At 31.6% G+C, this 70,513-nt stretch overlaps 9 protein-coding genes across 16 annotated transcripts in view; 4 read left to right on the top strand and 5 right to left on the bottom strand.

The window, feature by feature from the left end:
• Window positions 1–16,999, bottom strand: part of LOC117793440 (protein pangolin, isoforms A/H/I/S) — a 44,379-nt gene extending 27,380 nt beyond the window's left edge. Inside the window, exons 1-5 of one of the 4 annotated variants that reach the window (XM_034633864.1) lie at window positions 16,764–16,998; window positions 12,961–13,109; window positions 12,693–12,882; window positions 11,445–11,493; window positions 6,679–6,776 (exon numbers count right to left, since the gene is read on the bottom strand). In XM_034633864.1, coding sequence (XP_034489755.1) covers window positions 6,679–6,776; window positions 11,445–11,493; window positions 12,693–12,857 — 312 coding nt within the window. In that variant the 5' untranslated portion in view covers window positions 12,858–12,882; window positions 12,961–13,109; window positions 16,764–16,998. Of the gene's footprint in view, window positions 1–6,678; window positions 6,777–11,444; window positions 11,494–12,692; window positions 13,110–16,763 lie in introns of those variants that run through there. The other 3 variants (XM_034634020.1, XM_034633789.1, XM_034633943.1) reach the window with 3 other exon arrangements.
• Window positions 17,000–22,493: 5,494 nt separating this feature from the next.
• On the bottom strand, window positions 22,494–24,176 carry LOC117787153 (40S ribosomal protein S3a). The gene is made up of 2 exons (XM_034625987.1): window positions 23,806–24,176; window positions 22,494–23,073 (listed from the first exon to the last, which is right to left on the bottom strand). The coding sequence occupies exons 1-2, from the start codon at window positions 24,144–24,146 to the stop codon at window positions 22,608–22,610; spliced, it is 807 nt and encodes a 268-aa protein (XP_034481878.1). The 5' UTR covers window positions 24,147–24,176; the 3' UTR covers window positions 22,494–22,607.
• A 1,090-nt stretch (window positions 24,177–25,266) lies between these two features.
• LOC117786397 (polycomb protein PHO) lies at window positions 25,267–28,498 on the top strand. The gene is made up of 6 exons (XM_034624660.1): window positions 25,267–25,442; window positions 25,978–26,158; window positions 26,224–26,912; window positions 27,561–27,858; window positions 27,923–28,042; window positions 28,107–28,498. Exons 1-6 carry the CDS (start codon window positions 25,349–25,351, stop codon window positions 28,276–28,278), a joined length of 1,554 nt encoding a protein of 517 aa, XP_034480551.1. The 5' UTR covers window positions 25,267–25,348; the 3' UTR covers window positions 28,279–28,498.
• A 29-nt stretch (window positions 28,499–28,527) lies between these two features.
• On the bottom strand, window positions 28,528–31,966 carry LOC117786308 (osmotic avoidance abnormal protein 3). The gene is made up of 7 exons (XM_034624534.1): window positions 31,889–31,966; window positions 31,603–31,827; window positions 30,641–31,288; window positions 29,251–30,080; window positions 28,992–29,184; window positions 28,818–28,929; window positions 28,528–28,757 (listed from the first exon to the last, which is right to left on the bottom strand). The coding sequence occupies exons 1-7, from the start codon at window positions 31,958–31,960 to the stop codon at window positions 28,555–28,557; spliced, it is 2,283 nt and encodes a 760-aa protein (XP_034480425.1). The 5' UTR covers window positions 31,961–31,966; the 3' UTR covers window positions 28,528–28,554.
• A 946-nt stretch (window positions 31,967–32,912) lies between these two features.
• Window positions 32,913–38,953, top strand: LOC117791316 (glutamate receptor ionotropic, kainate 2). The gene is made up of 13 exons (XM_034631072.1): window positions 32,913–33,366; window positions 34,330–34,743; window positions 34,821–34,996; window positions 35,158–35,211; window positions 35,267–35,431; window positions 35,489–35,641; window positions 35,701–35,904; window positions 35,965–36,168; window positions 36,284–36,388; window positions 36,658–36,915; window positions 37,610–37,807; window positions 37,864–38,254; window positions 38,324–38,953. The coding sequence occupies exons 1-13, from the start codon at window positions 33,111–33,113 to the stop codon at window positions 38,602–38,604; spliced, it is 2,859 nt and encodes a 952-aa protein (XP_034486963.1). The 5' UTR covers window positions 32,913–33,110; the 3' UTR covers window positions 38,605–38,953.
• A 111-nt stretch (window positions 38,954–39,064) lies between these two features.
• LOC117791408 (ADP-ribosylation factor-like protein 4C) lies at window positions 39,065–40,877 on the bottom strand. Its single transcript, XM_034631188.1, has 4 exons — window positions 40,715–40,877; window positions 40,528–40,647; window positions 40,377–40,474; window positions 39,065–39,775 (listed from the first exon to the last, which is right to left on the bottom strand). Exons 1-4 carry the CDS (start codon window positions 40,766–40,768, stop codon window positions 39,175–39,177), a joined length of 873 nt encoding a protein of 290 aa, XP_034487079.1. The 5' UTR covers window positions 40,769–40,877; the 3' UTR covers window positions 39,065–39,174.
• A 748-nt stretch (window positions 40,878–41,625) lies between these two features.
• On the top strand, window positions 41,626–50,899 carry LOC117791050. 4 transcript variants are annotated; one of them, XM_034630721.1, is made up of 12 exons: window positions 41,889–41,906; window positions 42,427–42,466; window positions 43,156–43,752; window positions 43,984–44,079; window positions 44,151–44,486; window positions 45,839–45,923; window positions 46,325–46,513; window positions 47,208–47,438; window positions 48,200–48,663; window positions 48,730–48,847; window positions 49,218–49,883; window positions 50,111–50,899. In XM_034630721.1, exons 2-12 carry the CDS (start codon window positions 42,449–42,451, stop codon window positions 50,767–50,769), a joined length of 3,459 nt encoding a protein of 1,152 aa, XP_034486612.1. In that variant the 5' UTR covers window positions 41,889–41,906; window positions 42,427–42,448; the 3' UTR covers window positions 50,770–50,899. The 4 variants fall into 4 exon arrangements, with proteins under 4 accessions (XP_034486690.1, XP_034486768.1, XP_034486612.1 ...); XM_034630799.1 differs by lacking the exon at window positions 43,156–43,752 and having other exon boundaries at window positions 41,626–41,906; window positions 42,425–42,466; XM_034630877.1 differs by lacking the exon at window positions 49,218–49,883 and having other exon boundaries at window positions 41,629–41,906; window positions 42,425–42,466.
• A 630-nt stretch (window positions 50,900–51,529) lies between these two features.
• On the top strand, window positions 51,530–60,159 carry LOC117794293 (zwei Ig domain protein zig-8). 2 transcript variants are annotated; one of them, XM_034635010.1, is made up of 9 exons: window positions 51,530–51,634; window positions 52,263–52,420; window positions 52,470–52,585; window positions 52,653–52,863; window positions 58,092–58,145; window positions 59,334–59,436; window positions 59,507–59,694; window positions 59,760–59,957; window positions 60,106–60,159. In XM_034635010.1, exons 2-8 carry the CDS (start codon window positions 52,291–52,293, stop codon window positions 59,909–59,911), a joined length of 954 nt encoding a protein of 317 aa, XP_034490901.1. In that variant the 5' UTR covers window positions 51,530–51,634; window positions 52,263–52,290; the 3' UTR covers window positions 59,912–59,957; window positions 60,106–60,159. The 2 variants fall into 2 exon arrangements, with proteins under 2 accessions (XP_034490901.1, XP_034490827.1); XM_034634936.1 differs by lacking the exon at window positions 51,530–51,634 and adding an exon at window positions 51,801–51,832.
• Window positions 60,160–60,404: 245 nt separating this feature from the next.
• LOC117794098 (rho-type GTPase-activating protein 2) lies at window positions 60,405–66,965 on the bottom strand. Its single transcript, XM_034634616.1, has 11 exons — window positions 64,877–66,965; window positions 64,553–64,707; window positions 63,091–63,235; window positions 62,587–62,679; window positions 62,361–62,524; window positions 61,986–62,300; window positions 61,773–61,923; window positions 61,380–61,665; window positions 61,171–61,305; window positions 60,887–61,089; window positions 60,405–60,813 (listed from the first exon to the last, which is right to left on the bottom strand). The coding sequence occupies exons 1-11, from the start codon at window positions 66,930–66,932 to the stop codon at window positions 60,608–60,610; spliced, it is 3,909 nt and encodes a 1,302-aa protein (XP_034490507.1). The 5' UTR covers window positions 66,933–66,965; the 3' UTR covers window positions 60,405–60,607.
• Window positions 66,966–70,513: the final 3,548 nt, after the last annotated feature.

Here is a 70,513-nt window from a genome sequence, read left to right as displayed (position 1 = left end):
TTGTTGTCATTTCTTGACGTTTTGTTGTTAGTATTGTAATAAATCTGCCAGCTTCAACTGGCCGCTGCTCATACGCACTTAAACATTTGAGTCAATTGGTACATTACTGTTAGTCGAGAAATTTAAGTCCGAGTGGCGTAATGGTTCGAGTTTGGGTTTCCGGGTTCGAATCCCGCTCTGAACAGTTTTCATAAATAAATTTAAATAAATATACGCCCGTCGTCAAAGTATCAAACATGTAGTTTTAAATTCTTAAATAAAAAACTAATAAAACAAAAAAAATTTTTAAAAAAGCAAAAGTTAAAAATATTTTTTTTTTTACTTTAATGCTCTCGACAGAGTTCCACGAAGAGTCCCTAATGTTTTATGTGAGGATAACCTTAGGGAATACCTAGGTTGGTTTCCTCTGTCCTCGTTCCTAGGAACTCACAATGTTAAAGTCCACAACGTTTTCCAAACAATGTCCACAAGGTTTCCTTATTGATTAGGGACAAATCCACATGGATTCCACAACATTTCCTTGAGGTCTGGAACTGCTGGGCATATATTCATTAATATCTATGTATGTTTCTATCCTCATAAACACTCTTACATACATTTAAGTTTCCATATGTTTGTGTGTTTCGTATTATCACTGATATTGTTGTCGCGTCGTACATGTTGTGGCTTGATGAATAAAGCTACAACAACATGCAAACGACAACAACAAAAAAAACAACAATAATAATAATAATAACAAGCAACAGAAACGGCAACAGCAGCGTGTACAAAGCAAGCGGCGAGTCAGCGAAACTGAAAATATGTCTTTGATGTTGCCGCCGCTTAACGAATATAAAAAGTGCCGCCAACGCTGCTGCGCTTCCACTGCTTCGAGCGTTCGCTAGCTCCACACTGACCCCCTAGCTCCCTCTCTCCCTTCCGTCGAAAACATGGCCACCCCATCGCCTCGTGGTGCTGCTTAAACGATAAACGTATGTTGCTGCTTTGGGTTCATTTCGATTTTATGGCTGCTTCGTTTTGTGTTTCATTTTATACACTGTAATCATTGTAGCCAAATCGAGTATATATCGAGTAATATTCTGCTATATATTGTGCTATTCCCACTGCTCTACAGTGCATATTAGTTACATAACAAGACATTACATGAAAAAGACTAGCGGCAAATATAAAACTTACATAAGAATATTCGTTACATACTTTTAGGCGCTTACAACCTTAAAGCAGCCGTGACGACCGTATTATTTGCCCGATCTCATTGCGAATAAGTAAGATGATGGATAAAGTTAATTAATAAAACATTATCATAAAAACTTTGCGTGTGGTGATTGTTACGATTTAAAACAAGCTTGTTCTGCTCCACACTCATAGAAGTATCTGTGAAAAAATTGGTTGCTTTATCCGTTTTAGTCCCTGAGGTGTAGACTGTTGATGCTGGTTACATTATGGGGTCGGAGATAACTCCTTCTCCCTGTTACATACATTCCAACGGATACAATAAACCCTTTAACATATTTTATATGTAACGGGTATAATAAACATTGTAAAATAATAAAATGCAAAGTATTCTCTTTAAAAAAGACGACAAATATTACTTATTTCTAGTTTGTTTGTTTGCCTACATGAGTAAATATCGAGTGATTCTTTTAAATATGTATCTACTATGCATACATGAAAATTTGAATTTACATATATTATGCAACTGGTAACAAATATATGCATGTATAGGCATAATCCAGTGATCCAATTTTAAATGTGATCAGCTTGGAGAAACAATTATGGTTACAGCCCTAGCGTACAGAAAGAAATTGAAAGGGGGACTTTAAAACACAGAAGAAAGGAATTTGCCTAAATGATGCTCTACAAATGGAATTGGACGCCATTGTTTAAAATATGAGCTGCAGCAGAAGATTTTGGGGGTTGTTCTTTGTCTCTCTCATTAAAAGAAACGTCAGCACTCGGCATTTTCGGGTGGTTGGCTATACGATGATATGTAGTTGGGGTAGTCAAAAGGCGTTTTTTTAGATTGCTTCCTGAGTTCGGAGACCCAGACGAGTAGTACGTACACGCCTGAGTATGTGTGTGTGTGTTTCTGTATACATGTGTGTGTGTGTGCGAGTTTGTAGATTGATAATGTTTACATACGTCGTAAGTCAGAAAGAGACCAAGAAAAAGAGAGTTCCTATGAATATATGTATGTGTGTCTGTGGGGGGAGTGGCTGTAAGTGTGTATATGTGTGTGGGTGGGTGTGGGTGTATGTGTATACACAAGCCTGAAGCCTGAAAGTTCTACCACCAAAGTACAGCGAACCGATAGCATTCGGTGAATAGCAGCAGAAACAGCAACAGGGGAGGATGGAGCAATAAGTACGAGTATTCCGCACTTTGGGGGGGAGAGAAGGGAAGGGATGGGGGTGCGTTCTGCTGCGTTGTGTTGCGTTGTAGACTCTGATTAAAGAGAGATTTAAATTGAAATACTTTTTTATGCAGGCAAGAAATTCTATTGGACTGTCAATTGGAAATACTGTTTTAAGAATTTTAGTTTTTGATTCTCAGCTTTTTCCCATAATCTCTTTTAACTATACAAATAAAATCGATTTACTTGAATACATTATTAGATGGATTATACATACTTATGACTGAATTTACAGATATACTTTGAACTTCCTTCGAATTTAAGTATATTGGTATTTTCGCTCCATTATTTACTAGTTGTCAATTGTTTCTTTGTGTTTTTGTATTATTAACATAGTCTAGTGGATTAAAGCAGCCGCAACCCATTGTTTCTTAATAACTTCTAAGTTTAATATCTTCTTTTAATACAATTTTTTAATTGCGCTCAACAAAACAACAAAAATCTAACGTCATCCAAAATTTACTGTTGCAAGGATTTTTATTAATTAATAAATTAAGAAATTTTAGGATCATCTCTAATTTTTATGAAAAGAAGCATCGGTAAAGGTTATAGTCGAAGTTCCGACTATAGGAATACTCTATATAATTAATATTAATTACCAAAGTATTATCTTAAAAATTGTGGAATCAAACTTGATTTGCTCCACACTCCCTGGCTCAAACATTCAAAAAAAGTAAATATACCCTTTTACTTATTATAAAAATACCCTGCAGTGTAAACGACTAGTTTTTACTAGTACAAAACTAGTTGGGAAAGGGTGAGCAACTGGTTACTTATCTAGTCCAAACCCATGTATTAAAGTCGTCCATTTAACAAAGGCTTGTCATGGGCCTCCAACTAGTACTTTCTCAACTACATTCGGACTGGTTGCATGTATTATGGGCCTGAAGTAGTTGCTTCTTAACTAGATTAATAACTAGATGCCAAAAGAAATGTGTGACAACTAATCCTTCTGTACCCAAATTTGTACTAGTTGAATATATTATACATCGGAACTAGTTGAATATATTATAGATCGGAACACTCAGAAAAAAATCCTGTCGAAACGGTCGAAAATCGTTCCCAAACGTAGTCAAAAACAGCGTGACACCGTTTGCTCATAGTTCATGAACGATTGTGCATGAAATTTTTTAAACCTATGCGTCTTTTTTTTACGAACGAATGGGAATAATTCAGAAACATATTGAGTATAATTTCATAACGAAATTGTATTAGACTATGAACAATTTTTGGTCGTTCTAAGAACGAAATAACATTCAAAAAATAAAAAAAAAAGTTTTTTAAGAGCTTGCAAGCAAGTTCCAGCAGTTGAACCGGCCGGCCGACCGAGCCCCCTTTTACGCAAGCTTCTGCTTTGGTGGTCCGAATTAATTGCACAATTAATCTGAGATAGCGTCTTAAATGAAATAAAAGCGAATAATGTAAGAACTGTAACTGCTTGTATTGCAATGTACTTACTTAAAAACTGTTTTTGACCACAGTGGAAAACGAACCCGGGTTCCCCGAAACTGAAGCGGTGACTCTACCCAGAGAGCAATTGGAGCATCATTCGTTTTATATGTCAATGTAATGTTGTTAAATATCTTACGCCTATCATACTTCATGAATCGAGTTTTATGTATCGAGACAATGGGGTCACAGTTTCAAAACACATGTAGTTGTTTTGTCAACCAAAAACTAAGATCAATTCGGTCACGAATCATAACTAAACGTGCTTGATATTTTTCGGTCTTTTTTCTTTGAGTTAACAAATTAAAAAGATTATAGATCGGAACTAGTTGTTTTGTAACTAGTTGATTACAGAAATATTTGTTTCCTTTTTATTACTAGTTGCCATACTGGCTTTTCTAATCAACCCGGCACTGGTTGCATTGCAACCAGTTAAATTGTCATATAATTTCGACTACTTTAAAGACAGTTTTAGAATGACAATTGACAATAGTTCCGGTTTGGGAAGTTTGTTAACCCACACAAATCTAGTCCTTTGCAACCAGTTAAACTCTCATCTCATTTTAACTACTCTTAGCGCAGTTTTAGAGGGAAAGTTGATAGGATTTATGGTTTTTCGTATTTTTTAACTCACACAAATCTAATTCCATTGCAACCAGCTTTAATTCTCATCTCACTTGAACTACTTTCAGACAGTTTAAGAGGGACTGTTGATAGTTGTGATTAGGGATTGTTTTTAACTCACACAACTTTAGTACTCTGTAACAGTCAAATTCTCATCTCATTTTTGTTTATTTTAGCTAGATTAACACGCCCAAATCTTATCCGGTTGCAAACAGTCTAATTTCAGTAGCCCTCTTACTATTTACTAAACTACTTTTCCTTGTACTAGTTGCCCTTATACTAGATCTAGAACTATTCGTTTTTGACACTAGTTAACTTTTTCCTGCAGGGTACAAGTTAAATGAAAATTAAGTTTTTCATGTAATAAAGTTAGGGTTCATTTTGAAAACTTTTTTAATCTTTTATCGATATTTTTAAGGTCACGGGCAAGGTCGGACAAGAGTTCCTCCAACGGTTTTCTAATAAGCAAATGTACCTTAATATTTCCAACGCTTTTTTTATACGCACATCCTCAAGGACTTTGAGATGAGAGTAACAGAACCTAGACTCCGACACAGACCGGACCTGTTGATGCCGTAATGTCGCATTAATGGTTTAGGATGTTTGCTGGCGGTATTGTACTTAACCTTTCTTTGTTATTATGGACCCCTGTCAGGGTTTCCTTGCAAAACTAATGTTTGGGACAACAAATAAGAAGAAAAGAAGAAAATAAAAGGAAAATCCCATGGGGTGAAATTGTTCATCCGAGAAGACGTGTTTCGTATGGTTTTCTTTTGCTTTCTTTTCCTTGTTCACTTGATGTCCCTTTGCGTTCGGCAATTCAGTTTGCTTAGATACAATGTCTAGCGGATGAATGCCAACAAAAATTAAATTGACACTACCTGCAATAGGTGTCAACCAATCAGTTTATTTCTCTAGCCTAACCTAATATATAAATTTTCAATTTCCAGTTGGAACGCTCCAACAGTTATCGTTAATAGTCCTCGCACTCAATTTATTTTCCGACAAGATAAAGAAAGTAATGCAATAGATAGAAACAGATTTCCATATCATAAGTAATCCTCTACAAATAGAGATGCAGTCTGTCTTCTTTTTTTTTATCAACATACATATATCACTTGCTATTAGTAGTTTTTAATTTCAGGCTAGGATGGACATAATCTCAGCTGAGATACATATTAAAAAGGGAGATGACAGATCATAGCGATAATGTGACAAACCTCCCTTAATAACCCAGCAAAGGTATTTTTAAATGTTTTAAAGTTCAGGGCACTATTATTTTGTTTGAGTGCTTGGTTACACATAACAATTTGTCACCCCTTCGTTTATTGGGCTGCTAACAAATGCTTCTAAAATGCATTCACTCCCCTAGCAGGACAACCCTCCACCTTTTCTACACACTTAAAATTTGTCAGGAAATAAAATTATTTTTTGCGATCCGACGATTAAATACGCTTTGAGCAATATAAGCTAAATATGTACATTCATAACTATTGCATTCTGTTTTACTTTACTCAACTGTTTTACAGACTTACACCTAATATGTCATCATAATTACCAATGTATATAATTTATTAGTTTGGCAATGCATCCCACAATCTTCGCTACAACATTGTAATACCCTTGAAAACGTATAGCAAGTGATATATTTATTTATATAATGTATGTAATTTTTATAGACCGCCCCCATAATTTGGCCGAATATACCTCTACTTATCAATAAGGATGTGATGAGAAAACAGCGATTATTATACCTTTACACAACAACAAAGGATCAAAATTTTAATAATTATACAGGTACAGGTATTACACTTTTTAATACGAATGTACAATGTACATAGATGCATACATAAATACATCATGGTCTTTAAACAACGTTTATTCAACGAATAATAATAATAGTCTACAAGAGAATTTTTTTGTCAGATAATACTTATAAGGTAAATTGATTCTTTTTATGTCTACTCAAATATTTATGTACCTTGAAAGGAACATGAATTTGCAAATGCTCTTAATGGGATGAGCCTTCTTACAATTTATGGTTTTATATACCCTCCAAGCAAATATAAAAAAAAAACTTGAAATAAATTTCGGCTTTTTTTCGGCTTTTGTCTACATACACTTGTAATTTACATAAACGTATCTAGTTACTATTAATATTATTCCATTCTATTTAATAGTATAATAATTACCATAGTTACGGGCAGTCCACCGGGTGCTCCATTAGCATATGAGTACGGTGATACTAAGTATCCCATGTTGAAGGTGTGGGTGTGGGGCTCAAGCTTATCTGCAAGAAGACAATAACAATAGATAATATATTAGATATAAATATTTAAATATATATGCATATATATGGTCTTAAATAAAATTGTAGAATTAAGGCACCCTTTTTCGAAGTTTCAAAACAATTCTTATTCTGGATGGCACACAATTGTAAATATTTAAGTGCAAATACGTGGACGGGTATCTTGAAGTCTTATGTACATTTAAATTATGTAGACTTCGGATAGTGTATAAGTAAGATCTTGTACTTCAAAACAATTGGCTTGAGTAATTCATTTCAATCAACTCGCCAAGAATTTTTCAAATGCTTATGTATATAGTACATAGGCATTAGGTACTATCTCTGTCAAGTCTAAAATTATTAATTAACAAAATAACCAAGGCTATAAGTCGAATTGAGAATGGGAAAATCCTTTTTTTTTTTTCTTTTGCTAAAATTATATTGTCCATAAATAAATTACACTCTCCGACAAAATGATAATTTAATTGAAAGATTTGCGTTTTCCTACTTAGGACAATGACTTGTTAGTCGATCCTGTCTCGTGTTTGTATGTATGTATGTATGTATGTGTACCCTGGACAAACCACCTTAAAGATTTTGGTTGTCGTATCATTAAAAATTTCACAGCTTGTTAGAAAAGCAAGCGAAGAAAAGGGCGCGCTACAATACACAAATATCCTCAAAATGATGATAAAACAAGGAGCAGTGCACAAACAAGAGACACATACACGCACAAAAAGATAAATAAAATAAAATAAAATAAAAACAATGAAGCAACAACAAATTTTAAATCAAATTGCCAAGAAAAAGAAGCAAGTCGTAAAAATGGAAAGAGAATTAACTAACACATACAGCAGAAAAGAGGGTACGAAAGGTAGTAAACGGGTAACACAATAATCCAAGCGTTCTTGAAATAACAACAACAACAACCACATCAACAACAACAATGTCTGGCAGAGTACCACAACTAGCGAGAACTTGAAACTTCAACACAACAACACACAACAACTAGAGATGGGAACGGGCCTTTTTTTTGGGGACCGGTACGGCCCGGTCAGATTTTCAAAAAGGACCGTCCCGGCCCGAAATTATTGTATAATACAACAAAGTTTTTTTTCTAAATCTATCGATGTGTATCGATTAAAAAAACGAGTAAATGATAATCAGAGGTGTTCTACAAATCTCTAATAGAGCCAAAGCAATTGTTGGGGTTCCTAAAAACAAGCAAGCATTGCTTTCAAATGTCTAAAAAATTGTTCAGAGATTTGACAAAGTGAAATATTTATTGAATTAAATTAAATTTTTTTTAAATTGAATAAAAATTCATAAAATAAATTTTTTATAATTTTGTAAATTATGAAAAATATTTCTCAACATAAAAATTTTCTTGAAACTTGAAGAAAGCCGATTTTTTCTACTTCGAAAAAACTAAATCTCTGACATTTAAGGAACACCGACATTTCGAACGGTTGTTTTTAAAAGCAATTCACTTTAAAAACTCTAGAGATTTCTAGAACACACCTGATTAATAGAGAATCATATCCGAAACACGGGACACGAATCCCGAAAAGGCCCATCTCTACTTTAAACATCAACACAAGAACAACACACACAATAATTTCAACGCCAGTACAGCATCAGAGTTAACCACGGCGTCGACGTTAACGTCGGCGTCAGCAGCAGCGTCGTCATCGGCTGCACGACGAACGTGGAACGAGGCCGACCGTCAATTCTACGAAAACTCATTAATTTCCAAGGATACACAATACTAAGGTAGACATACACACATGCATAGTTGGCAATATACATATACTACCTATACTCAAGCACAACAACAACAAAAAACTGAACATGAATACGTATACAAAAGAGTTCAAAACTACACAACATACATACATGCAACCACACGTAACATGCATACATATGTACATGTGTATGCTTAAAAAATCAAGCTGATCGTCACACAGTGGAGAATGGAGCTCAATAATCAAACGAATTTAAAATGCACCTATAATATCTACAATACTGCCTTATTATAATTTTTTAAAGCAGAGCTGTCCCTCTTTTAAATGAGTTTGCCTGAACATCCTTCGGAAACATTCCCTACCCGTATATCTGTTCTTTTTTAATTCCTTTGCCACTTTTTAAATATTTAATTAAAATATAAATTTTATTTTTAGTCAACATTTGGGAATCGTTCATTAATAGGCCCAAGTTAAAGGAATGGATTGGTCGCAATGTTGACGATTTCGGAAAGGTTTAATGCAAATCGCTGTTGCCAATTTAGCTCCTTTTTTTTTTAACTTTTTCAAGGGGTTTTTAGGTCCTTTAAAGTATAGATGAACACGTAAACCATAAATTTTTGTATGACTCTTAGTTAATTTATGCTTAGATTTTGTTTTTTTTTTTTTTGTATATTCTATTTTTTTTTATTTTTTTGTATATTACTATTTATAAATTCTTTGTCCTTTTTTCGAGGTCCGTCTATCCTGTTTTTTTTATCTACTGTAAATTTGTACGAATATTGTACGAATAGAAAACAGTGAAGTAATTTTGGTTTGCAATCTTGTTACAAACTCAAGATTCTCAATTTAATATGTGAAAAACGAAGCCCAAAATTTTTATGTTTCAGTGTTAAGACCAGATTTTATTATATGTTGAAATATTCATTATGTACATATGTATCATAAGTGCAATAATGCGATAGAAATAATAAAATATTAACTTTGCTCTTGACTCCCATTGAATCCCTTCAAAAGCGTTCATCTCCTAAGCCCATGAACTGATGTCGTCTCTTCTGCTTCTGCTTTTTGTTTTTTTTTTGTTGAACATTGTTCTGCAGATTCTCCTTTCGTGGTCAATGACGTAAAGGCAAAAAGCTCGTTAACTGCTTTGTTATGGGGTTTAAAAGAGAGTAAATGGCGACGGCTTGTTAACTAGTTATGCTTAGCACAAAGTCAGTCCAGCCACATACACATATTATTCGAAGGATACTATTATGTACACACTAACATTTGAACTTAAATGTATTTTGTACATATTTCCATAAAATGGTAGTATGTAGATTCATAAGTATATTATATTCCTAAAATACTCTCTAGAGATAGTCTCGCAATTGAGAGTTTTTAAACAGAGTTTTTATTCCGCTTTATTCTAATTTAATTGCTTGCAGCACAAATTTTAAATAAAAAAATTTAAAATTTAATTTAAAATTAAATAAATAAATGTTTGTTGATGCTGTCATAAACTTTTGTTACTCTGTCTGTCATATAAGGTTCCCGGAAAAAGAGACAATTATTTTACTTTACAATTTAAGAATTATTACCAAAAAATATAATAAAAAAATGGACTCTGCCTGCGCTGCTCGCTTCGTTACATAAATACATTTTCCTTTTAATTATTCATAAATTGTTCATATGTATATACTATCAGTTTTATGATGGAGCGTTGTATGAACTTAACAAAACAAGATATTAAAGAGTCGATAAACATTTAACATTTAAGGCCAGTCTAACAAATATATATATATACATATATATTTATTTATATACATAGGCATTACCCATTGACGATCTTGAGTTTCAGACAAACTTAAAGCCTTTAAAGAACATTTGTGCATTTGAATGAACATATGTATGATCAAACATATGTACACACTTATTTATAATAACATAAGTATATAATTCGAATATACTAAAAATGTTTTGGTAAGTATTACACAAAGAAGCTCAAGACGCGAGAGAGATGTACGTATGTATGTATATACATACCTACACAATATTCAAGCATACTTGCCTACATACATACATGTATTTATTTATTTACTCGTTCTTTTTACGAGAAGAACATGCATACATAAATGCTCATACATGAACACATATACAAATACACACAGATACGAGATAGGCACAGGAATACTGGGACGGGTACTATGGGTACGGGTACCTAAGCCCCGCTGACGAGACGAACAAAAGAAAAAGAAAGCAAAATGTAGCAAACAGAAAACAAGAAATGAAGTAAGTAGCGTGTCGACGAGGCGATCTGCATCACCTTGTTAGCACCATGGAACCGAGGCGAAGCGGCCGACGGACAATCCGACCGACGACGCGACGCAACGCAACGCGACGCGACGCGACGGATGCTAAAGTTAAAACTCAGCGGCAGCAGCCGGTTATTTATCCGACCCACACCAACTTCAACTCCAACTACGGCTACGAGTCTCTCTCTCTCTCTCTCTGAGCACATGTTACCGCGTATGATTGCTGGTCGTTCTTGTGCTGAGTATGCTGATCACTGATTATTAAACACTGAAAAGTGTTGCCACAACACCTTTTTTTTACCCCACTCAAAAATTACATTAAATTATATAAATAAAATTTAAGGAAACCAATAAAAATAAAAAAGGAAACAAAATTTTGAATATTTAACTAGAAACATTATTTAGAGTACAAATGATTGAAAATTAAAATAAAATAAACATTCAGAGATAAAAACTAACGAAAAACTTTATAGAAAACCTTATTTTTTAAGTAACTGATATTTTTATTAAAAATGTCCGAAAGTCCTGGTTTTTCTCATAGGACTAGTATCAAGGGAAAAAAATCTCTATGCATGTCTAGGCAAATAGATTTATAAAGATTAATTAATTATTATAATTTTATGTATACTTACTAAAAACGGGACTGTGGTCAGGCCTAGACACTGTCTTGCTGCCCTTTTCCTGTAAAAATTAAAAATAATAAATGGATTACAAATATTATTGAATTTCTTGGACTAATACGCTCAATATATAACTTTGTAAGGCTTAAAAAGCTTAAGTTTACACTTCTTTCTTTTTTATAATTTACATAAATAATAAATATATTAAAATTAAAAATGTAAAATAATATATAAGTCAATCATAAAAATAACGTAAGGAATGAGAAGTAATGTAAAATAAAAAATTAAAAATAATAAATGGATTACAAATATTATTGAATTTTTTGGACTAATACACTCAATATATAACTTTGTAAGGCTTAAAAAGCTTAAGTTTACACTTCTTTCTTTTTTATAATTTACATAAATATTAAATATATTAAAATTAAAAATGTAAAATAATATATAAGTCAATCATAAAAATAACGTAAGGAATGAGAAGTGATGTAAAATAAAAAATTAAAAATAATAAATGGATTACAAATATTATTGAATTTCTTGGACTAATACGCTCAATATATAACTTTGTAAGGCTTAAAAAGCTTAAGTTTACACTTCTTTCTTTTTTATAATTTACATAAATATTAAATATATTAAAATTAAAAATGTAAAATAATATATAAGTCAATCATAAAAATAACGTTAGTAATGAGAAGTGATGTAAAATAAAAAATCCACACAAAAAGGAATCGAGTTGTCAATATATAGCTAATAATACATCGAAAGGAAATCGGTGTCAACTGGAAAGTATGGAGAATCAAAAAAAAAAGTCCAAAACAATATAAAATTGACATTCCGGAAGGCAATCGGTCAAGAATTGACAAAGTTATGACATTTTGAAGTTCTGAAATAGTGTCTAAGGGAAAGTATGGAGAGAATGGACATGGACATACCTAAGGAAGAATTGATAGTGACGCCAAAAGTTTCATACTTTCTAATTTTGACGCAGAATCAAAATAGACAAGACAATATAAAATTGACATTCCGCAAGGAAATCGGTTAAGATTTGACAGAGTTATGACGGTTTGAAGTTTTGGAAATAGCGTCAGAGGAAAAAGGGTGACAGTAAGGGATAAAATTGCATTTTGCAATTTAATTTTGCGATTTTCATGCAGGATCGAAAAATATAAGCCAAATAATAATAAAATGATAAATAGAATTTAAAGCATAATAAATAAAAAGTCAAACTGTATTTAACACGTAGCTCAATATTCAACATACCTCGCTCTCGGTTAAATCAATTAAACTTGATTTTTCTTCGACTAAAAGGTTCTCGGATGATATTTTCTCGTCTTCACGATCGCCTTCATCCTTAAATATCTTGACTTCGTCCGTGCTGCCTAAATCATCTCCAGATGACCCATGACGCGTGTGTGTATGCGGCATGGTTCAATTCTTCCGGATATTAGCACTAGATGAGCGTTACCTAAATTATTTAAATATCGCCTTCTTGCTTATGCTAAATGCATAATACATCACATGGTATAACCTCATTTGTATATCCTGCAAGATTGATTTGCCATCCATGTCGCCCCAATCGTATACACAGGATTTGGATTGGATTTGTTGAATCGCTTACGCCGATCCTGATAACGTGTACTCGTATTCAAAATGAAAGTACATTTTTCGAGTGGAGTACTGTAAGTAAGAAAATTAACACATTAACTTTATAATAGAAAATGGTTTCATTAATTAAATTTAAAGGTCGATTGTTTACATAATTCTAAAACAACACTTATGCACCCGTCTTGGTAATATTTTTAAATTGTAAAAAAGGTCAATTTTAAATAATCTTACATGACTACACGACGGACAGCCGGCTCTCCATAGATTTTAATGTTTAATATTTTAAGCGACACTAATTTATTGAAAGTATGTTAATAACAGGAGGTACTGAATTTTTAAGTCAAAAAATCGAAAATACCCCGCAAATAAATATTATTTTCTTATTTCAAATTTATATAGATTTTAGAAAATAAAATTCTTTAAAAGATCGTTTCTTTGATTCAATATCCTCTGAAACAAGCTTAAAAAAATACCAGGACTTAAAAACTTAAAAAAAATGTGGATTACAGAACCATTTGGCATCTTTCAACATTTAATAATTAAAACACTTATTAATAATTCATACAAATTATATAAAAGCCGGACACATCTATCTGGAAAAGCCAGGTAAAATCATCAAAAATGTCCTGCCGTCATTATTGTAAAACAAGTCGCACAAAAAAAACCTCTACACGAGGTAAAAGTCTAGTGACGAAAGCATATTCCAGCCCCAAAATTTCTGATATCCAACTTTGTGACGATAAAAATAAAGTTTAATATAAAAATTTTAAATAATAATATAAATTAATAAAAGAAAAAAAAACACCAATATTGGCATTCTGCACTGTGCGCAAAAAATGTAAGCTACCACGAACATAATAATTTCTTTTTGCGCAGTGCTGAATGTCAATTTTCGTTTTATTTTTTTTTTTAATTTATATTATTTTTTAAAATTTTTATATTAAACTTTATTTTTTCAACACAAAATTGGATATCAGAAATTTTGGGGCTGGAATATGCTTTCGTCACTAGACATTTATCTCGTGTAAGGGTTTTTTTTTTGTGGGATATCAGAAAATTTTGCAATAGCTTTTTTTTTACATTATATTATAACTATCATTAATGCAGACAGATAAAAAAATATGTAAATTTGTTTGTTGCATTTCTTCCATATTTAAAATATTGTTTACTTTAATAATATAGAAAACGAGGGGGCTCCGACCGCTGCTCGCTTTGCTCGCGGTGAGGTGCGGCTACAATGGAGCACGCTCGACAGTAGGATACCCTGAGCCCATGTACTCTTTTATAAAAGTTAATTTTCGACCAATTGTTCCTATGGCAGCTATATGATATATGGAACCGATTTGAACCAAATCTGGTCAGAATGTACAAAACCAACATAAATGCATATTCTATCAGTTTGGTTAAGATATCCCAAGAAAAAAAAAACTTTTTTAAGCTAAGACTTAGTTTTCGGTTGAGCGTCTTTATTGCTGCTATATGATATAGTAAATGGTATCCAGGAACCTACATACCAAGTTTGAAGCCTCTAGCTCTTATGGTCTCTAAAATCGTCGCGTCCAAGCAGACGTTCGGACAGACGGACATGACTCAATCGACTCGACTGTTGATCCTGATCAAGAATATTTATACTTTGGGGGGTCTACCACGCCCCCTTCTGCCTGTTACATACATTCTGCCATTCTGCTGTCTGCTACATAGGTTTGCTGATATGCCACTTTACTGCTGCTGTCATTTTTTAACTGTTAGTAATATATACACTTAATCGGTAATATCTTGCCGAAACGAATTTTTACAGATAAGTGTGATATACAAAAGAATTGTCATGTGTCAATTTTTCAAAAATCGCTAAAATGTAAGCTAAAGATCTTTATTTTACCTGTAAAATGTTACCTGAATACTTAAGAAAAAAAGTATAAAGGTATGTAGGACATATCTGTAGCTTCTATGGTTTGGAAACAATTGGGGCTTAAATTTTAGCGGGATTTGTCGATTTCCCGCTAAACTAGCGGTTTTTTTTTTTAAGTCGTAAAACAAACTTTTCAAGTTTTTTTTAAATAAATAATTCACCATCATTACATCTTAGGTTTCTTAGCGCGTTGATGCAAACATACAAACAAACTGAATTTTCCTCTCATTTTGAGAAGGCCACTAAAAATTTCAAATATATTTATATTTTGAACCAGTTGTCGGATTTGGGTGATCGTGGTATCAATCGACGCGTATATTTGATAAGAAAAATTTTACCAAAAAAGGCCCCAACGGCCCCATTCGCTGCGATCGCTTAAATTTTGACCCTTTCACTTACAGCCAAGTATCTCATGAACCAGGTGAGTTAGAAGAAGTATGCCATTTTGTAAGTTAGGACTACACCTTTCGATCGGTATATAACTCGACCTGATCAGACAGTCATAGCGAATTTTCCATATTAGCTGTATATATTGCTAGTCGCCTTTCGCACCCTTCGTGCTGCTTTCGCCACTAGCGCGAGCCGCCGTCCGCAGTGATAAAGTACAGCATGTCAAGTATTTACTTTAACTATGAAATCGCAACACAAATGTTTTTTAATTTGCAAAAAAAAATATAATATTGTTTCTCATTATATTAAGTTTGTTTTCGGTTCTTAGAACAAGCCAACTAAAAAAAATAAAGTTTTAAAATCCAGTAGGTTTGGCTATTTTTTAAAATTCACAGAATTTGTTTTCTTGTCAAAACAATTACTTGACACACTGTTTGAAGCACGGCCGGCCGATCGAGAGGAGAAGACGGAGAGGAAAACGAAGACGACTTCCTAGAACAGTCATCGATGTCAATGCTTTGTGTGTCCGTGTGTATTAGTGTTCACTGTCTCTTTCGAAGAGAGAGGAAAGAGAGACACATGCTGAAAACGAATGAAGAATGAAATGCATACATACATACAAACAAATAAACAAACAAACAGACACACATACATATGCACATATTTATTTAAGCATTACTGTCTATGTGAAGTTTTAAAGTCTATCTATGAACATGTCTGTACGTATGTCTGTCTATACATCTGTATGTCTGTCTGTTTGTACATATGTACATACCTGGCGAGACGTGGGTCTCGAAACAGATTGTGATTATATCTATGTGTGTGTGTACTCACAGTAGGGAATAACGCTAACTATTAGTTCAAGGTAACAAGCGAACCCAAAAACCACGAAAACAGAAACAACAACAACAACAGCACAAAACTAATGACAACGAGTTTCTATTTAGAGAGATATGATTGTAGGATATCAACAGGTAGAAAAAGAAACGAGCAAAACAACGAAAAATAAAAAAAATAGAGAGAATACGAAAAATATTTCGTGTTTTCAGCAAATATGTATATGTACGCACAAAAACATACATACATATGTACATTTGTATGTTTATAAAGTTTGTCAAGAAAGTATTTGGATAAAAGCTAAAACTCATACATACATATTCCTTTTTTAAATATATTTTTTTTTCTGTATATCTATTGTAATTCTTATTTTATTAAAACAAGTTTAAATAAATACAAATAGCTTGTATAAAACCTTCCCCTTTTTTTTTTGAAATACTAACAAAAACATATACATGAAATTGTATTTTGTCACAACACTAACACGACTAACTGTAGATCGTTGAGTGTTTAAGATGAATAAAAGATACATTTGTATCTATGTATCTAAACACAATTGATTTATATTACATATTACAAATAGAACTTACCGATTTTTGTTTTATTGTAATTATATGTCTGTAATTTGCAGAAACGCACGAGTTTAGCCAAAATAAAATTGTATTTAGCCGTCGGTAAAACAGGTTAGGTTTTTGTAAGGCTGAGATACTGAGACTGAGATAGAGATACAGATGCAGATACCGATACAGACACAAAGAATTAAATATGTGACAGACAACAATTTGCATGAACAAATTGGCACTCATTTGATAATAATAATTCTTTTATATATTTTTCATTTTTCTTGTATTTGTTGTTGTTGTATCCACTCCAAAACACACACACATAATGCACACACACACACACAACTCAATATGTACTCGCATGTGTGTGTGTGTAGATACACATGCCCATATATATGTATTAGATTGTAATATTTACAATAATATTACAAAACACACACGCACACACTTACTAAAATATATATATTTATATATATACGGATTTATTTTTATTTATTCAAAGCATTTCTTTTTATTTTCTTTCTCTCTTTTTGATTTGATTTGCACTGAATAAACTTTTATTATTTCGAACCTTTTCTCGTTACACGCACATGCCACCACTACACATACACACACACATACTTATACATATGCAGCGATGACGATCCCGATCGCACTCACATATACATGCACATGCATATGCACACTTGTACACTCGGCAACAGATACAATCATATGTAAACATGTATGTATATAGATATTTTTGCTAATTTAAATATGTACATCAATACATAAATATGCGTAAAAAGTATATACACATGGTATGTAAATTGATTTCATTTAAAATCACAATATTCCGCGATCCTCTATATCTTTTTATATGATGATATCTTTCATTTGTTGCACGTATTAAATGTAATTTTTATTCCGCGCTAAAGCTAGAATTTTTTTTATCCAATCTAATGCAATTTTAAATGCGGTAATTCAAATATAAAATTCGCTTGGAATATATCACACAACCGCTCGCCAAACCTCGCGCAATAAAAACTGAAAAATTAACAGACCAACGATGCTTCCGTACACTGGTACGGCGTTGCCACCCGGCAAAAAATGGTGGTCCCACGCTAAAAATAGGTCCGGTCTGGCAAGCCGATCCACTTTAGTTGAATTGCCAATATTAGTTGATTTTTAAATGTAGCAGTGCTGCCAACTCGTTTTAATAGTCATGTCGCAACAAAAAACTTGCTGGCAGGCTTGGTTCACGGACTCGACTACTCGCTACAAAAACAGCAAATTTCTTTGCTTTCAGCTATCGATATTTCTTTTGGACAAGGTTTGATCGATAATATTTGAGATTAGCATGTTCTATCGACATTCAGCATTTGTTACTTTTAAGAGACATAGATAGACAAACTATAGAGGAGCTCCGCTTATTTGTTAAACGTATTTAAAACTAAAATACAGCAAATTAAATAAATTAACTTATTTTTTCAAACTCTTGTTCCCAATGAAATGTACATTAATTTAAGTTGTTCTTCTCAAGAGTAATACGAACCAACATTTTTTTGATATACATTTATTTAAGCTAGACGACAACATGAGCGATTTGTATATAAACAATTTAACGCTGCTTCTTCCCAATGCCTGAGACGTTCAAATTGTCCGCATCAAGAATTTTTTCTAGAAAATAGAAATGACATTATGACATGCGTCAAAGATTTAACAATATAATTTTAATCTCTATGTAAATTCAGAAAATTACATTTTCATTTATCGATCAAATGATGGGGAATCCGTAGATATTTCATCATATATTTTAATTTGAAAACTCTAATTAAATGTATTTATTTGTAGGTGCCAATTTACCTTTGCTTGATGGGAAAGATATATAAAATATCAATTTGTAGAGCCCCCAGTTGAAATAAAGTTCTGTGAAGATACATTTTAAAACTAATTAGTTTTCAGTTTTAAAATTGAGAAATAAACTATCAGTTAATTATATCAGATAATAATTTTAATGCGTTGGTAGGAACAGTTCTCTTCATGGTTTATCGAAGCGAGCTGGGTAAGTTTGTCATCACAAAAGTTTTAAAAATATTAATTTATTTTGAAATTAGTTATATACATAAACTAACCTTTACATATGCATATTCTAGTCGGCGAAATTCAATGTTTTACACTTGATTGACCTCATTTCGAATAATTCTGCACTGTAAACGAAAGTGTTTAAAGAATTATTAAGTTTTGGTTTTAAGTAAATGACAAATTATATAAAATATTAATTATATCAGCAATTAATTTTAATGCGTTGGTAGGAACAGTTCTCTTCATGGTTTATCGAAGCGAGCTGGGTAAGTTTGTCATCACAATTGTCTAATTTATTTCTTACATTTATAATTATAATTGAATAGTTAACTAACCTTTTATACAATATGACAAAAATATATATTAAGATTCCTCGGAATGTGTTCATATCCTATGAATAAAGAAAAAATATTACAAACTTGCTTATTCTCTTATTTTTATTTTTTACTTTATTAGTTATATATATAAACTAACCTTTTCATATGCATATTCTAGTCGGCGAAATTCAATGTTTTACACTTGATTGACCTCATTTCGAATAATTCTGCACTGTAAACGAAAGTGTTTAAAGAATTATTAAGTTTTGGTTTTAAGTAAATGACAAATTATATAAAATATTAATTATATCAGCAATTAATTTTAATGCGTTGGTAGGAACAGTTCTCTTCATGGTTTATCGAAGCGAGCTGGGTAAGTTTGTCATCACAATTGTCTAATTTATTTCTTACATTTATAATTATAATTGAATAGTTAACTAACCTTTTATACAATATGACAAAAATATATATTAAGATTCCTCGGAATGTGTTCATATCCTATGAATAAAGAAAAAATATTACAAACTTGCTTATTCTCTTATTTTTATTTTTTACTTTAGAGAATTTAACTATTTAAATTCAGAGGATTAATTTTTCATTTATCGATCAAATGATGGGGAATCCGTAGATAATTCATCACATATTCTAGTTTAAAAAGTCTAATATATTTATTTATTTGTAGGTGCCAATTTACCTTTGTATGATGTGAAAGATATATATAACATCACATTGTAGAGTCCAAGCTTAAATTAAGTTCTGTAAAGATACATTTTAGAAATAATTAATTATTGGTTTTAAAATAACGATATAAGCTACTAGTCAATTATATTATATCAGCAACTAATTTTAATGCGTTGGTAGGAACAGTTCTCTTCATGGTTTATCGAAGCGAGCTGGGTAAGTTTGTCATCACAAAAGTTTTAAAAATATTAATTTATTTTGAAATTAGTTATATATATAAACTAACCTTTTCATATGCATATTCTAGTCGGCGAAATTCAATGTTTTACACTTGATTGACCACATTTCGTATAATTCTGCACTGTAAACGAAAGTGTTTAAAGAACTATTAAGTTTTGGTTTTAAGTAAATGACAAATTATATAAAATATTAATTATATCAGCAATTAATTTTAATGCGTTGGTAGGAACAGTTCTCTTCATGGTTTATCGAAGCGAGCTGGGTAAGTTTGTCATCACAATTGTCTAATTTATTTCTTACATTTATAATTATAATTGAACAGTTAACTAACCTTTTATATAATAGGACAAAAATATATATTTATATTCCTCGGAATGTGTTCATAGCCTACGAATAAAGAAAAAATATTACAAACTTGCTTATTCTCTTATTTTTATTTTTTACTTTAGAGAATTTAACTATTTAAATTCAGAGGATTAATTTTTCATTTATCGATCAAATGATGGGGAATCCGTAGATATTTCATCACATATTCTAGTTTAAAAAGTCTAATATATTTATTTATTTGTAGGTGCCAATTTACCTTTGTATGATGTGAAAGATATATATAACATCACATTGTAGAGTCCAAGTTTAAATTAAGTTCTGTAAAGATACATTTTAGAAATAATTAATTATTGGTTTTAAAATAACGATATAAACTACTAGTCAATTATATTATATCAGCAACTAATTTTAATGCGTTGGTAGGAACAGTTCTCTTCATGGTTTATCGAAGCGAGCTGGGTAACTTTGTCATCACAATTGTTTAATTAATTTAAATTTAAAATTATAATTGAATGGTAATTAACCTTTTAAAGAATATTCCGCAGAATGTGTTCATAACCTACGAAAATGGAAAAGTATTATATTGTTGTACTGTCCTTATATATATATATATATTAATATTATATTTCAAGTTTTTCAAATTTACTGATTCTTTTATTTTAATCATTTACTTTAGAGTTTAACTTTTTGTCTTTTTAAATTCAGAAGATTGATTTTTCATTTATCGATCAAATGATGGGGAATCCGTAGATATTTCATCACATTCTAGTTTAAAAAGTCTGATATATTTATTTATTTGTAGGTGCCAATTTACCTTTGCATGATGTGAGGATATATGAAATATCAATTTGTAGAGCCCCCAGTTGAAATGAAGTTCTATAAAGATACATTTTGAAAATAATTAATTATTGGTTTTAAAATAACGATATAAACTATTACTAAATTATATTAAATCAGCAATTAATTTTAATGCGTTGGTAGGAACAGTTCTCTTCATGGTTTATCGAAGCGAGCTGGGTAAGTTTGTCATCACATTGAAATCAGAGTTAATTTATTTTAAAATTATTGAGTTGCTTTTTACCTGTGCTTTGAATATTTGATGTTCTGAGAATTCCACAGTTGACAAGTGATCCTTCTGTAATGGAATTATTAAAGTTATAAACATCTTTGTTTTCATTATTTAATTGGTGTTTGTATTTAGAAATGTTCAGTTAAAAAGGTGAAGAGTTTCATCAATTATAAATGATTCAAGAGTAGCAAATAATAAAGTCATCAAATTGTGTTTAAATAATAGTATAACTTAAAATAGTATAACTAACCATTTATATTTATTATAATCGGTCGAGAGGGGTCTGGACATATTCAGATCTGAAATTGGAGTAACATTCGTTTATTATTTATATTTCACTTAGAATTGAGCGTAAAATTTATTAAATAATTAAATTCAGTTGCAAAGGTGAAAATTTCATCAGATACAATTTCAAGAGTAGCAAATAAAGTGGTCATCAATTAAAGAATATATTTTTATAATATTTGGATATATGTGCATTAATTACCTGAATAATTATATTTCGAAGGTGATTCAACTCCAGAAGTTCGATCCCAATCTGCAGTTATTGAAATCTGTTAATTATATTGTATTTTTTGTATTTGCTTAACTTTTTATAGAACTAAATTCAGTTGCAAAGGTGAAAAATTTCATCAGATACAATTTCAAGAGTAGCAAATAAAATAGTCATCAATTTAAGAAGATCTATCTATAAAATGTTGAATTATTTGTAATAACTACCTGTTTTATTATTATATTTGGAGAGTGGTTCAACTCCAGAACGAGTAAATCCTGCAAAAATTAAAATCTGTTAGTTTTATTTTATTTAAGGTCAAACAGTTGATATATATTTTATATTCAGCTTGCAAATAGCTTTCATCAATTAATTGACAGAGACGAAAAATAGAAAAACATCATGAAATATGATAAATTGCCATTAAAATATAATAATAATAATATATTTACTAACCTTTTTTGGCAGCAAACTTGAAATATAGTGAGTTGAAAACTGCAAAGAGAATGAGTAAAGAAGACAAAAGGGGAATCCCAAAACCCGCCCTAGATAGGATAATAATAATGTTAAAGTTTTGTTTGTTTTATTTAATGATTATATTGTAAGACATTCGTGTCTCTTTCGAATGCAATAATAAATTGAAGATTTACAGATGCATTCAAAATTCTCTTAGTCTCAATTTAAACGGCCTCCTGTACGGGAGGTTCATATCCCTCAGGGCGATCGATGACGGCTCCCTCGGCGGAGACTACGGCTTCGGTAGTCTTGCCACCTCCATCGCCGTGGAGTTCCAGGAGTTTGGAGACATCGAAGCGGGGCTTCTTGAGGACCTTGACCTTGCGGATGTAGACATCGTGGAGTGGATAGATGCGCTGGCAGCTCTTCTCGATGTCCTTGGCAATCGAATCCAGAGCCAGTTTGTTGACCAGCTGCTTCAGATCGGCGCTGCTCACCTCATTCGTAATGATATCGGTCATGCGACCGCGAATCTTGCGCACCTGCGACTGCTGGGCATAACAGGTCTTCCTCTGTGACTGCTGATCCTTGGAGGTGAATCCGATGCAGAACACGCGCAGCAGATAACCATCGATGGTCTTGGCCTCAACAATCGATTCAATCAGAGTTTGCCATTTCTTAACCATCGATCTGTTTGCCATAAAAAAGGTAATCAAACAATTAATATCCATAAATACGCACGTGTTGCATTTAGTGTTGCCAGCACAGCTTATTTTCCGTCAAATCTGGCTTTTACTTTTATTCGACTGGTTTTTTTTTTAAGAAAAAATGTAGTCAGTTTAAATATAATAATTAATCGAACTTAAAATTAGCCTCGGATATTTATTTGTTTCTAAAATTATAATTATTGTTCGTACAATTGGCCACATTAATGTAATGTAAACTATCAGCTATTTTTTAAGTTGGCAACACTACTGCAAGGTTAAGTTGGCCGCACTGATTACTTACATGCAATAAACCATAATTGTAATATATATACATATAGTTTAAATATAACTTAGTTAATTTTCTTAGCTTAAAGTTGCAATTATTAAAAAAAATATATAAAGAGGAATTTAATAAGTTAAAATTTCTTTTTTGGCTGCTGTAAAGTTAAGTTGGCAATACATTGCAATTATATATAAATAGTTTAAATATGACTTGTAGTTATAAAGATTAAAGATTAAACGGCTTTTAAATTATTTTGGATATAACTTGTAATTTAATAATAGTATGGGTTGAAATAAGCTGTGAGTCACTGTATTCCACATACAGTGGTGACACCACTGTTTTAACATTGGCAACTACTTTTCAGATGCACTGCTCTAACATTGACCACTATATTTTTGATGCACTGTATCTCACTCACACACACAAACTTACCTGTACTTATCGGTGGTCAAATCCATGCCATGGAAATTGCAGAGAACATTGCGATCCTGCACATCCTCGGCTATCAAACGGAACTTGCGGAAAGATCTCTCGGGATCGATGTCTTTCTGCAAATCGGCCAGGGATACCTCGAAAACGCGACCTTTCAAGTAATCGGAAGCGATTCTTTGGCCTTGGGTGCGATTCACGAGGGTTTTACCAATCTGTCGGGTTTGGAACATGTTGGGTGCCTTGACATCGTACCAATCCTTGCGGGAGAATGGATCCACCACCTTCTTTTTGCCACCTTTCTTGCCACCTTTGGAGAGACCCTTATTTTTACCGACCGCCATGGTTAATGTTTAAACCGGAAAAGGTCGAATCACGTTGACTGAACTGTCAAAACAGGGAACTGTCAAACAGCAGGGTTGCTCAGTTTTCTATCGTTGACAGAAGGCTGACTTACACCATGCGTAGTATGAATAAATTGTCAAATAACATGTGGAGCAAATGAAATGAAACAAATATTGCATTTCAATAATTGAATTTAGCTTTTTTTTTATATATGTAATAATCTTTTGAATATCCCCAGACTATTATGTGATTTTTAATCGTTTCAGTTTTAATTTGAAATTATTTCTTATATAATTATAATTTAAAATTACGATGGGTCAGTCGTGTTTAGTTGACAATAATTTAATAAACAAATAAGTAAATATAAATGCAATGCAGACGAATTAAGGTCCAATTTGTTATAAGCTCTCCAATTATGTTTAACTGAACTGTTCGAATGAAAAATAAGAAAGACATATTTAATTTACCAAAATCTACTATTGTATTTACATCTACTTAATTAATAATAATAATAAATAAATAAATGACATGGGTTCAAATCAATTATTCAACTTTAGAAATATATTTATATGTATATATTATATTGATAAAATTTTCGTTCCATTCCCTTTGTTTCATCGATAAGACTTTGTTGTGCAAAAACGAATTGCTTTATTGAATGACAGCACTGGTATTTTGTGACTAACAAAGTCTGGTCACACTATCAGTTATTCATCGCATCCATTTTTGTTCTGCTTGTTTCCCTTTAAAATTATTTTCACAAGCCAAGTGTTTATAATTGTTAATCAAAGACAATTATTATGTTTTTCACCAATCAGCCATAATTCATCACTCGGTTATAATACGTGCTACCACAAAGAATGCAACTCTGGCATTTGTTTCTATTGCAAATGTGAAATATGTACAAATTTATGGCTAACAAAACATACAAACACATAAACATATAGCGGTATCAGTCAATTGATTATTTAAACATTAAAATCTAATTAGTTTGCAACTTACGCTCAGGAATATCAAATAAATATAAATAAAAAGATTTACGCAAATTGTTTGGTAAACAAAACAAAACAAAACACCTACATATATATATATATATATATATATATATATATACATATATATATGTACATATGTATCTGGCATAATTCGGCATTAAATGCAATGTTTAAATATAATTAAGACATAAAACGTAAAAATAGTAATGGATCCGAGTAATTTTGCGTATGAACATTACGGAATATTAGTTCAAAACGATGACGATGAAGTTTCCAAACCCGTACACAATCTAAATGATGGTAACTATACATACTGTACCCACTTTACACACACTGTTAGCCAAGTAATTGTTGACATGCTATAATTGTATATATTTATATTTTATTTTGTGACAACAATTATTTGACCAACTTTATGTTGAACTTTATTAAATATAAATCAGAGTTTTGATTTTTTGATAATTTTAAATGTATTTAGTGTCTATGTAAATCTATAATAATAATGTTATTGTTTTTCTGTATATTTATTAAATATTGGTATTACATTTATACTAATATTTAGTATTATTATATTTATACTATTATTTTTTATTTACTTATATCCTACATAAATCAGTAATTATAATGTCATTGTTATTATGTATTTTTTATTATTATATATTTATTTTTTTTCTGTATATAAATTAAATATTGTTATTGTATTTATATTATTATTTATTAATTGATTTTCTGTATATTTATTATTATTTTATTATATATACTATTATTTATTATCATTTGATAGCCTTCATAAATCCATAATAATAATGTATATTTATTAAATATATCTCATCAGTTTTGTGCCCCGACGGCATTGTTCAAAGTGCTGAGATATATCTTGAATCCCATCGACATCATAATGATAAAGTGTTTGAGACATATATTCAATCGGAGCATAATAACTATGATGCCAAATCGCTGTTGAAGTTGGCTAAAAATATTTGCACCTCATCCTCAACATCAACCTTAGCAAAGGAGTAAGTAATATAATGATATTATAATTCACTCTCATACTTAATGTTCATTTTCAACTCCAAAACAGGCAAAGGAACAATGATGTTAACTTAAAGTTGGAGGACACAATTCCCCAAGATTTGATGAACTATATGCAGCAGCTACGAGAGCAACAACAACAACACCAACAACTAAGAGAAGATATAACTATAGATCAAACTAAAGCAACTGAAACAATGGACAATAGACAAAAGAATGTGGCTTTAATACAGACAGCGAATGGAAAGTCAAGACGCTGGGAACAGAAATTGGTACAAATCAAGACAATGGAGGGAGAGTTTAGTGTAACCATGTGGGCATCTGGGACATCGGATGATGATGAATATACTGGTGTCAATGATAATGAGAATGACTCAAACATTGCTCCGCCCACAATGTTAATGTCGTCACCCAGTCAAGGCATAAGCGATGAACAGATTCATGATCAAGAAAAGGACGAGACAGTATTACAAGAACAGCAACAGCAATTGTTATATCAACAGCATCAGGAACAATTCTTTCAGCTGCAACAGCAGATGACAGGAACAGGAGCAGTAACAGGAACAGACGAAAGTACTCCGGGATGTCAGCTAGTTAACGGACAAACTGTGGAGAAGCAAGCGTTGAAACCAAAGGATAATCCTTGCGAAAGATCAACAGAAACTGTCTCTGCGACTGTGTCAGGATCAGGATCAGGAACAGTTCACTTTGCTTTAGGTGCACAAGTCATTCGTCAAGGTAAAAATCCAAATCCAAAAACATATAGTAATAGTATTAATTATGCTGCCTCACACGAATTCAGAATATTTTTAAAGGAATTAAAATTAAAAGAAAGCTAAGAATACAATATTAGGAAGCCAAGATAAAAAAAACAAAAAAGGAAAAACAAATAAGTAAATTTAACTATGAGTAAAAATACTCAGAGTACAAAAATAAGGGGAAACAACTTGGATTACAAAATTAGGAAAAGTCTAATTTAAAAATATTTTAATTTATATTATATTTTTTGATTATTTCTCCTAATAACAATTTGCTTAGTTTCGTCTTTTCTAATTCTTATCTTCCCTATATTTTAATCTACCCAATTTTGTTTTTCCTGTTTTGGATCTTCTCAATTTTATATCCTTGTTATTATTTTCTAATACCGAAATTCCTAACTTTGCTTTTCATATTTATATATTAAAATTAAACGCTTTTACCATTTGTTTTCCCAATTTAAAATTTCCATATTTTCGTTTTATAAATACAATTTTCCGAAATTCGTAACGGAAATCATTAATTTGAATAGGTTAACCGAATTGAGGTCTAAATTTATAGTCAATTATAGACACATAATCATTGGGAATCATTAATTATATATAAATTTTTATATATTTCTATCTATAGATGCTTCCGTTGAGAATATTGCAACGGATACAGATTCAGCGGACTTTACACAATATGTGAACGATAAAAAGATTGCCTGTCCACATAAGGGTTGTCACAAATACTTTCGGGATTCATCGGCAATGCGCAAACACCTACACACACATGGACCCCGTGTGCATGTGTGTGCGGAATGTGGCAAAGCATTTGTGGAAAGCTCCAAACTAAAGAGGCATCAATTGGTTCATACGGGAGAGAAACCATTTCAATGTACCTTTGAAGGCTGCGGAAAACGTTTTTCGTTAGACTTTAATTTAAGGTATACAACATATTTTAAATATGCATTATAAATCTATTATAAATATATTTAAAATTGAATTTAGAACACATGTGAGAATACACACTGGAGACAGGCCGTTTGTTTGCCCCTTTGATGCTTGCAACAAAAAGTTTGCACAGTCAACCAACTTAAAATCACATATATTAACCCACGCTAAAGCCAAGTAAGTTGCATTTTTATATATATTTTAAATACAAAATCGATTTTAAAGCTATCTATGCTTTCAGACGAAACACAGGTAATTCACGCTTTGCCAATTGTCCCAGTGCGAACGAACCTTTAAGTCCCAGTGGAGGAGAGGAAAGTTCAACAAATTCTAATTCAAATTCAATTAAAGTCGAATTGCGTGATAATACAATATCAGTTAACCATGCCTCTTTTGTAATGTATGCCGACTAAAATGTGTGCTGCATATTTTAGTTACTCAATAAGTGGTTAAGTGTAAGTTTAGGACAACTAATATAAGCTTATATATATATATATAAATATAGATTATAAACACAAGAGAAAGAAATTAGAATGTATGTATATAAATATATGTGTGTACATATAGAAGGAATGAAAAAGAGACTTATTTTCTCAATAAGATTGTCATTAAAATGGAACGCATAGAAATTAATATTGTCTATTATTTAATATAGTTTAGGGTATCTGAAAGTCTGTTTTTATCATTTATTATAAACCATTAATTGTGCTCAACTTTAAAGTACCATTGTTGCGACTCGAATTATGTATTTCTTTAGGTGTAGCATTAATCCAAGATTTGTCCAATGGATTCTCAACTCTTCCAAAATCATAGTTAATTGTTGCATTTCTATTAAGCGTCGTCGGTTGTAACTCATTAATGGTCAACGGAGTATTTTTACGTAACATAAAATCTACAAACATGGAATTAATGCATTTAACTACAATAAATTATTATTTTAACATTTACCTACCACGAATATAAACTTGGGATCTCTTCTTTTGATCGCTGTTCTTGCGATTTGGGCGAAAGTAATTCTTAAGTATATTGACTTTATACATTTCAGGCGATTCATTACGATTCAGCTGCAATTAAAATTAGATTAAGCTATCGAACATATCTAGTTGAAATTAAATATAAAAAGTACATCATTATCATCCGTGTCTGTTGAACTTATCTCTTTATCTTCCGAGTCTTTGTTCTCAATGCTAAGTGTTTTTTGAAAAGCCGATCTTAGATTGGCGGGAGGTAATTTCACAGTGTTTTCTATTGCGCTCGGTAATTTCCATGTCTTTGAGTCGTCATTCCAAAAAGAGTTCTCCAAAATTTCTTCTGGATTCCTGAAGTTTAAAGACTCAAATAATTTTACAAATTAAACTAAGTTGGGAAATTTAGATGAATATTACCAATTTCTACCATTTTTACGAAGTATTGGACGCGCTTTGCTTAGGAGCAGTTGATAGAACTTTAAATGTCGTCCAAGCTGTCGAATTTCATCTAGATAATCGTCTCGATCTAATTGAAATTCCGAGTTCAGATCATCAATCTCTCTTTCGAGCATCTTCACCTTTTGATTAAACATCTTAATTCGTTCATTTTTGATGCCTATCTCCTGCTGTATATTGGCATAATGATCCTGTAATAGATCACGATCCTCACTTTCAACTCGACTTAATGCTCGGGCAATCGCACTCAAATGTTGTTGGGCTTCCAATTTTCGGAGTCTATGACGTTCCCTCAATTGCAAGTCGTTAGCTCTTTCCCCACCGATCAGAGTTTGTTTTATTAGATCAATACGTTTACGAGCGTTTAATTGAATATTATCCTGATCAGATCTTGACTCGTTCGAAGCTTTAATATAAATACTGTCTTTATGATCCGTCTTTTTGTCTCCTTGTGTCTCTTTATTGTTAATTTCTTTTATCATCCGTTGTCTCATCTTGGCTTTTTCCTCCTCCAGCCATAATTTCCGTTGCTTATCATTGTCTTCAGTAAATTTGTGCAGAATAACACTCTCGTTTTGATGACTCTCATCCAGCATTTTTCGCAACATAAGTATTTCATCCTGATATTGACGCAGCTGGGCATCCTTTGGGTCTTCATTGATTTTTGGTATATTTGATATATTTTTGGCTCGACTCGCATATCGTAATGTAGACAATGTTTCATCGTAGTTAATATCAGCTGGTGAGATGCACGATATCATGATTGTTTTTGTATTGCCTCCTAAGGAATCCTATAGATAGGCCAAAATCAAAAAATAATTTCTATCTTTTATATGGTTAATTATACGAAATCCGAATATTATTAAGAAATTACAAAAACAATGATAAAACGAAGAGTAAAATTTTTGGAAATTTCCCAGTAACAATTTTCCTGATTTTCTTTACCATATTTTATTGCTAATTATACCCGTTACTTAAACAATTAAAGATAATTAAACACGTTACTTTTACAATTATTCGGTTTTCATGGTAATATACGTTATCTATTAATATTATCTACTATCCTACTTAATCGCAGCAAGATCGGACAAGTAGAACGGCAATAATAGCTAAACAAACTTATTAATAATTAAGGCAACACACGCACCCAAAGTATATTTATATATATTGAAATAAGTAACGGGTATTCTATTGTCGGGATCTCGACTATAGCCTTTCCGACTAGTTTTTATATCCAAATACCAAAATTCTTATGTTTGTTTTCCCAATTTTCATTTAACAATTTTCGTACTCTGAGTAATATTTTTCGACATTGGGAATCCTTTTATATAACACCAAGAGTATTACGTACCTGAAGCAATCGCGTTAGCTTTGAGTCCCTGTAAGGCACATGTTTTGTTTTACCATCAACCAGAGCTGATATAACATTACCCAAAGCTGATAGTGATAAGTTGATCTTTGCGGCTTCTTTAAGTCTTTCACCAAAAGTTCCAGTTTTGGACTGTCTTTCGGAGCCAGCCAAGTCGACCAGGTTCAATTTGCCCCTACGTATGCCGCCTATTAATGGCACCGATGCTGTATTATTCAAATCCGAAGGTGTTCCTGATCCAGATCCCGACCCGCCTTGAATTTGTTCCAAGCTTATTGTAAATATTGTATGCGATCGTGAGCTTTTTTCATTCATTAACGTGGCTGCTGTGATACGATTCGTATTTCCCAAATTCAACCAGCTATAGCATTCCTGGGCATTTATAACTGGTTGGGTAGTTAACGATGGAACTGTGACTCCAACACCAGGTACATCCTTTAGTTGATGGTTTGTTATGGACTCAGATATATTCAAGAGGTCTCTTATATTCTCATTGTAAATTTCCAAGTAGCTCACCAAGGCCAAGTACCTGACACTGCTGGCTATCGAGATTGTCTCAAATATATGGTCAAAGCACCTCTGAATAATGCCCTTGTTATTGTTAGATGCATCTGCAAAAGAACCATCGCCCTTTTTATAGGAACGAGTATATAGTCAAATGTTAAGTAAATAGATGCTTAAATTTCAAAGTTAGTATGAATATAGTAAAACCAAAGACTACGTGAACATATTTAAGTTAAATAATTTAATTAATGCTGGATTTAATTTATTTTTAATCATGGGTTATTTAATTTTCCTAATTTCCCATTTCCTTAATTTTCCCTTGTAAATGTATGGACAACTTTTAACTCTCATAACTTTCTCAAATCTCAACCCATTTTAATAAGTAACGTCTTTTTAAACAGTATTTGACTTCTTATATTTTGTGTATTACTACTTTTTACCTGCATTGTGTGCGTTTTGCCGCAGCCTGTCTGACCATAGGCAAATATTGTCCCATTATATCCCTCCAGTGTGCTCTCCACCAAGGAATAACACATATCATTGTAGATCGTCTCGGTCTTTGAGATGCCATCGTAAACGCTATCAAATCTAAACAATTTTCTCGGTGCATTTCGAGCCAAGGGATTTAGCACAGAAACAACGTAATCACCAGTTTCAACAATGTTCTACAAAAAATAATTATTGATTTTTGATTTTGTTATAAATTATTTTATGCACATAACATACATCACACTTTTTGGCTATTTCCTTTTGATTCATGGGTCGACATCGTACAATAACTTTAACGTTTTCACCCATTTTCCTGATGCATCTGAAAAAAACTAAAATAAATGCATTTTATTTAGGTGAATTCTTTAATTGATTTGACTGACAACTGAAAAGGGACATTTCACACTGTGTTGGTGGCTTGAACTTGAACCAATAACCTACTGTGTTCCCATTTGTATACCCTGTAAAAAATTACTATGGATATTATGGTTAAAGGCAACATATGCAACAGGCATACGTATATTACTTTCTTAACTGTTTAAATTTTTCCTTGATTTTTGAATTGTAAATAAATATGTATTTTTAAAAATTTTTTAACACTTTATAAAAAAAGGATTGTAGTTTTTTTTAAATTTTTTTCCAAGCAAACATTTTGTAAATTTTTTTAAGAAAGTGGTGAGAAAGGTTTATCTAAGAACTTGACTGAGGGTATCTCGTAGTCGAGCACTTAGTTGTTTATCTAACTTAATTTTTTTCAATCCGTTTATACTAGTTATTATTTACACGTATTGATATTGATGAATGTATGTGCGTGTGTAAAAGTATGACTAATTACACTAGCTCACAAAGTATTTAATTCAGAATGGTAATTGTTAACTGAAAATAAGAGTTAGTTTTTATTTGACGAATGAATATTAAAAGTTACTTTTATTTTATGAGTTGACAAAAATGGAAATCTTTTTATTTTATTATAATTAATTTTAAAATTTAAGTTACAGTTGAAATTAAATTTTATAATAAAAATAAGCAATATATATTTTACAAATTACAAATGATTGTGTGTTATCTGCAGAAATATAGAAATACATGCAAGTACTAAAATATTGTTTATACAATTTAACAATTTGTTGTACCGTTATTTAAGCTTTGCAATTGCATTTTAAGCGCATGCGCTTGAAATGAAATGCAAATGAAAGCTTAAAGCTTTAAGCCAAATTAAAAGCTCTGTTAATAAAATATGTGAGACAATTTACAGTTTTGTGGCTGCATAGAAAAATTTACGGATTATTAAATACATAAATACATAAATTAATAAATATCATAATATTGATAAATCGGTCGATTACCCAAACAGATAACTAATACAAGTTTTAAAAATTATTAAATAAATTAATAGCAATAAGCAGTCAATATGAGTGCATGTAAAAAAAGATAAAAACCCATAATTTTATTGGCTTGGATGAGTAATTTAAGAGCAAGAAAACACTGCAAAAAAATTGTTAAAATGATTTCACATCAATATATTAGTAAATGTTTAGACAATGCCGAGAATTCCTGCGAATTGTACTGCGAGCAACTGCAAAACAAACGATCCAACTTTGCGAAAAAGCAATTAATAGCCTTTAATGCATCGTACGGAATATTTTATATAATAAATATTGTTCTATTATCAACGGTTTTAGTTGCCAATGCGCTGCCTCCAGTTATTCGAGTTGGTAAGTTTATTTCAATTAAACGATGCAATAGCTGAACTATTTTTAAAACAAAACACAAAAACTTAAAAGAGTTTCTTATAGAAAATCAAATTAAGTTAATAAAATTATTGTTATGTTTTCAAAATTCAAAAACTAAATTATTAGCTAACAGCTAAACCATTTTTCAAATTTAATTTACAAGGAAAAACATTTGAAAAATGGGAAATTTACAAAAATTTAAATAGACCTTAATGAAAAAAAAAATTTAGTTCTGCATTAATTTAGAAGTCAAATACTGTTTAAAAAGACATTATTTATTAAAATTGGTTAAGATTTGACAAAGTTATGAGAAGACAAAAATGTCAAAAATGTACAATGGAAATATTAAGAAAATGGTTAATTTTTTAAAAATTTTAAATAATCCATAGTTAAAAATATTTTAAGTGCAGCAATAATTTCGAGGTCAAATTCTGTTTAAAAATACATTACTTATTAAAATTGGTTGAGATTTGACTAAGTTATTTGAGTTCAAAGTTGTCAAAAAATTTACAATGGAAAACATTAGAAAAATTGAATATTTTAAATATTTAAATAAAAATCCTTAAATCCTTAATTAAAAATAGTTTAAATGCAGCATTAATATTGAAGTCAAATACTGTTCAAATAAACATTACTTATTAAAATTGGTTAAGATTTGACAAAGTTATGACAATACAAAGTTGTCAAATAATATACTAGGGAAACAATTAAGAAAATGGGTAATTTTATGAAAATTTTAAATAATCCATAATTAAAAAGAATTTAAATGCAGCATTAATATAGAAGTAAAATGCTGTTCAAAAAATCATTGCTTATTAAAATTGATTTAGATTTGAGAAAGTTATGAGAATTAAAAGTGGTCCAAAAATTTACAAAGAAGAAATTAAAAGTTTTTGTTTAAATTGAAAATCAAAATAAAAAATTTTTTTTTCTTATATGACTTAGGAGCTATATTTACTGAAGATGAACGCGAAGGTAGCATTGAATCGGCATTTAAATATGCGATCTATCGCATCAATAAGGAAAAAACTCTTCTGCCCAATACACAACTTGTCTATGATATTGAGCATGTGCCTCGGGATGATTCGTTTCGGACCACGAAGAAAGTCTGCCGACAATTGGAGGCCGGAGTTCAGGCAATATTTGGACCAACAGATCCATTACTTGCCGCCCATGTGCAATCCATTTGCGAAGCCTTTGATATACCACATATTGAAGTTCGCATTGATTTGGAAATGAATGTCAAAGAGTTTTCTATCAATTTGTATCCGTCCCAGAACATTATGAATTTGGCTTATCGTGATTTAATGATGTACTTGAACTGGACAAAAGTTGCAATTATTTACGAAGAGGCTTATGGTAGGTTTAGTTAATAAATACATATTTATATCTGATTAGTGTGCATACTGATTTCTGATTTACACAATTTATTTAAGGACTCTTTAAGCAACAGGATCTTATTCATTCCTCTGCAGAGATGAGAACCGAAATGTATATAAGGCAAGCAAATCCGGAGACCTATCGTCAAGTTTTACGTGCAATTCGCCAAAAGGAAATTTACAAAATAATAGTTGATACAAATCCAACTAATATAAAAACTTTTTTTCGATCCGTACGAATGATATCTATATAATTACATTTATTTTAAGATACATTTAATAAGCATGCATCATTTTATTTTATTTTTTATTTGACCCTAGATATATTTATTTTTTATTAACTTTAAATTTAGAACTTAGAATTTATAACATATATTTATTTTATTTTTTTTAGATTTTACAGCTGCAAATGAACGATCATAGATATCATTATATGTTTACGACATTTGTAAGTATCTGCATTAAATTATAATGATTACGCTATAATAACAAATTTCATTAAGGATCTGGAGACATTTGACCTTGAGGATTTCAGATACAACAGCGTTAATATTACAGCATTCCGCTTAGTTGATGTTGGAAGCAAACGTTATCAGGAGGTTATCGATCAAATGCAAAAATTGCAGCATAGCGGATTGGATATGATCAATGGAATGCCATATATACAGGTAAAACAAATGATATACCTCCTTTTAAATTATTAGTATAATTTAATATGATTTTAGACGGAGTCTGCTCTAATGTTCGATTCAGTGTACGCCTTCGCATATGGTCTTAAACATTTAGATAACAGTCACACATTAACGTTTAAAAACCTTTCCTGTAACTCAGACAAGACCTGGAGTGACGGACTTTCACTATATAATTATATAAACTCGGTATGTGAAAATGGTACATTTTTATATATCTCTGTATCTTGAAATCTAAATTTTTGCAGGCTGCACTTGATGGCCTGACCGGAAAAGTTAATTTTATGGAGGGTCGACGAAATAAATTTAAGATTGACATTCTAAAACTAAAACAAGAAATAATACAAAAGGTCGGCTTTTGGCAACCGGATGTGGGTGTAAACATTTCGGATCCAACTGCATTTTACGACTCGAATATTGCGAACATTACATTAGTAGTAATGACCCGAGAGGTTTGTGAAATTAATTCTATTTTTATTTGGAATAATTTGTACCACATTATCTATAACCAGGAGCGTCCATATGTTATGGTTAAGGAGGATGCAAATCTAACTGGAAATGCTAGATTTGAAGGCTTTTGCATAGATCTACTAAAGGCAATAGCGCAACAAGTTGGCTTCCAATATAAAATTGAGTTAGTCCCCGATAACATGTACGGCGTGTATATACCGGAAACGAATTCCTGGAATGGAATCGTGCAAGAGTTAATGGAAAGGGTAAGTACATCTTCTATCTTCACTTACTCACTGCACAGCTAAAACCATAAGACGTAGAAGGCTGAAATTTTAACACAACATAGCTGAGACAATATATGTAATATACCTATTTCAGCGAGCTGATTTGGCTGTCGCTTCTATGACAATTAACTATGCTCGGGAAAGTGTTATTGACTTTACTAAACCATTTATGAACCTGGGAATTGGCATTCTTTTCAAGGTACCATTTTTATATAGATAAAAACTGAGAAATATCTTTAATTTTTAAAATTTTATAGTAAAAAATTCAAAATAAGAGTAATACTATTTATTTTGAAATAACAATCATAATTTAATATTTAATTTTGTTCAGAATAAAAAACCATTTGTTTGATTGCTTTTAGAAACTTAAAAGTCTATGCTTATTTTTTGTTTAAAGTGGCTGTCGGTTATTTCCAAATAAAGCTCAGATAAACTTTGCATTCCATTTGATATTGCTAAATCGTTTAGGTGCCGACAAGTCAACCGACCCGACTGTTTTCCTTTATGAACCCATTGGCAATCGAGATATGGCTTTATGTGCTAGCTGCTTATATCTTAGTATCCTTCGCCTTGTTTGTGATGGCTCGATTTTCACCGTATGAATGGAAAAACCCACATCCATGTTATAAGGAAACTGATATCGTTGAAAATCAGTTTTCAATATCAAACAGTTTTTGGTTTATAACGGGTACATTTCTACGACAAGGATCTGGCCTTAATCCAAAGGTATGTAAGTCTTATAATTATTATGTATTTTTAAAAATGTGTCTAGCTTTAAGATAGAATATACTGTAAAAAAAAAAATATAAAACATTGAGTTGTATTGAATTTCAGATATCAGATCGAGCCCAAACGAAGTTTTTCTCTTTTATGAATCCACTTGCCATTGAAATCTGGTTCTATATAGCATTTGGCTACATTCTTGTTTCGATATGTATTTGGATAGTAGCACGATTATCACCAGTCGAATGGGTTCACTCAAAACCTGCCTGTTCCATGGCATGTGATCATATGTTGAATAAAATTCGAAAAGCTAACTATATTCAAGATCAATTGGAGCATTTAAGTTTGCGAGATAACAATCGCGATTTCATTCCATATAATAACGATAATGATAATGATGTTGATGCTGATGGTTTAGATGAATCTGCTACAAATCTTAATGACGACTATAACAATATTAATAAAGATAATGCCAATGATGGAAATGAATCCGAAGATACTTTGGAGTTAGTTAGCGTCCAAAATGATTTTACCTTAAAAAATAGCTTTTGGTTTGCAATTGGCGCTCTTATGCAACAAGGGGCAGATTTATATCCAAGGGTAATATATAAGAAATTATTTTTAATTATAAATAAGTTGTAATTATATATTTTCGTGATGATAAGGATTGTTAATTTCGAGTGTTTTCCACTTGCAGGCTACATCTACACGAATTGTTGGCGGTTGCTGGTTTTTCTTTTGTTTAATTATAATATCTTCCTATACTGCCAACTTGGCTGCCTTTTTGACAGTGGAGCGCATGATAACACCTATAGAAAGCGCATCAGATTTGGCGGATCAAACTGAAATATCATACGGAACTCTCGAAGGAGGATCAACAATGACATTTTTTCGCGTAAATTATTGTTAACATAAGTTTTCAATTTTAAATCTAGCTTTAACATTTTATAGGATTCAAAAATTGGTATATATCAAAAAATGTGGCGATATATGGAAAACAGAAAATCATCTGTATTTGTAAAAACTTATGAGGATGGAATAAAGCGCGTTATGGAAGGCAACTATGCATTCCTTATGGAATCCACAATGTTAGATTACGCCGTACAGCGCGACTGTAATCTAACACAAATCGGAGGATTGCTAGACTCTAAAGGTTATGGTATTGCAACACCAAAAGGATCACCATGGAGGGATAAAATCTCTTTAGCGATTTTAGAGCTGCAAGAGAAGGGCATTATTCAGATACTCTACGACAAATGGTGGAAAAATACCGGAGATGTGTGCAACAGAGACGATAAAAGCAAGGAATCTAAAGCTAATGCTCTAGGTGTTGAAAATATTGGTACGGATTGCATATATCTTTTGAATAAGAATTGAAATTTAATTATTAATTATGGCATGTTTGTTTCAGGTGGTGTATTTGTTGTACTCCTTTGTGGCCTTGCGCTTGCCGTAGTTGTTGCCATTTTTGAATTTTGTTGGAATTCGAAGAAAAACCTACATACCGACAATCAATCCCTGTGCTCCGAAATGGCCGAGGAACTGCGCTTCGCAATGCACTGCCAAGGGTCCAAGTCAAAGCAAAAGCCGGCATTGAAGCGCGATTGCCTAAAGTGCGCTCCGGGTTCGACATACGTTCCGACTAATGTAACTCTACCAAATTTGGGCGTTCATTACAATTACTTTAACTGAAAATGAAGATTTAAATGATATTCAAATCTAGATTTGAGCGCGCTAGTAATGTAAGTCGATAGGGGAATATTGATATCGATATCGCAAGGGCACATCGATGTTAATATCAAATATCGGTATTGCTTTAAAATATCGATATCGATTTTTAAAATAAGTTGTGTACATCAGTTACTACGTTTATATGGAGCTTTTCATAACTTCTTCAATTTGCAAAAGTGGTCTCCGTATAAGCAAAGTAAGTAAGTATTTATTCATAAGTACTTACACATATGCATTTTCTAAAATGAAATTATTTTTGTATCCAGAATTTCAAAAATATAATAAAATATTTGAGCCAAAGTAAACTTAACTACGATCTTTTATTAATTTCTAAAGAAAACCTTTTCTCATTGAAATGGTCTTGAATCGTATTAAATTTGCTTGCTGAAATGTAAATGATTTCCTAATCGTGAAATCTTAATTAATTGCGTACATTTGTACATAGGCGATATTTATTTGTAGTGCATGTACATTTTTGTTAATTGTGCTAAGCAGACTTTAATTTCTAAATTTTTGTGTTAAAAGACAATATTACCGTTTATTTTTTTTGTGTGACTTATTCATTTTACGACGTTTCAAGATCATATCGTATAGAGCATCCAATCCTTCCTGAAGACCCTCACCAGTTATAGCACATGCGGGCTGTATATACCAGCCTTTCAGATGCATTGATGTGGAAGGATTCAATTTGTAGGGGTTGTGGTTTAATGTAAATTGAGAGCTGTGCATTGTTGCTGGTGATGTTGAGACTGGCAAACTTGGAGCCTTATTTCTAGATTCCTCGTGGGCATTTTGTGGTGATTTTAATTGTTTCGCTGAACATGTGCTATTATCGCTGTTACTGTGCCCGACTGTAGTACTACTGCTATGACCGACAATGTTTCCCGTTGATGAGGTGAAGCTGGAAGTTGAGATATTCGATGATATTGGGTTTTGTAGCTCGTGGAGTCCTAAAAGCTTCTCAAGTTCCTTGGGACAGCATGCGTTTGGTAGATCTTGCTTATTGGCTAAAATAAGAACGGGCACACCCTGATTATCTGGACATCTGGCTGTACGCATTAACTCCATTTTGGCTTCTTCCATACGTTCAGTGTCAACGGAATCGACAACGAATAAAATTCCATCTGTACATCTAAAAAATTTACGAAAGTTAAGATTGAATAAATACTATTACTGATGCGGCATTTGTATGCCCCTAATTATTTATAATTAAGAAATAGCACGTTAAAATACACTTAGAGAAAATAATAAGCAATTGAAAAATATATTAAAACATTAAAAAAACGGGAAATTTTTGAAAAATTTTTAATATCCCAAATTTAAAAATAATTTAAATACAGAGTTAATTTAGAAGTCATTTAGAAGTACTGTTTTAGATATTTCTTATTAGAATTGGTTTAGATTCGAAAAAGTTATGAGCATTCAAAGTTGTCAAAAAATTTACAAGGAAAGATACTAAGAAAATGGATAATTTAAGGACAATATTAAATAGCAATTAATTAAAAATAATTCAAATGCAGCATTAATTAAGAAGTCAAATACTGTCTAAAAAAACATTACTTATTAAAATTGGTAGAGATTTGACAAAGTTATGAGAGTCCAAAGTTTTTCAAAAATTTACATGGGAAACAATTAAGAGAATGGGTATACACGGAATAAATCATCTTGAATATAATTAAAGCGACTGCGATGTTAGCTGTCGTATAAACGTGTGGAAACAGCTGCTTACGTACCGAGTGTAACTTCGCCACAGCGGACGTAGTTTCTCTTGTCCGCCCACGTCCCAAACGAGAAAGTGAACACCCTTTGCCTTTCCTAATGTACCTTGCACCTATAAATGGAGTCTAGTGAATATTACTCCATTTCAATTTTCAGATAGCATACCTTTTCACAATTGAATCCAATTGTGGGCACTGTGTTTAAATACTGATCAAACTTAAGTCTATAAAGCGCTGTTGTTTTGCCAGCAGAATCCAAGCCTAGCATTACTACGTGTAGAGTTCCCTACAACAATTAAATTAATTATTAGATGCACTGAATTGGAAAGCCATTTAATATTGTTTACAATTACCTGTGATGGCAAGGCATCCAATAAATTTCCATTTTTAACCATTGTTGCCCCCATTTTTGTCCCTTTTGGTTTTTTTTGTGTTTTTTTCTTACATTTTATGTTTTCACAATTCTGTTTAGGGATGTTGCTGGTACATCAACATAATATATCGATATATCGATATTCTAATACAAAATATCTATTGAGACCAGTGCTGCACAACTATTGATTACGATAATATTTGTGACCAACCAATAAATAAAATGTAATTTTTTTTTTATTTGTTATTGTTTTCAGTATTCTGAATATAGCATAGGCTTACCGACAATAATTCTATTAATTAAATCGTGTCGTTAATTTTTACATAGGTAAAGTTAAATTATAAATTAATGTAATATAACGGCTAAGGTAATTGTTATCGGTTGTTAATAGATTTTCGTTTTTGAATTTGCTGCCAACAAATTTGAGATTCATCTGTTTTTACAAATTTGTTCAGAGAGATATTTATGTATATTGTATATACACTAACACATGCATGCATACAAACATATTTGTGTGTGAGTTTTCATTTTGAAATAAAACTGTATATAAATGAACATATCGTATATACATGTTGTTCAAACATGTATGTATATATATATATATTTTTTACAGTATGTCAAGTAACTATTTTGATAAATAAAAAAATGTTTATATTTCATTAAGTAAAAATAATCTTTTCTAAATTGTTTTTTATATTTATTTTTGTGTTTTATTATAGTAGCTCGGGGTTCTTAGAACAAGTGAAAAATAATGAAATACTAAGTTGCATTGGGTTGAAGTGTTTAAATAGATTAAACATTTATCAATAGTTTTTCGCTTGTCTAAATATTTACTTGACTGACTGTTTGTATATGCATAAAATTCGATTTTGTGATTGTGCGGAGTCTTGGTATTATTATAGTAAATATATAGAATGTGGACAGTGTGGATGCTGTCTTTCATGTGCACTCATATTCTTTAAATCGAACGGGATACACATACATATATACATAGTACAGTATATGTAGATTCACATACATATATTTTATTCATTCGAGGTCATTATTCTAGTCCGGACGGCATTTTCGTTTTATTGTTATCTTGCACAAGTTTAGACCGTTAATTTAAGTTTGATTGCACACCATTGTACTTGTCTATTTATTATAAAAAAATAATAATTTTTTCAACTTTGGTAAGTACAAATATTATACATATTTGTTTTAAAATATTTGTTTGAAAACAACTCTACCATGAGTATTAGATAATATAAATGTCGTAAAAATAAAAATATATTTATTTGTGGTATTTCTTTTACATATAATGTTTTCACACACATTAGAAATAGTGTACATACATACATTTATGTATATATATAGTATAAAATTACATATTCATTAAAAGCGGTTTCAACAGGTGACAGGTGCCAATTTTGATTGTGTGAATGAAAACATTAGTGGATGTATCAAAACATTCATTCATTCATACCTCATGCGTATATTAAATATTTTTGTAAGATTTACAATAGCAACAATAACTAAGAATACAACTAAACGGAATCAAAAACTAAAAAATTCAAACTAGAAAAATATTCAGAGTACACAAATTAGGACAAATCGGGTTCATTAACATTAGAAAAAAAATATTAGATTTGAATTATTTTAGTATTATTAAATCAGTAATTAAATTAATAATTAAATTTTTTTTTTCTTTAGTAGTGTTCTCAAATATAACATAATGGATTCTGAAGCCGTGGTAAGTTTACAACCATAAATTAGCGTTAATCAATTAATATTTAATTTAAAAATATATTTAACTAAACTGTTCTATAAAAGATTATATGCAATACAAAATTATTTGAGATTCAAAATGATTTCTAATCATCAGACAGTTTTAAGAAAGGGTAGTTTATATATTTTTTTTAATTAAAGAAAGTCTAAAAGCCTAAGAGTCCTAATTGCAAGACTAAAATATTCTCATTTTATAGCACAGTAATCTGTAAACAAGGCTTATTTTATTATATTTTAAAACTTATAATTATGTTCACCAAAATACAAATACGTTACATCCATTGTGTGAACGAAGCATTGTTTAATTTATTTATATTTAAGTTAATATTGTCTTTAGTATTAGGGATTAAAAGTGTAACCAAAACCGAAGCCGTAACCGTTAACCGATATTAACCGTTTGGAAGCAGTATCTAAAGCTCTAACCTAACGAAACCAAAAAACGAAATTATTTAAGTTGAAATAACAGTTTTGTAACCGTTTCATATAAAACAATTAATATATACAATTATTTTGAAACTGAAGAATTTAAAAAAAATACAAAGCATAAATAAACATTTATTAGAATGCTACATTTTAAGAATATTAACATTTTTATTACATTATGTTTTTGATTTGTATTTTGCTTATTTATGTCTTATTTTTTTGAATATAAAGACTAAAATTAATGAAGCCGACAACTCAGTATCGGCTGAAAATTCCAAAGAAAATGTTCCGCCCGCAGCAGTTGAAAAAACTAGTGAGCAAGAAATAGTTGATAAAATTGACAATCAAGTCGAAAAAACGAAAAATGGAGAGGCTGTTGAAAAAGAAAAGGAACTTGTTGGGGAAGTTGAAGATGAAGTTGAAGAGGATGGCGAGGGAGCTGCACATACAGAGACGAAAACAACAACTACGGTGATTGTTACTAAAAAGGACACCGATGTTGAGAATGCTAAAACAGAAACAAAAACAACAACTACGGTGATTGTTACTAAAAATGAAACCGATGATGACAATGCCAAAGCAGAAACAAAAACCACTACTACAACAACTATTGCTGTCGTTGACGAAAGTCCTAAAGCAGAAGTAGATGAAATATCAACCGAAAAGAAACCAGAGGAAACGCTTACTGATACAGTTGATCAAAAAGAATCAGTAGCTGAGGATCTCGAGGAGTCAGAAGAGAGTGACGATCCGTCTGAAGATGAGCAGGTTGATGACGAAGAGGAGGAGAAAGAAAAAGAGACAGCGACAAAATTAAAGACAGAAAAAGTATAAACATTATTATTATTACATATGTACTCATTATGCGCATATTATAAAAACTTAACGCAAATGCTCAATGACTAAACAGAAACTTATAGTATGAATTTTAATTCATAACATAAAAAAAATATCAATCTTGATGGCTAATAAGAAATTGTGCCTACCAAATTACGCTATGGAACATATATTGTATACATACATATGTAAAGATTTTTATTTTTATTTATTTTTAAACAGGTTGAAGATGTTAAAGTTTCAGAACCCAATCCTTCAGTGTCTGCAAATATTCAACAAGCCGAAGTCATTAAGGCGGAGGAAGTTAACAATACGAATGTTAGTATTGCGACTTATTACTGATTTAAATATAATGATATTATTAATGTGTGTCTTTCTATTTTTTGCAGAAGGATATCAATAACCAAATCGAGAACATCATTTCCGATATTGATATTAATATAAAAGCCCAAGAGAAAATAACACAGCTTAAGGAACAGGAGCTTGCACTGATCCAGAAACAAAAGGAACTGGCCAACCAGATTCATCAGCAACAGATTTTAGCTCAAAAATTAATTGCCGAAAATCAATTAAAGGAGCAGGAGCTGAAATCACAGCAGATCCAACAACAACAACAATTGGATTTTCTAAAGCACCAACAATATAAGGATGAATTTGTTCCGAAAGCATCCGATGAATATGCAAGTTCTTATAATCAACAACACGATGATTTTAACAATTTCAAGGTAAGTAAACTTATTTTTAACAAATTAAATAATACTATATATCATATATTAATATTATATTTGATATGTTGTATATATCACAATATATAAGTAACAGTTAAATTCAAAAATAAGACGTGAAGATTTTGGAAATACAATCGTTTTTTTAAATCATTAAAGGAAAACTGTACAAGACTTGTTAATCACCTATTGAATACATTCGAAGACGGGTGTGCTCCACAAATCTCAAAACTAAAAATGTTGATAAAATATTATTAACTAGTTAAATTAAATATTATTTCTTTATTTCGATAGTCAATATTTAATTGATAGTTAAAAAGAAATTGAGAGCAATGTTTTACATTCCGTTAACACTAAAATTTAGTTAGGTTATTTTTTAAAATCAGTTTTACGAAAATCTCTAGAGATTTGTGAAGCACGAACACACCTGACATTTATTTAATGATAATGATAAGTATTTAATGATATTTATTTAAACATTAGTTTGGAGTTGAAAGTCAATTCAAAGAATTTAGCTTTTTAGCTCTTAGACTCTTTTTAAATTAGTCGGATTTATATATATATAGATACATATCGTATTTATTCTATACCTACCTAAATAGTAGAAGTACAAATACATATGTACTTGCTTATATACAAACATACTCTATCTGAATAATTTGTTCTTTGTTTAACCAGCCATTTTGCTTATTTATAAATATGTGCGATTCGTTTCGTCTCTCTCTCTAAATGTCTCTATAATTAGCATTAAAGAGAGTGCTCCCAATGTACATATATTCTCTATATTTTATTTGTATGTTTGTCTGTGAGAGTGTGTCTGTGTGTGTGTGAGGTATATACTCTTGCAATTTGTATGTGCCTATGTTGATGAATCTGTTTGGAACATTTTTATTTGAAACAACTGCTAGTATCAAAAATAAAGCAGATTTTATTATTTGCGCATATTAGACCGAAATTTATATACTTGTCTATTCATATACGCGTAGATATATTCATTAAAAAAAGTTTACTAGTTATTAGTATTTGTTAAAATGCAACGAAACAAAAATTTCAAGAGTCTTCCACAATCTTCCACAATTTGGCAACAGAAGAATTGCACAATTGAAAGAAAACGGGGTTTTCGGCCCAGCGACCGCTACGATGAGGGCAAAAGACAAATTTTGCTCGAATTGAGCACCAAATTGTGGCAAAGGAATAATGTACGTAGTCCTAACGTGGAGAATAGGCCTATTTACTTATGCACCTTATACATTACACTTAAGACAAATCTAAATACTATCTATCATTAAAATAAATACAAATGAAAGATTAGTGAGAAATACATATGAATATGTGTATTGTAATTAAAATAGGAATCTTCAAATGTATCGAGGACAGTTGATTTGCGCAAAATATTTACTCCAGCTACAGATGCTCCCCAAATATTACCCAAGAATCGTAAGTAATTGTTTCAATTTATTGAAAATGAAAAAAACAACATAAAAAAGGTGATACGTAAATTAGAGAAAATCTGATAGTTGCTTTTTATTTTGAATTCTTGTGCGGTTACCCAATGTCAAAATGCCTTCTACATTTCGAATGCTGGACTGTTCCTTATCGTAAACTCATTCTTATCATAGCTTATCCATTCATCGGTTTACATATACATACATATATATATATATATATACTCGCATACTTATATTATTTGCATGGATTTAATTGCAAATCGCTTTACGATTTAACAAATTTTTGTTCGGTGGGGATTGGTAGTCAATTACGTATCGCCTTTTTAATCAATTTACATATACTTATATATAAAGTAATTGAATTTACTTTCAACTTTGTTGAAAATATAGGAAAGCTATATGCCTCATCAGCATTTTATTCTCCAACATTGCATCCCACTGTGGAGGACCAGGTTGAACTTGCCCGTCGAATCTCACATTCATTGAGTGACATAAGCAATCAAACTTCTAAGGGTCAATCAATGTATGTCAATCGAAAAAAACGATCAGTCAAATGGGTTCACGAAGGTTCTGCTCAAGGTAATCGATCGTAATCGTTTGTGCGATTTTAAAGGTCATATAAATATGGTTCCTACTATTACAATACTATATACATACATATATAATATTTGCACATTTATAACAGTTAAAAGACTTCTGTTCAGTTTCCACCACGCTGATTGAATCTTTCAAAATCAGTACAAACAATAAATTGTTTAATTTAATGAATTAGAGTCCGTCCATATATGTATATACATAAGTATATTCAGAAAACCTTGAATTTGGCATTTTTATAGCCAAGGATTTGCATTTTCTGAAACTTTTTGAATAAATATTGACTATTATATTGCATGGAGCTATAAAAATAAAATTAAAGCCAATCTGAAGAATAACATACAATTTTCAAAGTCGCTTATCTACCAATTTTCCGACCAAAAATGTTTTTTTAAGTAGCTTTTCCACCGAGCGGTTGCCAAATTATAGTAACGTTTTATTTAGTTCTTACTTACGTCAAAAATAACCAGTTTGTTTCATAAATTATATTTTTTTTAAGTTAAAAATTCAAAAATTTGCAGAATATCTTTATGCCTAGTTATCATCTTCTTCTATGAAAGATAATTAATACCTATACACAGGTACACAGATTATTTTTAAAAACACAAACACACACATAATTATTTGCATATTACCTTATCAATAAATAGAATCCATAATTGTGCTATTATTTGAATAGGGGAAGATGACATAATTGAAACTAATTCACTATGTAAAGAAAATGCGGAAGCAAATATGAAGCAGGAACTAACAAAGCTGGACAAAATGCCATTAAAGCTAATTATGAATCCACGAGGACAAATGCGCGACTATAACTCACTAAAAGAATCAATAAATATTGAAACAGGGCTTTTATCACCCGACAATTGTGCTGAGCTAATAACTGCGCTGCAACTGCAAAAGGGCCGAGGTAAATAGTCCTAAATTGTACGAGTATGTAAATGAAATAAACATAAGTTTATAATCGAGTAGAACAAAGACGTCAAACAATTTTCAAGGTATCTTTATATTTTTTAAAGATTCTTGGACGTTACAGGCAGTTAATGAAATATTCAGTTGATAAAAGAAAGAACAAACTGGTTTTAAATTAAAATGAATTATGACAATGTTGATATATTTATTTGTTTTAAAATAAAAGAATAATTGAAAAATAAATTTTAAAAAGCAAAGGTCAAATACAAATTTAAAGAGAAAATTACTCATACTTGGAATATTTATCTAAAAAATCGCAGTTTTTAATAATAAAACTCTTAAATTGATAGAAAAGTATAAATATGACCTGTGGCGCTCTGGTTAAAGTCGTCGGTCCAGTTTGAAGACAAGCGCGAGATTAAATCACACTCTTTATTAGAAAAAACTAGTAAAGGAACATTTGTAAATATGAAACAATTATTTCATTAAAAATGTTAAGCTCTTCATTATTTTTTTGAGACCAAAATTTTGATTTTAGAACATTTTTTAAATCAGTGTAGATACAGTTTATTTTTAAGTTGCCTAATTATAGTTTCAGACTAATTAATTAGCTATTTCTTTTTCAAACTTGGACAACAAAAAACTCGCTTTGCTTGCCAACGCTATCGCCTTCGCCTTCGCCCTTGGACTGCTTTAATCTGCTGCTATTATCAACAACAACGACAATCGTTGATCGTTAATCGAACATCGAATTTAAAGGAGCTGAGCTTTTTGCAAAACGTCGTCGAAAGGCTGAAAATTGGGTAGTCGACGAGACAAATGCGGGTACTCACAGTCCATCTGGTATTCCAGATTTTCAACAATATCAGGCTAAGCCCTCGACGTCTCCGAGTATTTTGCCAGCATATTCGGATGCTGGTAAACATCGTGTTCAACTCAATTTACATCAGGATCAACTGATTGAGAAATACTCAAAGCCGGGCGTTCAGGTAATTAAATCGCCCTGGGAAGCCGCTCTTCAGACCGGCTCGGCCAGTTCTGCCTTTGTGCAGGACCAGAAATATGGTAACCAAACGCCGATGCTGACGCCGACGCCGATGGCCTCAGTCGCGTCACCCGTGCATTTCAATCAAGATGTTAACGATTTTCCAGGATCGACTCAGTCGCACCATTCACGACCAATCCCGGCAATGAACTACGCTACACAGGAGCCGCATAAGAATGTAAGTATTGCCATGACGAAAGTATTACGCATACCTCAATCTTAAATATTACATTCACACTCGTAGAACTTTGATAAACGCTTCCACAATCAACCAATTCAGCCGTGCAATCCTCAAAGAGAACTCGCCTATAAGCCAAGTGTGGCACAGGGCTGGGGAGGTCGAAATGTTGAGTTACCCAGAGGTAAATTTATTTACTAAATTACAAATTAAATTAGCAAATATGATTGACAATCTTAATTAATTGTCCAATTAAGGTATCAATAATGTTAATTTAATTCATAACAGAAATTAAAGTTATTAAAATAAGTAATGCCAAGTATTTCAAATTTTTATTATAGTTATAGAATGCAGATTTTCGGATAAATTATATTTTAATATAATAATATTTTAAAAATATATAAGTTTAGTATGAGTGAATTTAGATCGGATTTGTCAGAATCGTTTTTATTTTTTAGTTGACTTAGATTAAAAGATAATGATGAAAATATCTCTCAATTAAATATTTAAATTGAAAAGTAAATGAATATAAGCATATTCATTTAATGTTTCAGAGTATTATCATCAAGAATTTGAGAACTATAATGCAGATGATATGAATTGCTATTACATTGATCCCAATGAGAATAATATCTTGGAGCATCAGAATACAACACTTGGAACTGATTTACCTTACTATTCAAATAATCAATTTATTAAAAGACAATCACTTCTCAATTTCAATGATGAAGTGCAGCAAAGACTACAACAATTGGAATACTTTCAACAAAAATTGGCTCTCGGTCTTGGTCTGGGTCTTGACCTAGAGAACAAGCCTATTGGAATGCCTTGTGGTCATAGAGCCTTGTCCACGGACAGTCTAAATAGCTCAGTGAATTACCATTCTCATAAGCCAACTTCAACTAATCGAAACCTAAATGTAAATCTAAATCGAGTAGACTGTGAATCAGAAACGACGAAGCAAACAACATCACAAAATAAAGAACAGGAATCCGAATCAGAAAATATTGAATCAGTTAATGTACGTGAATTGATTTACTCATTTGAGCAACAATCATTAAGAGATCACGAAGAGAACAAATGCAAAGAGAGCAAATCAATTGTATCTGGCGAAGAGCGACTAATTGCAAATGATTCCAAAATTGCCAATAATAATCCAGTATTGGAGAGTGCAGTAAATCAGATAGATACCTGTACAACATCGACAACTACTATCAAAGGCATGATTACAAAACCCTTTAAATGTTACCTTTATGACTTTTATTATAGAGTATATATTTGTGTATGTCTGTACTAGACGTGGTCCGATAGATAGTCCATCTCTCCCCTGTGTCTGTTAATAGCAAACATACAGTTATTTTTTTGATCCTTCCGACTATTTGTTGCAGTATATTTGTATTTTTTTTGTATCGCTATGATATTTTAATAATATTTTCTTCTGTTATAGGCCTTTATGTACCCAAGGAGATCTCTCTGGCTAGTTATGCACCACCTCCAGCTCAGGCTTCACACAGTTACCAAGGTGCTCCAAAGGTCGATTATGCCAAGGAATATTCGAGTGGGGCTGGAGAGGCGTTTAGTGGATTCCCCATGTCAAATACCACGTCTGGCTTTTACTCATCGCCACAAGCACAGACCCAGACACCTAAGCAACAACTGTATGCTCCACAGAGTTACCAGAAGGTGCCAACCAGCTCTATGCAGGCGGCACCACAGGTCAATTTTAATCCATCGCCATTGGCGTTCGAAAAACTATCAAAATTCCAGGAGTTTGATCAAAAAAATGCGGGTGTTTCGAGCCCACGTTATCTGAACGTTAACAAACATCAACCTGGCTTTAATTGTGTGCGTAATGTAACACCCACTCCTTTCGGATCTGCTGAGATCGAAGATTGTTCAACTTTTGAGAATTTACAAGGATCGCCTGTTTCAACGATTTCTAAAAAATTTGACGGTTATCAGCAACCGACGAGTGGTCAAAGCTTTAACAACTGCGCTCGTGGATGGATGAATGGGGGAGGATCTGGGGCTCAACGAAATGGAAACGTCTTCCCTTCAAGAGGCCAAGCAGTCCCATCAACTAATCTACCCTACTCGGATTTCTAAACAGTTAACGACAAAAATAACAATATATTTCAAATGATTTGTTATCCCATTACGATTTACGACATGCTAATCTTTTATTGAACAAACAATAATAGCCTTTACATGCAGTACATTATTATTTATAAATCTATATTGTTTGCCATTGTTTATTTGCGTCTTTCAAATAATAAAAATATAATTATAAAAAACATTCCTTATTTTGTTTTTCGATAGTAAAATCAGTTTTGTGACTAAAAATTAAAAAAAGAGGTCGAAAAAATATAAAATTGACATTCCCGAAGAAAATTGTCCAATAATTGACAAAGTTATGACATTTTGAAGTTCTGAAATAGAACTCCATAGAAAGTATGGAGAAAATGGACAGTGATCATCCATAGAAAAAATGAATAGTGAAGGCAAAAATATAATATTTTATAATTTTGATGCAGAATCAAAATAGACCTTTGCGTATAGGGTACAATAATGTGTTATATGTATAAGATTGTATGTTTTCGAGTATGTATGTCTTCTGCGCAGGGTTGGTTCATGTACCTGAAAGTTAACTTTAGCGCTTTTAAAAGCTTTTCGATAAAAGTTTGCAAATAGGCTCTTCTCTAGTGGTGGTTATAAAGCCGAGTTGCGCAGTAAAAGCAAAAAGGTATTGTGAATACAAATTGGAGAATAAATATATTGGACAAGTTTTTCTACACCTAACAAAAGTAATATTTTATTGCAAATTGAAACCAGTTTTAAACGAAGTTCAATTATTTTCATGCTTGTCAGAACTTTAGAAAGCAGTGAATATGAGAGACTATATGTTTAAAATGTTAACAATAATATTTCATGGCTCCTAAAAGATAAGGATAAGGTTTCACGCAATTGAAAAGTAAGTACGTAAAATATTATCATTACCTTTGAATGGTATATATAATATCTGTGTATAATTATGTACGTGGCACCTTATCTGGCGCCTTAATAATATGTTTAACAACAACTATCAAAGATTTCAATAATGCTTATTGTTATAATTTAAGAGGACACAAAATGGTGACAGTAGTACAGCAACCATGATCTGCAGGTTAGTGTAAGTACAAAAGCGGTCAGGTTAGAAAAGAACGTAAACTAAAATAGTAAAGTACCAGTCCCAAGCTTTTGCTTGTTTGCTTTTATAAAGAAAACATATTTACCAAGTATTCTGTTCACAGAATTATTTTCTGTAAGATAATCCTTCTATAACATGTTATTTATAATTCCAGTTGTTGCTGATTTTTAACGGTCACTGACTTAACTTGAATAACTTCCAAAAAGATAAACTTTAAAAACTAAATAAGTTTCTTTTTCTTGTTGAAGTAATTTAACCACTTTAATAATACAAAAAATTTAATATTTATATATAATATTATTATAGTTTTTGAGAGCACAAACAAATAATAAATTATGTGAAAGATCGACTTTTTTCCAAATTTTAAATCTATAATAACTGATAATAGGATTTCATTTTATTTTTATTTTAGTTTTAACATTGAACCCAAGCTGAACATCATGGCGACTTCATTTGGAAAACGAAAGCTTTCGAATAATTTCAACAAAATCAAACCGATCATATTTCTAATATTGCATTTCAATAGTGGTCTTCAGCATATCAACGCATCTTCCATTTTAAATATAAATGGTAATGTTATAGTCTAATGTATGAATTTTAATAAGAAATTAATTTTTAGACATGGTCAATATGGATCGACCTTTCTTTGACGACATAAGTCCAAGAAATATATCGGCTGTTGTCGACGAAACTGCAATTCTAAGATGTCGAGTTAAAAACAAAGGCAATCGAACTGTATGTAAAGTCGTCCAATATATATAATAATATATGTAAATATTTGTATAATTTAACTTTCTTTTAGGTTTCTTGGATGCGCAAACGGGATTTACATATTCTGACCACTAACATCTATACATATACTGGCGATCAACGGTTTTCTGTAATTCATCCTTTAAATAGTGAAGATTGGGATTTGAAGATTGACTACGCACAGCCGCGGGACAGTGGAATTTACGAGTGTCAAGTGAATACTGAGCCAAAAATAAACCTCGCAGTTACTTTGGAAATCACAGGTGATTTTTAAATATTACAAATGTTTCTTGTTCACTTTTTAAAATCTATATTTATATATAAATCGACAAATACAAGCTATATTTATTAGTAACTCTTAATTTCAAAAACTACAGTCAGCTTAAATCAAATAAGTCCACTTAAAAACCTATATCAGATATCACTGCAGTTCGCGCTAGTAACAAATACAGCACAAGAAAAAAAAAAAATGAAAATTCGCTACGACTGTCCGATCAGATTGAGTTATACACCGATTGAAAGGCTTAGTCCTAACATTCAATTACTAAAACTTTTGGTAACTCACCTGGTTCATGAGATAAGGGGGTTTAAGTGGTAGGGAAAAATTTTTAAAGATTGCAGCTAATGGGGCCGTTGAGGCCTTCTGGTAAAATTTTATATTTTTTAAAAATTCTTATCGAAAATTATGAAATTTTCAGTGTACTTCTCAAAATGAGATGTAAAGTCAGTTTGTATGTTTGTCGGTTTGTCTGTTTGTATCAAGCGCTAAAAAAACTTAGATGTAATGATGGGGATTTATTCCATTTCGAAAATCTATAAAAATTTAAAATTTGCTACGGCTGTCCGATCAGATGGAGTTATATACCGATCGAAAGGTTTAGTCCTAACTTTCAATTACTAAAACTTTTGGTAACTCACCTAGTTTCTGAGATAAGGGGGTGTAAGTGGGAGGGAACAATTTTTAAAGATTGCAGCTAATGGGGCCGTTGAGGCCTTTTGGTAAAATTTTTTATTTTTAAAAAATTCTTATCGAAAATTATGAAATTTTCAGTGTACTTCTCAAAATGAGATGAAAAGTCAGTTTGTATGCTTGTCGGTTTGTCTGTTTGTATCAAGCGCTAAAAAAGCTTAGATGTAATGATGCGGATTTACTCCATTTTGAAAATCTAGAAATGTTTGTTCTACGACATTTTGAAAAAAGGCTAGTTAAGCAGAAAAACGCTAAGTCAATATGTTCTATATATCATTGGAAATGTGTGTTTGAGGGCTTTTGGGCGTACCTTTAAACTTTTTTTCTTAAGTACTCAGGTAACATTTTACAGGTGAAATACAGCTTCCTAGCTTACATTTTGGAGATTTCTTACAAAACGGCTCTAACGATTTCACTAGGCAACAACTAAAAAATTAGAAGAACCAAACCTACTATTTTGGATAGATTTGGGGCGCCAAACGACAAAAAACATTTTTTTTGTATGGTCAGATTTTTTTTTTTTAGAATTTTTCAAAAATCTGGTTTTTTTATTACTTTTTGTCATCATTACTCGAGAATGCCAAAATCGATTTACCAAAGCTTTACTTTTTCTGAAAGCTAATGATTATATCTATAATTTATTTATAAACAATCTTAGATTTAAACCAGTAGTTTAAGAGATATCAATTTTTGAATTAAAAAAGGAGGATTTTTTAAAGCTTTTTTCTTAGCTTTTTTAGACCCCGTACTTAAAAAAAGTACAGGGGTCTATTAAGTTTGTTGAAAAAAAAATGTGCGTAACAGGCAGAAGGAGGCGTGGCAGACCCTATAACGTATACATATTCTTGATCAGCATCAATAGCCGAGTCGATATAGCAATGTCCGTCTGTCCGTCTGTCCTGACGTCTGTATGAACACCTAGATCTCAGAGACTATATGAGCTAGAGACAACAAACTTGGTATGTAGGTTCTTCTATCCTGCAAGCAGATCAAGTTTGTTTTAGACTTCGGCCACGCCCCCTTAACCGCCCAAAAATCGACATAGAAAATTTCATATCCAAATTATAAGAACAATTTAAAAGCTAGATACACCAAACTTGGTATGGAGGTTGCTCTATATATTCTATATATATTCTTGATCAGCATCAATAGCCGAGTCGATATACCAATGTCCGTCTGTCTGTCTGTCTGAAAATTTCATATTCAAATTATAAGAACAATTTAAAAGCTAGAGACACCAAACTTGGTATGGAGGTTGCTCTATATTGCAGGCAGATGAAGTATGTTACAAAATTTGGCCACGCCCCCTTAACCGCCTACAAATCTACATAGAAAATTTCATATCCAAATTATAAGAGCAATTTAAAAGCTAGAGACTTAAGATTTAGATTTACATAGACGAAGAGAAAAGTATCTTAGATTTTTGCTGAAAATTTCACTTTGATCGGACAGTAAATAGTCAAGATATTCAAAAATTAAATTTTTCTGTTTGATTTGATAAGTAATTAAATCTTGAATAACTTGATAACATAAGAATTGAGTTAACTTATTATATAACAAATTGGCGTCCGATCACTCATGTGCTTCTGTGGCGTAGTGTGCTAAGAGGCGGGAAGTAAGCAAATGTTCGTGGGTTCGAGTCCTGCCGTGGGCGAAAGACATTAAACTTTTATTCTTTCTCATCTAAAATAAATAAATGTATTATTAAGATGATAATGGCTAAAATAAAATTCTTTAATTTTGTAATTATAGAAGTAATATGGCAATTTGGGAGGCTAAACGGATATGTGCAAGTGTGGCTCAATATGTGAAGCCTCTGTCATTTAATTTTTTTTTTGAGTTTTGTTGCGGGTTCGATTCCCGCCGGGGACAACTTTTTTTTTATTTATTTTTTAATTTTTTTTGCAAATTATTATTTATGAATGTTATATTGACGTATTATATTGAATATATGTTTAATAATTTTATTTAAATTATTTTATATTGACATTTATATAAATGTCATGTTAAAATTCTATGTAAATTTAATATTTTATAAATTTAGTATGTAAATATATGTTTTTAATAAATATATCTGTCAACTTTTTTTGATTCAAATATATTATTTAATTAAATTTTGAGCTTTAATTATGTTACTATATGAATTAAGTGCTGGTTAGTTTATTTATAACAACATTTTGCATGTTGAACATGTAGTTTTAATTTAATCTCTGTTAAAGATTTACATTTATGTAGGCTTATATATGAGAATTTAAGTTTATCTTAAATATTATTTAATATTTAGAAGTGGCTGCTTTTAAATAGTAAGTACGGGGTCTCCGACAGTCGAGTATGCCTGACTGTAGCACCGACTAGTTTACTTTAAAATTCGAGGAAAGGTCGAAAAAAATTTATTACATTTTATCTTCTATTTTATTTGCATAGCTGCATTAACTACGCGTCGTTTCATTAAAATCTATGGAGAAACGGCGGCATAATATTATTTTGTGTCCAGGCACGTTTTTGTCGACTTTGATGACTTCCTTGTGGAGCGGCACGACCTTTAGTATGAAAATTTTTTGTGTTTTTTGAGATATCCTAACCAAATTCACAGAATTTGAATTTGTTACTGTCGTACACATATGACCAAAGTTGGTTTAATTCGGTTGACTATATCATATAGTTACCATAGGAACGATCGGTCGAAATCAAGTTTTAGTATGAAAAACTATTTTGTTAGATCAGTCTTATGGCAGCTATATGATATAGCGGACAGAATAAAATCAAAATTGGTGAAGATCCAAAGGACAACATAGAATACACAATTTGTGAGTTTGTTTAAATACTAAAGGTTTTAATACTAAAGGTGGATGATCGACCGATCGATCTTATAGCAGCTATATTGAATAGTGATCCGATTTGAACCAAATTTGGTAGGAATATGTAAGACATTACCAGATATACAACCTGTGCGATTGATTGATATATCTCAAAAAATATTACAACTTTTCAAACTAAAGATGGATTTTCGACCGATCGTTCCTATGGCAGCTATATGATATAGTACACCGATTTGAACCAAATATGGTCAAATTGTGTAAAATAACAAGAAATTGATATTGTGTGACATGGGTAAAGATATTTTAAAAATTACAACAAATTTTCATACTAAAGGTCATGCCGCTTCACAAGGAAGTCATCAAAGTCGACAAAAAGAAGCCTAGACACAAAATAATATTATATCGTCGTCTCTCCATAGATTTGAATGAATCATATATTAAACGACGCGTAATTAATGCAGCTATGCAAATAAAATAAAAAATAAAGTGTAATCAATTTTTTTCGACTTTTCCTCGAATTTTAAAGTAATAAAAGCTAAGAAAAAAGATTTAAAAAATCATCATTTTCTTAATTCAAGAATTGATATCTCTTAAACTACTGGTTTAAATCTTAAAATTTGTATTAATGAATAATATATATATTATATATATGTATATGGTCGAGCATACTCGACTGTCGGAGACTCCGTACTTACTATGGCAAAAACTAATAATGGAAAAAAGTTTTTCTTATTAAGACTTGATTATCGTCCGATCGGTCCTCTGACAGCTATATGATATAGTGGTCCGATTTGAACCAACTTTGGACAGGCTATATAAAACCAAGTTTTATGTATATTCTAGCATACTCGACTGTTGGAGACCCCGTACTTACTATGGCAAAAACTAATAATGGAAAAAAGTTTTTCTTATTAAGACTTGATTATCGTCCGATCGGTCCTCTGACAGCTATATGATATAGTGGTCCGATTTGAACCAACTTTGGACAGGCTATATAAAACCAAGTTTTATGTATATTCTATAAGTTTGGTTACCATATCTCATAAAACAAAAAAGTTTTTGTAATAAGATTTAATTTTCGCCCGATCGGTCCTATGACAGCTATATGATATAGTGGTCCGATTTGAACCAACTTAATTTAATTTATATTTTACTATCTGCCTGCATTAATGATAAAGTTACAATCACGGTTGCCACACTTGGCGATTTTGAACAAAAATTGGCAATTTTTTCCAAGTTGGCGCAATGGCACTTTTTTATTGGAATTGGTTCTTTTTTGGTTTATTTAATCAAGAGTTTCTTGAAAACTATTAAAAATGTAATTTAGATCTATATTTTTTCGCTCCCAACAATATAAATGTATTGTACCATTGTACTGAAGCTCTCAATGTTAATGTTAATTAATTAAATATAAATGTATTTTACCATTGTACTGAAATTCTCAATTTTAATGTTAATTTAAAAAAATGTGCTTTTTCATATTAGTTTCATTTGAATATTTCAATTGTTAAAGAAATTTTTTTATATACATGTGTAAAAAAATTCCGGTTTGCAATTAATTAGGTTGTTTTATAAGAATTGGGTAGTTTTCATGAATTTGGCTCTTTTTTAGTGAAATTGAGTCTTTTTAAACATTACTATGAATATTACTGCTCTATTTTTATTTATTGTTTGTTTTAACAAATGTACCATTTTTTTTCAGCTGAAAATGACCTGAGAGAAAGAAACTCGGAGACACTCTACTATGACTCAAAAGGTTTGTTTAAAGACTTATTAAAGACTTATTCATACTACTTAGTTCAACATTTATAGTTGTTTTAGGACGATATCTTACAATAAGTTGGTATTTTTACTAGCCATGGTCTCTTTTTTGATTTTATTTTGATGCGAGGTTCTTGAAATCCTTTCCTGCCCATCTCACTTTCCCTATGCTTTTCATTTTTATTTAGGTGATCCTGTAGCACCACCTGACGTTTTCAAAATCAATTACTTCAGCGCTTAGTGCTCCTTAACTTATTCAAGTTCAAATTTAACATTGGTCATAAATTCCTGCGAAATTGTAATTTCAAAGGTTTGAGAGTTCAAAGTTGTCCAAAAATTTGCATGGGAAAAAATTTAAAAATTCGAAATTTTAGGATATATTTAAATAGAACTTATTTAAAAATAATTTAAATGCAGTATCAATTTAGAAGTCAAATAATGTTTAAAAATACATTACTTATTCAAATTGGTTGAGATTTGACAAAGTTATGGGAGTTCAAGTTGTTCAAAATGTACATGTGGAAAAAATTTAAAAAATGGCTAATTTTAGGAAAAAATTTTAATATGCCATAATTAAAAATAAATTAATTAAGAAGTCAAATACTATTTAAAAAGACATTACTTATTAAAACTGGTTGAGATTTGACAAAGTTATGAGAGTTCAACGTTGTTAAAAAACATACAAGGGAAAAATTAAACAGCCCATAATTAAAAACTAGTCGGAAAGGCTATAGTCGAGATCCAGACCATAGGATACCCGTTACTTATTTCAATATATATAAAAGGATTTTAAAGAAATAAAGAAATTACTTGTATTAATTTGAAAACATTAAATCGCCATAACTGCCGTTATACTTGTGCGATCTTTAGATAATAAGATAATAGATAATACTAATAAATAACGTTAATTACCACAAAAAACGTCAGATAGACGGACATGGCTATATCGACTCGGCCCTTGATGCTGATCAATAATATATATACTTTATAGGGTCGGAGATGCCTCATTCTCTCTGTTACATGCTTTCCAACGAACACAATATACCTTTTTACTTATTTTTTAAGTAACGGGTATAACAATTTAAATGCTGTATCAATTTAGTAGTTGATACCCAAATTTGCTTCGGTTTGATTCCCTGTTTCTACAACGCACTTATTTCAAAACTTGTCATTAATATTCAAGCGGCACGAGCAAAAATTCTGGGATCGACGGAAATACACGTAAAACGAGATAGTACTATTGCTCTGGCTTGCTCGGTGAACATTCATGCTTCGTCCATATTGTGGTAAAATGAAATGCAATATTTGATGAGTTTTATAATTAGAATATATGGTAATAATAGTGAAAAATTGCAGGTATCACGGCTCAGCGATAGTCGATTTTGATTCCCTTCGTGGGGGCATAAGTTTGGAAACGGAGAAGACTGAAGTTGGAACTACCAGTCGTTTAATGCTGACTCGTGCTGCATTGCGAGACTCTGGAAATTATACATGCGTCCCCAATGCAGCTATGCCAGCTTCAGTACGGGTTCACGTGTTGACGGGTAAATGAAGACTATATTTAATAATACTTAATAATTTACTAGTTATTTGTTTTGTCTACTTTTAGGCGAACAGCCGGCAGCAATGCAAACAAGTATTGCGAGTATTCCAAGTGCTTCTACGGCAATCATAATTACGTGTTTGATCATATCAGAAGTATTGTTGATTCAAATCTCAAACTTAGCCCAATACATTCTCGTACATGGAAGTTTAAGTTGACTAACTTCATATATATTTAGCTATAACCCAAAAATGTTCTTTAAAGGTAGATTTTACTATTTAATAAATATCTTAAATTGGTATTGTATAAATTATGTGAAGCAATTTTCTAAAACAAAATTTATGCAATCCCAATGCTAGCGAATCTCTATTAAAAATAAATAACTGCGAAATTATTACCCTTTTTATTATAGATTACAAGCATATTCCAATGGAACGATTGTAAGAGAACGAGTTTACTTAAAAAAGAAAATTGAATATACATACATAGATACTACGTAAAGTATAATTCCTATAGTCTTATGTAATAAAAACTAAAGATAATAATAATAAATACTTATATACGTATACACATAAAATCTCCTACAAATAGTATAACAATTATATGCTAATTGAACTGAATCTTGCTTAAGTACTTATCAAATAGTGGGATTAGAATTTCTATTGTTATCTACAGATCTTTATACCTATTTGTTTTTTTTTATTGTTTTTATTTTATGGAGACAGCTCAAATGAAATCTGGACTGGAAAACTTACCATCTAAGATCTCATTTTATATCTATATGTATAAAACTCTTTGTCCTAATTTATTGCACAGCCTAGACCATAAGACCCAGGAGGCTGAAATTTTCACACAATGTAGTTGGAACAATTTTATCGTGCAATATATGTATATAGCTCAAAGCATTAATATTTCTAGCGCTTTGAGCTAGATATTAGCTGCTGGCGCTTATAAAGCTGTTTCGTTTTGGCCGTGTGAGTATGTGATTCATGATATGTGGAATTTTTATTAGCAGATTTCTCGAATTCCGCAGTTTTTGCACTTAATGTTGCTCCTCCGATATTAGATATACTCGCTGGTAATTTGGGCTCAATTATGCTGCTACTAATCATTTTATTTTCTAAATAAAAAATGAATAACAAAATTTAGAACATCTTTTTTTTTTAATATATATTTTTATATACTAGAATTACCTGAATGCGATGCTTGCAAAGCTGATTCATCGGGCATTGTTATCTGTAGACTGGCTGAGAATACGTTTAGTTTATCCAGCAAAACTGGCGTAGATTGACGCCTTCCATCACATATAAGAGTAGAATCGTAAGCTGCTTCCTTCAGATATACCTGACTATCGTTTTCGTTGTCGCTTTTTGATTTGAAGTTTTCAATTTGCGTGCTGTATAGGATATAACAAGTAAACAGTTTGTTTTAATTTTAAAAATAATTGATATATATAGTAAATCTGTAGGACACTTACTTTGGCAACTGTTGGATTTTATTCGAAATAAGTGCGTGTAGTTTATCTGGACAAGTATCAAGCATATGAGAGTAAAGCACATCAATCATTTCACCTGGTACTTTAAATAATTCTTCATAGTGGTCAATCATTATTCTGTAAAAATATCAATTATAAAGTTTTAGAGTTGGGAATTTATATAAATGTATATGTTTATAAATTACATGTACCTTATTACATTTATTGCATCGCCCATATTTCCCTGCTCTTTATATTCAGCCGTATTTGGCGAAGAATTACGCAAAATATTTGGGGCAAAAACTGTGGATAAGTTATGACTGTCCATTTTGTTTCCATTCATTTGAACTATACCATCGCTGGAGCATATATCATCGCAATGGGCAGCTACGTTACCCAGAAATCTAAGTAATACATGTAAAGTATCTCGATGTGCAATTGGTAGCAATTTGATAAGATGAGATATTGCCTCAAGCTGTAAACGCCGATTTCGAATACCTGAACGAACGGAATATAATAATTAATTTATTATTTTATTATTTATTTCTTCATTTATTAGGTTTGGTTTTTAATTGTTAATATTATTGGAATTTGCATCAACTTACGTTGAGTTTCCAAAAATGTTGTATACAGTTTTTTGCATAGTAAAGGCTCTGGTAGATCTCGTAAATATTCCTTGAGTAATGTAGCTACATCATGTGGGCATGTATTAGGAGGAATGCACATGTTCCATTCCTTATCAAAGTCATCACGTAACTATTAAATTAAAGATAGGTTTTAGTCGTTGAGATTTAAAAAAAATTTAATAAACCTCCCACCTGTTTCACACGTTTTCTTGAAGTACTAACACGAAAGATTCCAACTTTCTGAAGTCCATGTTCTTCCAAGTATTCTATACAATTTATTATGAACATGGGTACATTTAACTTAAAATTCTGCATTGATTCATCGAATGTTAATCTATTCAAATCCATATCAATACTTCTCACATCAAACTGACTTTGTGACATTTGCATCGATATCGATGAAGATTTCTGAAGATTTGTGAAAGAGTCTGCGGAAGAAACTCGCTCCGAAGGTCCTCGACCCACGTAATCTAATGACTTTGTTGGCAAACTCTCACACGAACGTACCTATAATTAACGTAGAATATATATCGTAATTGTAATCGGTATAAAAAATACTTAACATACATTATTATTTAATTTTCCAACTCTATTACTGTTGTTGTTGCAGTTACTACCGCGAAATACTGATGTCAATGAATGCTTTGATCCGGGATCGACAACTGTCTCTGGTTTTCTGTCTCTTGTTAGACAATATTCCAGTGATGTTCCAAATAAAATATCACGTCTATCTATTTAGTTGAATATAATACTCAAGAAAACTGATTAAATACAAATAAAATACAATTCTTACTGTGTTCATCCTTTCTTCCAATATCAAAAAAGCTTGTTGTGAGAGCTCTTTTCTTTGAAATCACTTTTCTTTTCTGAGACTTCAACTCCAAATCTAAACATATTATAAAATTAAAATAAAAAGAGTATTTCATTAATATATCTATGTTTCTTAATGGGGTTTCTATAACCTTGGGGTAATTACAATCGACAAAAAACTATCCTTTAGGGTAATTTTTGGAAAATTTTTGGATAAACCATAAATAATTTAATTTAAAAAGACATTACTTATTAGTTGAGATTTGACACAGTTATGAGAGTTCAAAGTTCTTAATAAATTTACAAGGGATAAAATTAAGAAAATATCTAGTTTTAAATAACCCATAATTAAAATAATTTAAATGCAGCAATAATTTAAAAGTCTAATATTTTTTAAAAAGACTTTACTTATCAATATCGTTTGGGATTTGACAAAGTTATGAGAGTTCAAAGTTGTCCACAAATTTACAAGGGGAAACATTCTTACCTATATTCATTCCAATATTTAATTCCTTGATCTTTTCAATTGCAATATGCATTAGTAATTCTGCTTCGGTATCGGAAAGTCTTTCTAAGGACGTATCCGTCAATTGCAGGACTTGACCTTGCTCTGATATCCATGTACAGTTTTCCTAAGTATAGCAAAAATTGGAAATATATATTATAGACTTCATCATGGTTATTGGGTAGTTACTTAACCACAAAAAAAACCTCTACACGCCCCAAAATTTCTGATATCCAATTTTGTGACGAACAAAATTCAGTTTAATCTAAAAATTTTAAATAAAAATATAAATTAATACAAAAAAAGGGAAAATTGGCATTGTGCACTGTGAGCAAAAAGGGTAAGCTTCTTTGTACATAAAAATTACTTTTTGCGCAGTGCCGAATGCCAATTTTCGCTTTTTTTTATTAATTTATATTTTTATTTAAAATTTTTAGATTAAACTGAATTTTGTTCGTCACAAAATTGGATATCAAAAATTTTGGGGCTAGAAATTGCTTTCGTAGAAATTGCCTCGTGTAGAGGTTTTTTTGTGGGATATCAGAAATTTTTGCAACTGCTTTTCCTTTTGACATTGTAACTTTATCATTAATGCAGGCAAAAAGTAAAATATATAAATTAAGTTGTTAAACGTATTTCATATTTAAAAAAATTTTTTTTCTTTAATTATAAAGAAAAACTAGGGAGCTCCGCCCCTTGCTTGCTTTGCTCGCGTTGCTACAGCCGAGCATACTCTACTGTCGGAGACTTCGTAACTACTTACTATGAAAAAAAAAGTTTTTTATACAAAGACTTTAATTTCGCCCGATCGGTCCTATGACAGCTATATGATATAGTGGTTCGATTAGAACCAACTTTGGTCACGATATATAAGTCAAACTTAAATGCATACTCTATTAGTTTGGTAAAAATATTTCATTAAACAAAAATGTTTTTCATACTAAGACTTAATATTGGACTGATCGGTCCTGTGACAGCTATATGATATAGTGGTCCGATTTGAACCAACTTTGGTCAGGATATATAAAACCAAGTTAAATGCATATTGTTTTAGTTTGGTTAAGATTTCTCATAAAACAAAAAAGTTTTTCACAGTAGTACTTGATTTTCGCTCGATTGGTCCTATGACAGCTATATGATGTAGTGGTGCGATAAGAACTAACTTCGGTCTGGATTTTTAAAACTAACCTAAATGCATATGCTATTAATTTGGTTAAAATATCTCACTTTTTTGTACTAAAACTTGATTTTCGACTGATAGAAAAATGTATTTATTCACTTAACAGGTAATATCTTCCAAGCCCCTCAACCAAAATTTATGTTTCATACACCAAAAAATACGAATATGTACGTATTACAACATATTAAAATTTAACAGAAATCGTTAGAGCCGTTTTGTCAGAAATCGCCAAAATGTAACTGATATTAGTTTTAGTTTGCTTACCGATGGAGCCCATTTCTGAGGATGTGACTCATAGTGCTGACTGTCATTTTGTCTATTTTGACATTTCGATCGACTGCCCCAAATTTTCCGCGAAACAAATTGACCAACATTAGATAATGACTTGGACTTTTGCATAGTTGTATCATTTTTTGAATCTGAAAGAACATGTATATAAATATATATGTAAATACAGTCAATAATACCCTTTAATTAGGAACAGGTGAGAATATCTCCATTTGCTGGGATTTACCAGAATTGTAGACCTTTTTTTTGGGTAACTACATACATACATACATATGCAAGTATTTAAGTCTATGTACTTACTTAAATATGTTTCATTTACATTTCCATTCTTTGAGTTCTGAAAACTTGAAGATTCTGTATTGTTTGCATGCCAAAAATTGGAAATAAAATGCGAACTTGAAGAGAGTAAAGCGCTGGCAGTTCTTCCAGTTTTCTCCTTTAAACTATGATTTTGAATCGTATTTGTTGGCGATGTTGGCGCCGAAATGCAAATCGATTTAGTCTTGCTATTACTCGAGTTAAATTTTAGATCATATTCCAATTTCTTGCGAATTCGCTCATCCAAATCTTTTTGCCAAGCAATGTGTGCATTTTGCAGATTCTTGGAATTCATATTGCCGCGTATGAAATCCAAAGCAACAAGTGCCCAGGCATCCAAAGTCTGCACGGCTTTATTGTTACCTTCATCCATTCCCGGCGGATTGATTTCACCCTTTGCCTTAATATTTCGTAGATTTCTGTCATAGTTGACGGACTTGAATCGATTTGCATCTGCATCATGTACACTCTTCTTCCGGGCCATTCTCAAATATCGTTTAATTGTATCGCTTACGGACTGTGAGACATCCTCATTATCTATCGAGCTTTTTCTCCGACTTGACGCTGTACTTGTATTTTTATCCTCTCTCGTCTCATCCTCCGAATTATTTAAATTATGTTCTATCATTAACTCATATTGTTGAGCAATTGCTTTCAATTCGCTCAGTGGAATGAATTTTGTTTGTGTTCCAGACGAACTCTTGATCTTTTCCTTCTCCTTTTCCCTCTGCCTCTCCCTCTCCCGATCCCGCATCATTTGTCTTTGGTTCAGGTCGGAGTTTTGTTTGATCCTATTGTTTTGGAGATAGTTTTGCTGTGATTGTGTACTGTGGCTTAGTTCAAGTGACTCTGGCGGTTTTCGTTGACGTTTTGTAAAGGTTGAAGTTGAAGTTGATGTTGTTTGACTTCTCGACTTTTGTACTTCATGAGCATTACTTGTATTATTAAGTTTTTCAATATTGCTTTCAAGTTCTTTGCGAATAGGAAAACCGGTTGAGGTATTTTCGTAGGAACTTGGATAATTGAACATGCTTGAGAATGACGAGGCACGACCAAGAGGATGATTCGTCGATTTTGTTGGCTCTGAGGAATGTAAAATGCGATGTAGCTGCTGCTTTTTTAATATGTTATAGATTTTCTTGAGTAGCACTTTATCTTCAAGAATCTTTGGTGTTATATTATTCAATTGTATACCCCCAAATAAGCTACTTTTATGCAATGCCTTTAATCGATCCAATAATTCAGACTCACAGTACGCACCGCTCTCGTTCTCTGATCTTGACGGATTACTAGATACAGATGCAGATACATTTATTGGTCGACGGGAGCTTGGCGAAGCGGTTTGGTCGGGCCTAATTGTTTTGGCGCTTAGAAGGAACGTTGTTTTGTAAGCGTCACGAATTTTGAGATAGGACTGCAAGAGCTCTATAGCTTGATCCATTTGCTCATTAGCCTCTGGATCTTTCTGCTGGACATGAACTGCATAGTTGTTGCGATGTCGTGAAAGTATCTTAAGGCGCTTTCTCGAACTCGAACTCTTTGTGGCTCCCGGAAACGATGATTTGCGTCGCCATAGTATGAACCGAGGTTCTGAAGCACACACACGCTGAAACTGGGCCTCGATATGAGAGATATTATCCAATGTCCCGGCCCCATGTTGCATGCCATCAGGAAATAACTTCCGTCCGGCATCGGTCATATATCTCCATGTTTTTCGCGTTAATAGCCAGCGTTCACGTTTCTTCTCTTTATCTTTATCTTTGGAGTGACAACGTCGTCGCCCTGAAGCCGTCGGTGATAATCCCAAACATCGATTAATCGACGGATTTGGACTTGGACTTGCACAAGTTTCATTCTCTTGAAGATTTGTATTCTTGGCCGACGTAGTAGTAGAAGACTCTTCAATTCGATCCAGTTCATCAAGCATACAATCTAATGGACCTGATCTCTTTTTAACTACAGTTACGGGACGACGTAAAGTATTGACCAGTTGTCCGGTTCCGCAGGCACTAGCAACATTATCATTTTTTATATCCATTGTTAAATTATTTCAGTGAATAATAACGGATAATTTCATCTGAAAATGATAATGTTTTGTTAAAAACTGTTTATTTCATACCCATTTTATGTACGACTATATAAAAATATATGTATGTACGCAGAAAGGAAAGTAATGGATATTTCAATAAATATTCCGTTATCTATAATACTTTTTTGTATATTTATTTCCTTGCCATATTTAAATGTTTGAATAGTGATTGTACTTACTGTTTAAGTTACTGATCTAATTTTCCTACTAATATAACCGGGAAGTTTTTTTTTCGATTCCGATAGATGAGACAATATTATGTACACATATGTATTTCAATTATTTGGAAACGTTACTTGATCAATTAAGCCGTTTTACATCTGAACTCAAGTAAAATTCACAATAGCACAATTTCCTATATACCTTCTATATAAGTTAAGATAAAACAGGTCTGTTTAATCACAAATGTACTCACAAGTATTTTCACTTTATTTTATACATAAATACGCATATATGTATTTATATCCATATGTTTGTGTGCTCTTATCTATGTGCATACTCCAGATTCAAGTTCGCCAGACTAGTTTAGGTTAATACTCACAATAATTAGGTATATTCAAATTGAAAAATGTTGTATGAATAAATTAAATATTTATTTTTAGATTGTTTTATTTTGTTTAAAGCCTAAAGTTTCATCGATTTAATAAGTAAGAGCGGGTTATTCAAATTTAAATAGAGAAAAGTAAGGAAAAATATTAAATACGAGTCGATTTAGACTGTTCAACAAGATCAAGTCTCGAGAATAACGTCAAATATTTTGAGAGCAAGCATAAAAAGATAGAATACATAAAAAAAATCAGTTTATTCTTCAGAAATTATGGCTGTATGTATGTAGGTGTATACATACATACGTATGTTTATAAATACTAAGAATATGTGTGAGTTTCCACATACACATGCTGAATTACGCTCTCACTCAGTTGTGCACAATTATATACATATATATCTACATTAAGTGAAAATATTTAAGTATGTATATAAATATGTATTTGTTCGTATCTATGTATGTACGTATGCACATATACAGAAATACTTACTTACATATGTACGAATTGAACGAATTTATAACCAGAATCCTCCTCACTTTTATGCAAATATAGGATGATTAACTTAAGTATAAAAGAACACACACAAGATTTTTTGGGTTTTGATACGGTACGATACGGATACGGAATGGGGATCAGGTCTTCAAAGCATATTATGAATTCCATTTTGGTGTTTGTCGATCTTGTATTCTTTCCATTTTTCTTCTTTTAAATTTTTTATATTTTATTACGAGATTGATCTTTTATATTGTTTGTTTTACACTTTTTCAAATACTTTAGATATGACCGATATGACAACAAATTTGTAGTTGAAATACATATGATTGAATATATTTTTAGATATATATACTTAGTATTTCAGTCGCGAAAATTACTAATACAGAGTACAACTAAAGACATTATTTCATAAAGCAAAATGTCATTCGCAACATTAGTGTATTGCTTTTAGTAAACTTTTATTAACAGACAACCAAACGATTCGTCCAACTTATTTCAAATTTTAAAGAGATATGAGAAAGCTCCGTTGGTTGTGCTCATTGTGCTTTTGGTTTCCACTTTTCAGACATATAGAAAGCCATGTGCGAATGCCATATGAGTACTCAAAAGCATCAGCAGTCGAATCGAATCGAATTTAATCGAATTCATTTCGTTTTGTTCTTACTCTTACGATGATATAGAAATCACTCAAGAAACTGTGCATAAGGGTTCCAGTAGAAGGGTTAGAATACTCGTAGAAGGTGTACTCAAATACGTATGCAAGTGAGAGCCAGACTATAGAAATATCCGTTGCATACTTTTAGGAGCTTTTATTGCTTTCAAATTTAAAACTGATATTACTGTGCTGCTTAACCGATCGGGATTATATAAAGTCGAAGGTGCCTCCCTCCTGTTACATACGTTACAACAAATTAAATATACCCTTCTATTTACTTTTTAAGTAACGGATATAATTAAGGGTTAGGTATGGAAAAAAAATCCGCGCTAGTGACGAAAGCAGCACGAAGGGTGCGAAAGGCGACTAGCAATATATACAGCTAATATGGGAAATTTGCTACGACTGTCGATCAGATCGAGTTAATACCGATCGAAAGGTTTAGTCCTAACTAACAAAATGGAGTGCTTACTCACCTAGCTCATGAGATAAGGGGGTGTAAGTGAGAGGGGAAAAATTTAAATGATTGCCGCTATTGAGTCAATTGTCAAGTGTAATTTTTTTTTTACTTATATATTTTTTTACTTATATAAATGGAATATTGTTCGTCACAAAATTGAATATCAAAAATTTTGGGGCATAAAAAGACTTTTGTCAATCACTGCGGACGGCAGTTCGCGTTAGTGACGAAAGCAGCACGAAGGGTGCAAAAGGCGACTATCACTGCGGACGGCAGTTCGCGTTAGTGACGAAAGCAGCACGAAGGGTGCAAAAGGCGACTAACTATATATACAGCTAAGTTGGAAAATTTGCGCCGACTGTCCGATCAGATCGAGTTATATACCGATCGACAGGTTTAGTTCTAACTTACAAAATGGCGTACTAAAACTTTTTCTAACCAACCTGGGTGATGAGATACGGGGGTGTAAGTGGGAGGGGAAAAATTTTGATAATTGCAGCTTATGGGGCCGTTGGGGCTCTTTGGTATAATTTATTATTTTTAAAAAATTTTACTTAAAAATACGCGTCGATTGATACCTCAATCACCCAAATCCGATAACTGGTTCAAAAGATAAATAAATTTGAAAATTTTAGTGGACTTCTCAAAATGAAATGAAAAGTCAGTTTGTTTGTCTGTTTGTCTGTTTGCATCAAAGCGCTAAAGAAGCTTAAATGTAATGATGGGGATTGATTCCTTTTCAAAAATCTAGAAATGTTTGTTTTACGACTTTTTCAATTTCCCGCTAGTTTAGCGGGAAAACGCTAAATCCCGCCAAAATTGAAACCTCAACAGTTTCCAAACCATAGAAGCTACAGATATGTTCTATATATCATTAGAAAGGTGTGCTTGAGGGCTTTTAGGCGTACCTTTAAACTTTTTTTCTAAAGTACTCAGGTAACATTTTACAGGTGAAATAAAGTTTTTTAGCTTACATTTTGGCGATTTCTGACAAAACGGCTCTAACGATTTTTGTTAAATTTTAATATGTTGTAATACGTACAATTTCGCGTTTTTTGGTATATGATACATAAATTTTGGTTGAGGGGTTCGGAAGATATTACCTGTGAAGTGAATAAATACATTTTTCCATCGGTCGAAAATCACGTTTTAGTACGAAAAACTTTTTGGTTTTATGAGATATCTCAACCAAAATAATACAATATGCATTTAACTTGGTTTTATATATTCTGACCAAAGTTGGTTCAAATCGAACCACTATATCATATAGCTGTCATAGGACCGATCGGGTCAAAATTAGGTTTTAGTATGAAAAACTTTTTTGTTTAATGAGAAATCTTAACCAAACTAATACAATATGCATTTAACTTGG

This window comes from Drosophila innubila, chromosome 4, assembly GCF_004354385.1.
Source record: "Drosophila innubila isolate TH190305 chromosome 4, UK_Dinn_1.0, whole genome shotgun sequence".
NCBI lineage: Eukaryota > Metazoa > Arthropoda > Insecta > Diptera > Drosophilidae > Drosophila > Drosophila innubila.
This window is presented reverse-complemented; position numbering and strand designations above follow the sequence as displayed.

What these genes read in the sequence shown, in the direction of transcription:
- LOC117794098 (XM_034634616.1), bottom strand. Translation starts at nt 66,932, where the DNA reads ATGGATATAAAAAATGATAATGTTGCTAGTGCCTGCGGAACCGGACAA. An exon ending in TGGAAGAAAGGATGAACACA is followed by an intron (nt 62,525 to 62,586) that starts GTAAGAATTGTA and finishes TCAACTAAATAG; the next exon opens with ATAGACGTGATATTTTATTT. An exon ending in TTGGAAAATTAAATAATAAT is followed by an intron (nt 62,301 to 62,360) that starts GTATGTTAAGTA and finishes CGTTAATTATAG; the next exon opens with GTACGTTCGTGTGAGAGTTT.
- LOC117787153 (XM_034625987.1), bottom strand. Translation starts at nt 24,146, where the DNA reads ATGGCGGTCGGTAAAAATAAGGGTCTCTCCAAAGGTGGCAAGAAAGGT. An exon ending in TTGACCACCGATAAGTACAG is followed by an intron (nt 23,074 to 23,805) that starts GTAAGTTTGTGT and finishes TATGGCAAACAG; the next exon opens with ATCGATGGTTAAGAAATGGC.
- LOC117791050 (XM_034630721.1), top strand. An exon ending in AGGAAGTTAACAATACGAAT is followed by an intron (nt 44,080 to 44,150) that starts GTTAGTATTGCG and finishes TATTTTTTGCAG; the next exon opens with AAGGATATCAATAACCAAAT. An exon ending in CCAAATATTACCCAAGAATC is followed by an intron (nt 45,924 to 46,324) that starts GTAAGTAATTGT and finishes TTGAAAATATAG; the next exon opens with GAAAGCTATATGCCTCATCA.
- LOC117794293 (XM_034634936.1), top strand. An exon ending in TTCCATTTTAAATATAAATG is followed by an intron (nt 52,421 to 52,469) that starts GTAATGTTATAG and finishes ATTAATTTTTAG; the next exon opens with ACATGGTCAATATGGATCGA. An exon ending in AGTTACTTTGGAAATCACAG is followed by an intron (nt 52,864 to 58,091) that starts GTGATTTTTAAA and finishes ATTTTTTTTCAG; the next exon opens with CTGAAAATGACCTGAGAGAA.
- LOC117786308 (XM_034624534.1), bottom strand. Translation starts at nt 31,960, where the DNA reads ATGGGTGAAAACGTTAAAGTTATTGTACGATGTCGACCCATGAATCAA. An exon ending in GCAAAACGCACACAATGCAG is followed by an intron (nt 31,289 to 31,602) that starts GTAAAAAGTAGT and finishes TCCTATAAAAAG; the next exon opens with GGCGATGGTTCTTTTGCAGA. An exon ending in AGCTAACGCGATTGCTTCAG is followed by an intron (nt 30,081 to 30,640) that starts GTACGTAATACT and finishes GCCTATCTATAG; the next exon opens with GATTCCTTAGGAGGCAATAC.
- LOC117791408 (XM_034631188.1), bottom strand. Translation starts at nt 40,768, where the DNA reads ATGGGGGCAACAATGGTTAAAAATGGAAATTTATTGGATGCCTTGCCA. An exon ending in TGGATGCCTTGCCATCACAG is followed by an intron (nt 40,648 to 40,714) that starts GTAATTGTAAAC and finishes TAATTGTTGTAG; the next exon opens with GGAACTCTACACGTAGTAAT. An exon ending in CTGTGGCGAAGTTACACTCG is followed by an intron (nt 39,776 to 40,376) that starts GTACGTAAGCAG and finishes TAAATTTTTTAG; the next exon opens with ATGTACAGATGGAATTTTAT.
- LOC117786397 (XM_034624660.1), top strand. Translation starts at nt 25,349, where the DNA reads ATGGATCCGAGTAATTTTGCGTATGAACATTACGGAATATTAGTTCAA. An exon ending in TCGTTAGACTTTAATTTAAG is followed by an intron (nt 27,859 to 27,922) that starts GTATACAACATA and finishes AATTGAATTTAG; the next exon opens with AACACATGTGAGAATACACA. An exon ending in TTAACCCACGCTAAAGCCAA is followed by an intron (nt 28,043 to 28,106) that starts GTAAGTTGCATT and finishes CTATGCTTTCAG; the next exon opens with ACGAAACACAGGTAATTCAC.
- LOC117791316 (XM_034631072.1), top strand. Translation starts at nt 33,111, where the DNA reads ATGAGTAATTTAAGAGCAAGAAAACACTGCAAAAAAATTGTTAAAATG. An exon ending in TAAAAACTTTTTTTCGATCC is followed by an intron (nt 34,997 to 35,157) that starts GTACGAATGATA and finishes TATTTTTTTTAG; the next exon opens with ATTTTACAGCTGCAAATGAA. An exon ending in TGCAAGAGTTAATGGAAAGG is followed by an intron (nt 36,169 to 36,283) that starts GTAAGTACATCT and finishes TACCTATTTCAG; the next exon opens with CGAGCTGATTTGGCTGTCGC.